This window comes from Schistocerca serialis, chromosome 6, assembly GCF_023864345.2.
Source record: "Schistocerca serialis cubense isolate TAMUIC-IGC-003099 chromosome 6, iqSchSeri2.2, whole genome shotgun sequence".
NCBI lineage: Eukaryota > Metazoa > Arthropoda > Insecta > Orthoptera > Acrididae > Schistocerca > Schistocerca serialis.
In genome coordinates, this window is record NC_064643.1 from 280,792,431 (window position 1) to 280,864,519 (window position 72,089).

Below are 72,089 nucleotides of genomic sequence, written 5' to 3' on the forward strand. Positions count from 1 at the left end.
TTTCTAAGCATGTTTGTTGGCTAGATTTTTTGTATAAACATCTCTAGTCATCTGACTGTATTCTAACTGTATCTTTTCCTCCACTTCTCTCTTGATTAATCTTACCATCGATCTGATATTCAGCTTTATAATACTCATATAAGTTAATGTAATCCCTTTACTTTCATCTGTGTTCATTTATCATTTTTCTCATGATAACAACATTTTAGGGCAGTTGAAGACCAATCTGTAATCCAGTTATTACTTAATTCATCAGTCTATTTGCCTAACATAAACCTGTTTCCACAGTATTTTAATCATTATCAGTATATGCTATTCGCTCTGTATCAAAATATATAAGAGACACTCATAGTTTGTCTAACATATTACACAATCTAAGCCATACATGTGATGAAGTGAATGCAGCTTTCAAAACATTTGTAGCCATGTTATTTTCCAATTAATAATCCTTGAAACTGAACTTCATGTCGACCATATTGTTGTTAAATCTGACATCTATATTATCTAATCGATCATCCAACAGTATCTCATAAAATCGCTGTCAGTTTGTTACATATGTTGTTTGACTCATATTTTCTCCTTGCCCAAATATCCCCCTTAATGAATTAAGACATATTTTACCAGAAGCTCGTTTTTCTACATTTTCCATTATTCAATCAGAACCTAACGGAATGTCTCATTTCTCTTTAAATGTTGTGATATACTCTTCATCAGTTTCAAAACCATGTGGACTGGTGTCTAATTTTTATTTTCACAAAGTCTTTCACATGAATTTTAAACCCATGTTGCTTTCATTTCTAAAACCCCATACTTCAAATACATCCAAAATTTTACATCCTGTTTCTACAGATTTCTTCACTTTCTCACTCACCCAAGTGCAATTAAACTTCTTTTATCGTCAGTGTGATTGCATTTATCTATATGTTCATGAGCACATTTGCCACACAAAGGAAACAACAGTTTTTCATTTATTGTTACCGTTAAAACGGGATTTTACGATCTTTTAGGTGCCACTGCTTCATATTTAATTAAACCATGCCAAATTTTAGAATAATGTCTTGATCTATATATCTATAAAACTTATTTTCCCTGATTTTATGGCTATTTATGAGCCGTTGACTCAAATCAGAAGATGTTGCCCATATATCGCAAAGAAATGTCAGGAAGGAGGAGTTTTACAGATAGACCATGGCCTCTCAGCCTGGAAGTTTTAACTAATGACTGATCTCCAGTAACACTAATTTAGTTCCTGTGTAGACAATATATGGTTTTATTGTATTTTCAACACAGTACTCTAAAATGAATTCTGAATCATATCCTTCAGCCAAGTGAGGTATGAATGTATCATATTTATTGTTTTTTTCTCTGAAATTATTCATCTACAGAATTAATCATTTGCCTTAAATTTATAAGCTGTATCTCCTTCAAAATTGTGAACTATTATGAGATTCAGTCTGTGTATAACAGTTTCTTCTTGAGTTCCATAAATGTCTCGTTTTGTATAGGTACAATTCACTCTCTTAGGGAACACATCTTAATAATACTCCAACTGTTTACCAGAAACTATTTTACCATGTTCCCAGCATTGGAGTATATAATAATCCTGCAATTCTCCACTAAGATAAGAACCATCTGAATTGCAATTTACACACCCTTGGACTATAAAATCCTCAATGAATTTTTTTTCACAAATACCACCCCTTTGCAATACAGATTGCATCTAACACTAATGATTTTCCATTTTCTTTACTTGATTACAGTTTCTGCGAAGGTAAAGGCCACATTTATCATCTTTGGATTTAAAAAACATCTTTTTACATCCTTTACATTTATAATCTGCATCACAAACGTTTTGGTGATTTTCAAGCATTCTTCATTATAACAGAATCTGTTGCAGTTTTCTTAGTATACCTTTTTTCTGCACTTTCGTGTTCTAGAGAATAGCATACACAGATTTTTTTTTTCAATTTGCAAATATATTTATATTTGCTGTTACATTATTTGTCTCATTTATCACAGAAATATTATGATCCAAAGAAAGCCTTCAAACTGTTAATAGCATAGAAATAGTTTTGATTTTTATACAGACAAGTCCTTAATTCTCTCACAAGGCCACAATACGGAACTGAATTGAAATTTTCAAACCATACAATATTTATTTGAATATCCAACAAATCCTTAATATTTTATTGTCATTTAAAGTAAAATTGTCTTTATTGTATTGTCCTAACTGATGATGTAATATGTCAGTTATCACTTTTTGTAATTTTTACTTATCACTTTCTGTAATTTTCTTAATGTCGTTGCTAGTTATTTCTCTACCCAAAATATTATTTGTATGGTATATTAATGCCACTATTACTGCACTAGGACAGCACCGATGATTATTATTACATATTAATTTTTGTGATACATCTCTCAGCCCCTTTGTCTTTAGCCTGTACCACTTCTGCCTATATTAACTGTTATCATCTGAATATTAAATGAGCACACTGCTGTATCAATAGTCTCATCAGATGTTAATATATCTCTGATTTTATAGCACAAAACTTAAACAGCTTCTCAAGTCTTACTGGGTGCCTTATAGCCTGTAGAAATTGCATAAAACACTTTTGGATTTTTGTTGGCTTTATTCAACTTATCACCTTTTGTAAGATTCCTTTTTTTTGTGGCTTCAACCATAGAGTTGAGTGCTTTCGTTATATAATCGGTTTTCTCACTAACGGTATCGAGTTTAGCAATATTAGCATCATCATTAAGGACAATTTTACTGTCAACATACAAAGCTTGTAATGTTTCATTAAATCTCGATCTTATATCAATAAACACAAATAAATGCTTTACAGATGACTCAATCTCTTCTGCTTTCTCAAATAGTTTGCTACTGAATGGATAAATTTGATCTAGTCTCACTACTTTTCCTTCTCTAGGTGTTTGAGTGTTTTCCTTAACATCATCATCAAATTAGTGAAAGTAACTTATATTAGGTACACGTTTTCCTCTTGAACTAGCCTGTAGAATAATTCTGAATCAAATTGAAACTTGTGAAACCAAATAGAATAAATTAACTCTGATTTCTTTAATGTACTGTATCCTCTAATAGCAAGACTTTTCGCTCTAGCTTTCAGTTCCCTTACTTTCAAATTAGCAAGGATATCAATTATGTGAAATAATTAACTTAAATGATCTTCTCTGTGTCTGCTATATACTCGTAAATTATTCCTTCTGCAACTATCATGAAGTTCGGCGATTGTAAACTTTCAAGGAAGCTTCTATTCATCTAGATCAAAAAACATAACGTTGGCAAAAAACGAGATGTAACAAAAATTAGAGAAATCATAATTAATTAAATTTTACCTTCAAGGAATTTTATATGTTTGACTGACTGTAAATGTCTTTTGAGATCATTTACAATTATTTCTTTTCCACACTTGCACACCACTTTTCTTTTATTCTTATCTTCTAGCTGACAAATGTTGCATTTACTTGAGAGCATGACCCTAGAGGTACAATTTAAGTAATAACAGTTAAACTCCTTCATTTCTAGACAACCAATACTTTTTTGCACTCATTTTGTTCATCACCTTTCAATAGTTTTGTATGTTCATCACTTGGAATTTCTTTTAAGTGTTTTATGTAATAAGGTATAGAAATGTATTTTCCATATACTCACATCATTTGTTCAACTTTGTACTGTTTTTTTATATATTTACTAAGAGAATTCATATATGAATTCTTATATTTATTATTTGTATATTTATGTGAGTGAAAGTCATCAACTGACTTCTCTACTTCATAACTTTTACACTTCTTGACTTCCATTTATTACGTTTTCGTAAGTGAAACAAAAATTATCTTCTATTTAATGAATCCGCTATCATGTTGCAGTGGCAACATGAATTTTATATGTCTATTGTTGAACAGACAAAAGATTTACACTCCTATTATTTTTTACTGTCACTAGCAGTTCTACTATGTATCATATATTTCATTTATGAGTTTGCAGTATTAAACACATTTCACGAAAAAACATTGTGATACCATCTGAGGGAAATTAATGAAACCTGACTAAATATTTTTGTCTACTACATTATTATTCTATAGAAATGGAATCAATTCCAGTGACAGCTGAAGCAGTCTCAAGTACATCTAATGATGTTTGAAATTCAGTGAATATATTTGAATTTGTTGAGAAGAATAATTGTCAATTCAATTTAGGTGCCTGGTTTAAAGATATTTGGATCCTTCATTTGAAGAGATAAATTCATCAGTTATAAATGATATTTTAACTTTTCTGTAGGGATTTTCAGACCAGAAAATTTCCCTCCCCCCCTGAAAATTAACACAGTCCAAATGATATTATGTTAAATATCTTAATGATAATGAAATACCATATTAAGAAATAAAATGCAACAGTACATTAGCATTACAATATGAGTATATTGAAAATGAAATTAAAAAATTAGTACCAAGTAATCTTGTTCAAATTAAACGGACTTTATTAACTGTTGAAAATTTTAAAAATTCGGTAATGATATTGAATACAAAAGAATTTAAACAAGTAAGAAAATATGACATTAATTTAGAAAAAATATTGCTTGATTATCTGAAGTATACAGTAACTGTTGGAAAAGATAAAATCACAAGAAACTATTGAACAATAAGCCATAGAAATACAAGCAAAAAACCAATAATTTTTATAACTAAGAAATACAGTTTTTGATATAATAGAGATGAAGTAAGAACTCATCATTTACGTTGTCACATCTAAGCAATATGCCAAGAAAAATTATTCTAAATTTGGTGGTGAATTGTCCAAATATCATCTTTTAGGAAGTGTATCCTCTTATAATAGTGGAAGACCTAAAGAAGATTATTTTACCTCAGAAGATTTGAATATATAGATCATAAATTGGTAGAATTAGGCCTAATACTTATTTTGGTGTACACAGAGTTGTCGAAAGAAATGTGAAAAGAAAAAAATTATGACAAAATTCTGAATGTGCCCACTATAGAATTTCAATTTACCTGATATATATTTATTGCAGAATTTGAATGAATCGTAGATCTTGTTGACAACAAGCTTGCAAACAATAGTAACCAAGTGTTTATGATTATTGATGAAAAAATAATCCATGGATTTGTGAGAATCAAATGCTGATCTTTAGGGATGTGGTAGTCTTCAGGATTCTATTAAACTCATTGTTAAAGAAAAGAATTGTAAAAATATGAAAATTTCAGTATATACAAAATTCAACTAACACTATCAGTGAACCAGGTCTGTATTCTTTAGTTACGAGATCCAAAGAGCGTTTGGCATAATATTTTCAAGATTAGGTTTATGTAGAAGTTTTGCCAACAGCTAGAAAATGTTGTGAATACAAAAATTAAGAATAAATAACTGCCTTGGAAAATTTAAATAAATTGAAAGATGGAAGCATAGAAAGTAATTTGTGATGCAGTTTGAATAATAAACTAAAGGAACAAAGAAATAAATACACTATCTCCTCATGTGTTTCTTAAATTAAGAGACAAAATTTTAAGAAAAACTGCTGTTATTGTAAGGTTACAGAACTGTCATTCTGAATATTACGTTTTTCAGACACAATTTAAAAATGCACAAAAACTGATATTATCAGAAATAGACATCTTAGTTATGAAGAACTTTTAAGAATTAATTACATACCAAATTCAGTAAGATTATATCATTGAATGAAAGGAACTTTAAGTGTTATTTATCATCGAAATTATTTCAATACTTTGGATAATTATTCACCAGTCTTAAGCCCCATCTATATATCTACCTCACAAAAATGCAACTTCTGTGTTTGTAAAGAAAGTCAACCGTCAGAAAATCGTCCACTGGGAAAAAAACCATAATCTTTACTGGATAAATAAAAAACTAGCTATAATAATTTGCAATAAATAGCAGCAATTCCAAGCACATCTAAAGCTGAATGATCTATGATAAATGTATTTGAAGTTACTCAGAATAACAACATGATTGATTATAATAATGAGTTATTGTGTTAACCGATCAAGGGAATAATCCTCGGATTACAGCTAAAGAAGTTGCAGATATTTTAGAATACAAGAATTATCAATAAGCAATTCGTGATCATACAAGAGGAAAAAATCATAATACTAGGGGTGAACGACTTTCTCACCTCTTCAGTCACAGTATTTATTTACCAAACACAGTATTTATCAATGAATCTGGTTTATCTTCGTTAATTATGAAATAAAAAAATGAGATTATCAGAAGATTTTCAAAGTTGGGTTACAGAAGAAGTTTTACCTTCAATTATAGAATATAGTGAATTTAACTACAATAAACAACTGACAATTTAGAAGAACAATTTGAAGATTTACAAAGAGATAAACAAATGGCTATTGGTGTTCTGAAGTAAAGAAGTGAAGACATTCAACACTTAAGGAAATGAATGAATGCCAAATACGAAATAAATTAGAGAAATGCAACCACATGTAGTTACACCAACTCAAGGTAGTAATTCTAGTCATATGTTTGTAGTTTTAAACTTATTTGATGATGAATGTGAATATACATATTATGTCAATAGAACACATTGAAGAAATCTGTAAAAACAATTATATGACATTATGGATAGACATTTCAACTCTGAAGATATGTTGTAACTTTAATGCAATACTAACTCATAAATTTATACCAAAGAATGAAAGAAAATTTGAGGATTTGTGTTGACACAATGATTTTAATATTTTCAATGACTGTACACAAGAATAATTGATATAGTATACAATGATGCAATGAATTTTCATCAGGCTGATTTGATATAATTTTAACTGTTGGCAGTCTATTTTTTAAATCATTCATAAGCAATACAAGTTTCATCTTGATTAAGACTATGCAAATTGTTCACACGTTGTTCAGTTAATTAATTTATGAATGTAGTGATCTCTTGATTTGGATAACATACTGCTAGAAAGAACGAAAGTGCATTTTTTTATTTGTGCTGTTTGGTCTATTTATATAGAAGAAATTTTATTGATAAAAATATTTTTTCCTGCTAGATCTAGATCTAACGTCTATAAAATACTAAAAATTATATGCAATTGAAGTGTATACAGCAGAAACACTTACATCCATACAAATATCTAATTCACGAATTGGTCTAACTTTCATCAAATCACATTACTTTTATTTACCCAAATATTCTGTGAATTATCGAATCCTTACAATTTAGCATAAACTCTATCTCCTTCATTTCTCAAACTTTTTTCAAAAACATATCCATCTGGATCCTTTGTTTTCTGTAATTATTGTCTGTAGAAATGTCCTTTGATGTCTTTCAGTTTGTATGTGATTGGATTAGAATGAATAACATCTTCAGTTTCGAAAATTTGTCTTCACCTAATGGCCATATATCCTTTTTCAAAAAGTCTTTCAAGTTTACTGATTCTGATATTATCTCCTTTTTATAATTTATTTTTATCCTTATCAACAACTAGAGTTGGTTTATAATTTTTTCATTAACAACTGTTGGATTGATTTTTATTGTTGAATATTTTCTATTGTTGTATTCATCTACTTTTTTCCAAGCTCAATTAACGCATTTATAATTACTTTCAAGATCAAATGTCTTCCAAAACTTTTTGTTAAGTGTGCTGATAAATCTTTCAACAGCAAATGATTTAATTCTTTAAAATCTTTTTTTAGAATTCCTCACTATGATCTGTTTGTAAATTTTTTGGTCAAATGTTTTTAAATGTTTTTTTTCGAAAGAATCAGCTATTTTTACCTATTTTTATCTTTTCACTTCAGAAGCCCAAGGAAATTTTGAAAAAACCTTCTATAACCGTCAATAAATTTGTATATCCTATATTTATTTTTGAAATTAGTTTTAATTTTCCGGACTCCATTCCAATTAAATCACCTTGCCATAAATCTTCTACACGAAGTGAAACAATATTTGTTCCTTTAAAATTTTTTCTCATTGGATTATGGAATTTAATAACAATTTCTTCATGAAAGTTAAGGTTGAGAGTTTCACTCTCTGCTTTGCCTAAGAAATATTTTTATGTATTTACTTTTCTTTTACATTCTGTACAAAGACTTTAAAACATTCCATTTTTAGCGATGATTCTTTGAGGATTATGTATTTCAGTAAATTTTTTACACTTCATACCATAGATGTGATCATGATTACACTTTTACATAAAGTAAAAAGTTATTACATTTTTAATTTTAATCCAAAGACTTCTGTACTTCTAGAGCAGAGCCTTAACAATTTTCGAATTTCATAAATTTACTTTCTAGTAAAATATTTTGTTAATAAATCTTGTAATTCTTATTTACTTAATATATAGTCCTTTTTATAACTATCATATTCTTTAATTGGTGGAATATTTTTATATTCTTCTAATTACTATTGTTTGTAAGGAACCATTTGTTTTTCAACTTTTCTATTCCCTTCAACTGCTTTTAACACAATATCTCACAGTCCTTCAGTTCCCTTTTTTAACTTGTTCACTAGCATTGATGGGAGGTTCATCTCCTTTTTAATTTTTTTGTATTCTCTTGTTGGCTGTTTGTTCCATTTTTAACTCATCTTCTAAATGTTCTTCTACCCTTGTATTTCATCTAGTTTTTTTAACAACTTCTGGGTTGTGTTCTGCAAACATTTATTAGACATTTACAAACATTAACTAAACATTTTTTAGCATTACAAAATTCTACATTTTATTTCTAAACTTACTTTCATTCGATTTTGTAGTCATGTATATTATAAAAAGTCCTAATTGGTCATTCCAACATTTATTACCCATTTCCCTAAAATTATCAAATTTTAAGTCACCACTAACAAACTCATGAGAAGCATAGTTTAGATTACTGTAATCTTGTATGAAAAAATTAAAAAAAATTATCTCTGGCTAATTGTTTTGGAATTTTTGAACATGTTTGAGCTAAATGGTGACCATCTGTTCCTTTATGTGTACTTATAGTAAAATATTACCCATTTTTAGAACTTCTTGATGTTTCAATTAGCCCAAGCTTTTAGAATAAATGTACTACTGATTAATTATTTCCAGTTTAACCATCCTGAAGCCATACTATAATTATCAATCATTAATCTTGTTTTTCATAACCACTTGGTACTATGACTGCATATTGAATAGAATTTGGTAAATGCTTACCATGTTTATTTTTGGATTTCTTTTCTGTAATTCTTATTTTTGGTTCCCAAGAAGGTTCCATTTATTTAATAACATTTTTAATAGTAAATGAGGAGATTATTTCAGTTATATGACAAGTCACCTGTTCTTAAGAAAATATTGAGTGTACCTACACGAGACAGCTTTAGTAATGTGGCAGTGGTAGGCTTTTTTTTCCAACTTTTTGAACTCTGAATATGACATCGAAATCTAAATCAAATAAGTAATGAAAATTAAAAGTATTACTATTGAAGTTCTTAAAATTATTCCATTCAGATTAAGTAACACACATTTTAATCTACCTGATTAACTGTAAGTAAAGCATACTGATCATTTCCATAGGGAAAGTAATATTACTTCTTCATTTAAACCTTATGCAGAATTGGTGGACCAATAATTCATGAACCACATTGTCCTACATGTATTCCAATTTCTGAACCTGTCAATGTTTATAAATTACTATTACTGATGAAATGTTAATTTGATTGAGTTTGATGTTGCTCATGCAACAGAAACTTAAGAAATGTCTTTATAATATTTAATTGTTATTTAATCATAAACAAAATCAGGAGTTATCTGCTTTAGTAATTTTCAGTAATGAGAGACTGAAGCTAATCTAAAGCTCACTAACAAAGACATAAAATTATCAGTTTTATTCATTCTCAGTGAACGAAAAGACTAAAAATAATCAAAACTCCACAACAAAAACACAGACTTTAATATTTTACATTATTGATTGGCTTCATCCTAATCATGAACTTAAGTGTTATTCAAGGTGATTGTACAGATTTCCCTTCATATGTTGGAAAATCCAATAAAAATTAACTGAATACTATGTGACAAAGGTATTCAAGGACATCACTATAAAGAATGGAAACAATATTTAGCTAAAATGGAGCATCCATTCCTTGACTCATCTTTCCTTATGAAATTGACTTTGGCCATAGCTTGTGAGTTAACCATAGAAGGTCTTATCCTTAATAATGGTTAGATAAAAAGTAAGAAAAATTAAGCACTTTTTCAACTAGATTTGTTTGTGGGTTTTTCAGAGATTACAGAGTAGTAATGTGGGATAGAGATTTAGCATAAAATTTTACTTTGAGTTCAAGTGCTGAAGATGTTATTCTTAGACAGGCTGATAAAAATGATGTGAAACTTAAATAAAAGAAGGCAAAATTGTAATTGAATGTATGAAACTTCGTGTTCCTGTTGTAAAATATGAAGCAGAATAATCTCTAGATCTATAAGAAGAAAGACTAAAAAGTTCAAGAACTCCAGTTTCTTGCTTTGAGTCACAATCAGTTGAAATAGCCACATTAGAAGGAAAATGAAATTTGAACTAGATATTACCGATTACTATTATTCTTCAGAATTTGATGTGCCTCATTTAATTTTTGTTCTCTTTTAAACTAGTCGAAAAAATAATCAGAAAATAGGTTCTTCTTTATTCAGTCATGTTAAGTTACAGAATATCGATATAAAGGATGGACAAAACGAAATTTTTCCTCAAGAATTGTGGAATTTAGATCAAACAAATAATTATCTGAAAACATATGATGCTCTCCCTGATTTTAAAGGACTCACTCATTTGAATGATAATGTCAATGTCAAGCCCTTTGTATAGAAAATTATTCAGTCTACATCAAAAACATGTCTAGAATGAATGTCTTAGTCTCACAGAAAACTACAATGGAATTAGTTGTAACTTTTAATAATAAAATTCCAATAGGTACAATTGCCTACATAGTCATGTATGGGAAGAAAAATTTAACACATGAATCTCAGTATAGACTTATGAGTGCTAATTTTTAGTATTATAATTTTTTATTCTATATAATTGCCTACTCCACTGAAAAAGCTTAATAATGCTAACAGTTCTAATTTGTTTAGTAAAATTAGTGAGCTAGAAGTAATGAAATGTGTTTCATTACAGGCTGTGAAATTTAAAAACTACATATGGGGAGAAAATTAGTATGGAGCTTGGCAATAAATTTAAAATCATTTTGCTAAACAGGTTCAATAAAAAAACCAGTACCTAAGCCTTTAAATTTTTTGTACATGGTAATATTAAGCTAAAATATTAAGCAATGAAAAGAACTAAAAGTGAGATACAGAAGTTCACGATCTGGAGCTCATAATATGAGTAAATCTTTATTATTATACTTTTTATATTTATTTTTGTACGAAGTTTGGGTTTGTTCATTACATTATCTCCTGGTGCGCTTAGTTTCGTAATCCCAACGTGACCTCAGATTAAAATCTTCTAATATAATTTTATTGATTTGATTTTGAGATTTATTTTTACGAGTGGGGGTGGGTTTGATCTCTTAGTTAGTGCGCTCAATCTGCCCAATACTACTAGAGCATATTTGGAAGAGGCAAAATTACCATCAGTTTGTAGAAAGGCTAAGTAACTTTCATATCCCCTCCACCGTCATTCCTTCCATCCTTCCTTGCTTGCTCGGTTGCTCGGTCCACCGTAGGAACACGCTCTGGTCTCAATTAGCAGAAATCATCAAAAATGGGAAGCTTTCGATTAAATATGATGAATGCTCCAGCACTTTCTGATCAATCTTTGAGATTGTACAGTACAGTAACAAGGTAGCAGTAACAACTCCAGCATTGGGACTGAGCGAGCTTTGTTGCCCTCAGCTGTGTGAACCAAGTGCATAAGGCGATACACTTCTGTTCGGCCCTGGTTGTTATTTTATGTCACTAATTGGACGGAATAATACTGGACTGTGTCACAACAGATCTTGTTTACACTCATGGGCCGAGGCAAAGGATTCATTTCGTAGACAGATGACAAGAGTATGAAAGATACCTCTCGTGGTTAGTTCTTAATCCGTCTGTACTGCTCGAGGGAACGGCCTTGCCGCAGTTGATACATCTGTTCCCGTGAGATCACCGAAGTTAAGCGCTGTCGGGCGTGGTCGGCACTTGGATGGGTGACCATCTAGGCCGCCATGCGCTGTTGCCATTTTTCGGGGTGCACTTAGCCTCGTGATGCCAATTAAGGAGCTCCTCGGCGCAATAGCAGCGGCTTCGGTCAGGAATACCATCATAAAGAGCGTGAGAGCGGTGTCCTGACCCCTCGCCCCTCCTATCCGCATCCTCCACTGAGGATGACACGGCGGTCGGATGGTCCCGCTAGGCCACTCGTGGCCTGCAGACGGAGTGCTATATTGCTTTGTCTTTTTTGTCATGCTAGCGCTCTTATCTAGGGCTTGTCTTCTAAAACTGTGGTACCTGCATGTCTACACTAAGACTATAAAAACCAGCGCGCTAAGGGGAAGTAAAAATTTACAGCAGAGCCATGTCACTGGTTACCCGATCTGTGGCGACTTGCCTGCATCGAAATGTATACGTTTTTGATGGAAAGTTCTGACGTATTACTTCGGGTTGACATATACACTCCTGGAAATGGAAAAAAGAACACATTGACACCGGTGTGTCAGACCCACCATACTTGCTCCGGACACTGCGAGAGGGCTGTACAAGCAATGATCACACGCACGACACAGCGGACACACCAGGAACCGCGGTGTTGGCCGTCGAATGGCGCTAGCTGCGCAGCATTTGTGCACCGCCGCCGTCAGTGTCAGTCAGTTTGCCGTGGCATACGGAGCTCCATCGCAGTCTTTAACACTGGTAGCATGCCACGACAGCGTGGACGTGAACCGTATGTGCAGTTGACAGACTTTGAGCGAGGGCGTATAGTGGGCATGGGGGAGGCCGGGTGGACGTACCGCCGAATTGCTCAACACGTGGGGAGTGAGGTCTCCACATACCATCGATGTTGTCGCCAGTGGTCAGCGGAGGGTGCACGTGCCCGTCGACCTGGCACCGGACCGCAGCGACACACGGATGCACGCCAAGACCGTACGATCCTACGCAGTGCCGTAGGGGACCGCACCGCCACTTCCCAGCAAATTAGGGACACTGTTGCTCCTGGGGTATCGGCGAGGACCATTCGCAACCGTCTCCATGAAGCTGGGCTACGGTCCCGCACACCGTTAGGCCGTCTTCCGCTCACGCCCCAACATCGTGCAGCCCGCCTCCAGTGGTGTCGCGACAGGCGTGAATGGAGGGACGAATGGAGACGTGTCGTCTTCAGCGATGAGAGTCGCTTCTGCCTTGGTGCCAATGATGGTCGTATGCGTGTTTGGCGCCGTGCAGGTGAGCGCCACAATCAGGACTGCATACGACCGAGGCACACAGGGCCAACACCCGGCATCATGGTGTGGGGAGCGATCTCCTACACTGGCCGTACACCACTGGTGATCGTCGAGGGGACACTGAATAGTGCACGGTACATCCAAAACGTCATCGAACCCATCGTTCTACCATTCCTAGACCGGCAAGGGAACTTGCTGTTCCAACAGGACAATGCACGTCCGCATGTATCCCGTGCCACCCAACGTGCTCTAGAAGGTGTAAGTCAACTACCCTGGCCAGCAAGATCTCCGGACCTGTCCCCCATTGAGCATGTTTGGGACTGGATGAAGCGTCGTCTCACGCGGTCTGCACGTCCAGCACGAACGCTGGTCCAACTGAGGCGCCAGGTGGAAATGGCATGGCAAGCCGTTCCACAGGACTACATCCAGCATCTCTACGATCGTCTCCATGGGAGAATAGCAGCCTGCATTGCTGCGAAAGGTGGATATACACTGTACTAGTGCCGACATTGTGCATGCTCTGTTGCCTGTGTCTATGTGCCTGTGGTTCTGTCAGTGTGATCATGTGATGTATCTGACCCCAGGAATGTGTCAATGAAGTTTCCCCTTCCTGGGACAATAAATTCACGGTGTTCTTATTTCAATTTCCAGGAGTGTATATTGCCCGACCGTGATGGGTCCGCGACGTGTCCTTTCCAACAACGGTATACGGATCACCAACAGTCCAATATGCACGGAAATCTAGTGCCTGTAATTGGCTGCTCACTACAGGGTGAAAGATACTAGTAGTTTGCGGCCACTAGTTCCTATGAAGACTGTACCGCTTCAGTGTCTCTTTGCTTTCGAAACGTAAGAGCACTGTTCGCAATGTGCACTACCTTACACGATGCAACCAAATTTAGTGGGTATCCTATGTCATTGCCGTAACACCTCCTACTTCAAAGCTTTATAAGGGGTAGCTGTAATTTAGGTGCCACTACTCACAGGTGACCAGTGTGGGCTGTAATTATCGTATGGTAGCCAAACTTGGTAGAGATACTAACGCGTTATTGTGGAATCAATTTACGCAGGAAAAAAAATTAGTTTCAGTTCTGGCCACCAGTTTCAAATCTGCAGTTGTGAATGCAAGAAACACGTACAGAAATGCTTCCATGTGTAATAGATTAGGGACGGATCGTGGGCAGAATAGGGGAAGCAAATGAGAAAAGCATAATACTGATATCATTGATAACCGTCGCTTACACAATTTGTTCAGTATGAGCACTGGAGACGTCGACGAGATGCTGCGTCCGGAAATGACGTGATCAACAGCTGTCCGCAGCAGTTTCGGCGGAATATGAGGAACGTAATCGTGTATACTAGCCTTCAGATGAGGTGGAGACCGGAAGTGTCCCTGGTAAACGCGTTCTTTTAGATATTCCAAGAGCCCAAAGTCGCATTTGTTCCGATAAGGTGATCTTACGTGTCACGCATATGAAGAATCTGAGGAGGTAACACATTTGTGGGAGGTTGCATTAAGCACATCTGTGAATGGGCGAGCGACGTGAGTGTTGCCCCATCCTGCATGAAAACAGTGGTTTTCTCACAGTAGTACGCATCCAGAGCAGGAATCACATGCTGTACAAAGAGATCTCGATACGCACAGACGTCACGGTACATCCGACAGGCTCTTTGGATATATTGTCTTCAAAGAATAACAGTCTGAGAACGAGGGTTCTCGTGAATCCACATCACAGAGACACATATGGAAAATGCAGTGGCTTTTCGTGTGCAATACGCGGTGTAACTGTGCTCCAAATTTCACATTCCCGTGCATTCGCTACACTTTATAGTGCGAAATTTGCCTCGTTACTCCATAGGATATTGCCCTGACACATGTCATCAACTCCGACATGTGCTATATATCGAATAGAAATTTTGAGAACTCTACTGCAGATCATAAAGTTCGGTTGCTGCACAGTCCGAATCTTATATGGGTACGAGTTTAAAACAGACAAAACTTTCGATGCAAAATTCTTTGTGACACTGCACGAGCAGTAGCACTACAACAGGCACGTGTTGCGTGGTCATTTACGCAACAGCTACCTAGTCAATGACTCCTAACGGTATAGGATGCCTTCATCAGCCAGACGCCACAAAAATCTCACACGTGTTTTGAATTTCATTATCATCTTCTGTAAACCATTTAACGACATCAGAGCTCTGCTTAGACCTTTCAGTAGGCGAAACTCTCTCAGCGCACCACTGTAATCGCTGCCGTTAAAATACACAAGTGGCCGAAATCAAAGCAAGAAACGAAAACTTTGGAAGATTCCGTTTATTTTGCCACAAAGCAATATCGACAGGTGATAATAAAGTAGAAACAACGAAAAGAATACAGAACATAATCAACTACAACATGCATAACGGTAGAAAAAAATGTTCTGCGTTTTTTCCAACTTAACGAAGTTGCGCACACATTCTGACAGTAGGTTAATGTGCTCACTATGGTATGTGACCACCTCTGACACCATTACCGGCCTGAAAAAGGCGGGAAATGCTGTGAGTGATGTCATGAATCTCACGTTGAGGCAATAATGCCGATTTTTCCTGCAGAGCTGCTCGCAAGTCTTAAAGTGTTGTCGGTGGTTGCTGACGTGATGCAATTCATCTTCCTAATGCATCCCAGTCATGCTCTGGTGTATTAAAATTGGGAGAACGAGCAGGCCACGCCATGCTTGCAGCATCTTCCATTTCCAAGGAAACATCAACCACCAATGCTCTATGCGGTCGATCATTATCGTCCATCAGTACGAAGTCTGGGCCCACAACACCTCGCAACAACCGCGCATGAGATCCCAAGATCTCTTCACCTGACCTGACAGCAATTAAATCTTGCTGACTGACTCGTACAGTTACATGGTGAGGTGTTCGAGTGGTCAACATGATCCAGACCACACCACTAAGGATCCTCCTCGATATAGGTCTATTTCCACAACGTTAGGGTCCCTAAATCGAGTTTCACGTTCCCTTGGCGATGCGAAACCTGCGAAAATCACTACCAGACCAAATCGGCTCTTATCTGTGAAAAGAACATTGACCCAACGTTCGCCCTTCCAGGTGGCATGTTGACGACTCCACTCTGGACATTCCCTTCTGTGAAGATATGCCAGAGGTAAGCCAACAGCAAGTCTCCAACAATAAAGGCCACTGCGCTGAAGCCTTCTGTACACCGTCTGCCTAGATACAACATGCCTAGGGATGCTGTGAGGTCAGATGCCAGTTGCAGCGCAGTAATAAGGCTGCAGAGCTGCCAGAAGAACAAGCTGGATTTAGGAAAGGAGGAGGAACTAGAGGTCAAATTGCTAACATTCGGTGGATTATGGAAAAAGCGAGAGAATTCCAGAAAGATGTGTACCTCTTCTTTATTGACTTCGCCAAAGCCTTTGACTGCGTCGATCACAACAAATTATGGAACGTACTGAAAAACATGGGTGTACCAGATCACCTCATTCATCTGATACGGAGTTTATACCTTGACCAAGAAGCCACGGTGAGAACTGTGTATGGAACAACGAAATGGATAAAGATTCAGAAAGGGGTCCGGCAAGGCTGCATACTGTCACCGTACTTATCAATCTGTATGCAGAACATGTCATGAGGAATGCGAGGCTAGATTAAGGTGAAACAGGAATTAAAATTGCTGGTATAAATGTAAACAACCTCAGGTACGCGGATGATACGATCCTGTTGCCAGAAAGTGAAGAAGAATTCAGAACACTCTTACTGAAGGTGAAAGACGAAAGTGAAAGGGCTGGTCTTATGCTGAATGTGAAGAAAACGAAAATTATGGCAACTACACCTACCAATTCATGGGATATAGCAGGAGAAACCATGGAGGTAGTGACCAAATTCAGTTATCTCGGTTCCCAGATCTCTGCTGACGGTGACTGCAGCCATGAAATCCGGAGACGCCTGTTGCTCGGTAGACAGGCGATGTCAAACCTTGACAAGGTTATAAGGTCCAGAGATATAACACTAGCAACAAAGATCCGTATTGTGAGGGCTATGGTCTTTCCAGTTGTGATGTATGGATGTGAGACCTGGACCATTAGAAAGGCTGAACGGCGAAGAATTGACTCCTTCGAATTGTGGTGTTGGAGGAAACTTCTTAGAGTTCCATGGACGGCAAAGAGAACCAACAGATCAAAATTGGAGCAAATCAAACCAGATTTCTCCCTGGAAGGTCTAATCTTAAAACAAAAGCTGACCTACTTTGGACACACAATGCGAAGGCATGCTTCGCTGGAAAAAACATTAACGCTGGGGAAGATTGAAGGAACTAGAAGAAGAGGACGTCAGAGGATGAGATGGATCGATGGCATCACAGAAGCAATGTGTTCCAACCTGGAAGGTCTACGGGAGAAGGTGCAAGACAGGAAAAAGTGGCGTGATTTGGTTCATGGGGTCACGAAGAGTCAGAACCGACTAAACAAATAGAGAGAGAGAGAGAGAGAGAGAGAGAGAGAATAAGGCGGTACGGTCGTGCTCTTACAGACAAATAATGGTCCGCTCTTTCTTATGTCACACGTTGTCGGCCCTGTCCTGGTCTCCAGGATACAGTTTCGGTCTCTAAAACCTGTCGCTTCATCAGAGAAAAAAAACATAATGTTTCACATTAATCAATTGGGCAACGTCAGTTTGCGACTCTCCTGATTCCAATCTTCCTATGGACATCTAGAGGGAGAGCCTGTAGGCGTCTTCTCTGAGCCATACTGCACCGTCTGCGACTGTGTACACAGCGATAGTGTGTGTAAGAATACCCTGCAAACACTACCCCACTTGATATGTGCCCTGACGTCATTGTTGGCACGATTTTCCGTTGACCGAAATGCCACCATCGTTGCGGTACATGATCGTAACGACATCTCTTGACTGTTTGTATGTTTATACCGTGAATTGGACACACGACGGGAAAACAGCGATTTGTTGCTTTAATTTTGGACACTAGTGCAATTTCAATAACAGCGCACGGTCTCTCTTCTCGACAGCCACACTGTTCAATCACATTATGTTTTGTCAAATGACACCATGAATGGCATACCGTCATACGTACAGGGCACAGCGCCAGATTTGCCCCTGGGGGCCACAATCTAAACTGTATTTTTTTCAATGGATATAGCTTCCTGATTAACGCTTTAGAACATCTACGTAATCGCATCTACAAGTTTCGTTGGCTGCAGTACAATAATTTCAGCCCACACTGGACCTCAGTGGGTACCTGAACTTTACGTCTGTGAGGATCTGATCTTTAATTATAACAATCTGGTATGTTATCTGATATCTAGGTGGGTAGAACGACAATTCTGTGATTTTGTGTGGAAACGTAAGAGAGTTACACTGGTTAAGGCGGATTTGATTACTACTTCATTACACAATTGTACATACCGCCTTATTTTCAAGAAATTGTAACAAACTACTGATCATTCGCGCCTAATTCTCAGCTTTAATAAAGGAGTGTATAGTATCACTGCTAACGTCTCATTTTGTGCGCATGTACCTCAATGAGCCAAAACATTATGATCACTGGATTAGGCTCATGTTGGTTCATTTTTGGAAAGCAGTATCTGAGCGTTTTTGCGTGACAAAAACATTCGAAAAGTCGCTAGTAGGTTTCCGGAAATATATGGCACCAAAGGTCTTCGCAAAGATCACCCAATCAACGCATATAGCAGGCCAGTCGTTTGCGGACGTGGAACTGTCTCCCGATAGCGTACCAGAGGTATTCCGTCAGATTCAGATCGCGTGAAGTCGTGGCCAACACACTGAAGTGACTTCACTATTATACTCCTAGAACAACTACAGCATGATTCTTGTCTTGTAACACAAACCGTTATCCTGCTAGAAGACCACCATCAGCTTCCTAAATGCATTTACAGCATCATATTAAGCGAATATAGAATCACTGACTTCAACCAATTAAAGGGTGAGTCTGTCTTTTCTTACATCGCTATACTCATATAAATTAAATCGTCAAAATGTAAACTGTGCTAGGCAGTGCAATTATCCATGTTGTTTCATCAGATGATGTTGCCGTTAGGAACGGATTTACACCACAAAGTCAAACACATACGATACAATAATAGTGCCAAATTCATGGCTTTCTTACGTTAAGTCGGTGATTTTATATTCACCTAATATGATACTGTAAATACTTTTAAGAAGCTGAGGATGGCTTGTAGACTAAAAGCGGTTGTAAATAATGAATTCTATCGGGTGCTAGAAACGGTAATGACAAAATTTTTCAAATACTTCAAATAGTGGTGACAGCACCTCCTGAGAACGTGATACTGTCCCCATCGGCTCTCGTACATGCCACGCCGTATCTTTTCAGTAGTCGTTGGCCAGAATGAGAGCATATTCAGACGCGAACATTGATTTGGTGCAACAAAAAATGTGATTCATTATATCATATGGCACATTTCCATTGATATATGGTCAAGCTCTCGATGATCGCATATTCACTGCAATCCTAATTGACAGTGCTGTTGGGTCAATCAAGAAAATATATGGGTCTTCTACAGCATATTCACAAATGTGCGCTGAACGGTTTGCACAGACAATCTTGCTGCATTAGAACCAACACAAATAAAAAGTATACTAGTGTACTCATAAATAAAGGAGCTGCCCCGGTAGAACTGAGCAACAGAAATTATTTGCTATAAGAAAGTAACAAGAAAACATGATCAACAGGAAACAGATTCTCAATGGAAAGAACGCCAGCGATCTTCCTGATCTATTAGAGTAATATAACTCACTGAACGCACTTCTACGAAGGTACGAGTGAAAGCGCACTGTCTATTACGAAGTCGGAATCGGTCGCGGTCACAATCGGTGGGTGCACTGCTGTTATCCTGGTCGTGAAGCGCTGTATTGGAGAATCGTTTATTTGGAATCTGACTCGGCGTGAAACTGCCAGATAGGTGCAGGTGTATGGATACCATTAAGTGGTAGCCGTTACGTGGATTCGCGGATGGAGAATAGTGCCGGCTGTGTCTGGTGATCATGGCGTCCTCGTTGCTACAGCCGATGTCGCAGGGAGTCTGACGGGACGGCAACCCGCAGGGCAATGCTGTGTGGCGTGTGTGCTGGGTCATCAGGCACCCGTTGTACACTCCTCTTCCATTTATGTGAGACTGCGAAGCCATCTCTGTGCCTAAACAGTGGCCGTGGCGGAGGTGACAGACCACGACAATGTAAAATCTGCTATAGATCGTTGCCTGTCCCATTTTCCAGAGTTGACAAGCATCCGACTTCTAAGATCTGTGATGGGCATCGACGTCCAACAGATCGTCGCCTATTCGTGGTTTCATTGTACTTCAAGCACTTTCCATAGATTTTGACGATAGTATTACTTGAATAGACGTGTAGCTATGCTCATTCTCGGGTGCCGGGATAGAACAATTCCCGCTTTGTCATTTCGGTTTATGTCAATGTATTTTCCCCTTTCTGCCTCGTACAGTCACCAGAATGATTCCCCATTGGCACTGCTCTGCTTACAATGATGAGCCAAAGCATTGTGAATACTATCCAACGTGATATTGGATGCACGTCACACGGTAATAACAGTACGTAAGCTGAGCACACATTGAGAGTGGATAACCCTAGCGAATATATCGGCTGCAAATGGGGAAATCCTATTAGATAAGCGACTTTGACAAGGGGCAGAATATTATTAAAAGTAGGCTGTGAAAGAGTATCTCGAAAACAGTGAAGGTGATTGAATGTTCGTGTGGTACTGTCGTAAACATCGACAGAAAGAGATAGGAGGATACTGAAACTATCACTAGGCCCTAAGTGACTGGACGTCAATGACTCTTCACAGAACGTGACGTTCAGAGGCTTGTCAGCTCTGTAAAGTAGAATAAATGGTGATCTGTGGCATCTCTGCCAAAAGAGCAGAATGCTGGAGCATGTACATTGTTGAACATAGAGCTCCTCAGCAGACCATCTCTACGTTTCAAATGTTGGCCCAACGACATTGTCAAATAGAATTGCAGTGGGCATGGGGCAAACGGCTTTCGACCGCTGATCATTTTAAACGTGTCGGCACTTCCGGTGAATCACAGTTTTAGTGCACTAGGTGGTTGTTCGTCCCGACAAACGCCGTCAACGAGATGAACGACAGCCTGAAACGTGAAGCGTGACACGAAAGCAGTCTGGTGGGAGCAGAGTTATGCTGTGGGAGACATTCTCCTGCGCTTGCATGGGACCTGTGGTACAAATAGAAGACACGCTGTGAACCACGTTGTGAACCACCTGCATCCGTTAATGCTTGATGTGGTTCCCGACGGGAATGTCACCTCTCAGAAGTATAATTGATCGTGTCTGGGGCTAGAACCGTGCTACAATGGTCTGAGGAGCATTAAACTCAAGTTGATGTCTCGGCAATCAGAATCGCCTGATGTAAATCCTGTGGAACCCATCTCGGTGGCTATCAGGTGCCATCAAAAGGTACGAAAATTAGCGGTCCTTTATTTATGAGAATTACGTGAGATGTACGTAGACATTTAATGCCACATACGTCCACTAACCTACCAACAAACTGACTGATACATAATACACAAAATCGTGATGTATTTAGTTCCAAATACTAGCTATTTAGCAGGTGGTTTCGTTGTTTTGGCTTATTAGTGTTTGTATTTTCCTTACTGCGTCTTGTGCCCGCAGATGTAGCACGTAGCATTATGTCTCGCAGTCGGCAGTGTTCGTAATATGTGGAGCGAAAATCAGTAATGGACTAAGCACCTAAACAATTTTTTTTGAGTCAGACCCAAAATACCTAACTAAGTTGCCAGCAATATGAACAGGGGTCTAAGTGATACGATAATTTCTGATAGTGCATACATGTCCCGAGGGACAGCATGAGCGGTATGTTATCTACCGGCCCACTGGTGAGGGCTAATTGCCAGAAAGCTTTGTAATTGTCGGCAGCGTTTGACACAGATTTTCCCCAGATTCAAAAACATAACAGGCTGGAAGGATGTCAGAGTGTCAAGTACCAAAGGACCTTGCAAAGCTAAAGGAGAATGCGACACCTAGCAATTCATTTGTGGTTACTATGCCCATCCTGAGGACTTTTTCATTCAAAACGAAAGCAACCGATACATACCATACAATGTGCAACAATGAAAATGTAAATCGAATGGAAACAGCCAATTCTTATCAACTGTAATGTGTTGATCGCGAATATCACAAAGACAATTCAAAATTAGCTCTAGTTTTCATTTTAAAAAAATGGTTCAATTGGCTCTGAGTCCTATGGGACGTAATTGCTGAGGTCATCAGTCACCTAGAACTTAAAACTACTTAAACCTAACTAACCTGAGGACATCACACACATCCATGCCCGAGGCAGGATTCGAACCTGCGGCCGTAGTGGTCGCGCGGTTCCAGACATTAGGGCCTAGAACCGCTCGGTCACCCCGGCCGGCTTTCATTTTACACTATTTTATTACGGTGAGATAATTATATACGGATTTTTATGTTAAGTTTAAAATCAAATATTTTAATGGTTTGTCAAAGTCATAATAACTAGCAATCAAGGATTATATTATTGTCCCTGTTCTTACTTGTGTGCAATATTTTAGATATAAACATTTTGATACCAATTTTAGTGATTTTTTTGTCTCCTTCCTCTTCAACTTCAGTGACTTTATTAACGCATGTAATAATTTTTGCACATTTGTTTCCTGATTAACCACCAGTTGTTCAAGTTGACTGCTATCGATGTGAACCAAAACGCCACGAGTTTGTGTCATCAGTGGTGACACATTTTGCTATATGTTGGAGAAGTGACATTTGCTTCACAAAAACAGCAAATAACTCCACTGATTAAAGAAGCTTACAGTTGTTATTTTGGGTGCAAAATACGTGATCAGGATGAGCCCTGGGCTTCACATGTGATCTGAAAAACTTGCCAGCAACCTCAGAAATTGGATGCATGGGAAAGGACGTATAATGCCCTTTGTAGTGCCCATGATCTGGCGTGAGCCAACTAACCATGTCGGTGACTGCTACTTTTGAATGGGAATACCTAAGAAGAAGAAGCGGACAGTGATCTATCGTAATATTCTATCTCCTATATATTCAGTTCTACATGGGAAAGGATTGCCAATACCTGAACAACCTACAGAATACGAGATTACTTCAGATGGGGATTCTGAATGTCCTGAACCATGTACATTACAAGATCCACAGTTTATTCCGAATATTTCATCAACTGATGATCCAAAAAAAAATCCGAAAATGAGTCAAGTGATCTCATTAGAGATTTGGAGCTCTCTAAAGCTAAGGCTGAGATTCAAGCATCAAGACTGCAGTAGTGCAATTGTCTGGAAAGCAATTTAAATGATTCATTCTGCCTCAGAAGGGAGCAACAATTCACACCTTTTTTTAACATGCAAGATAGTCTTGTGGCATGTGTAGACATAAATGGTGTAATGAAGACTCTCAGAATTAATTATAACCCTGATGAGTGGACACACTTTATAGATTCGTCAAAGTTGAGTTTAAGAGCAATGCTTTTGCATATTGGTAATGAACTTCCTTCTATTCCAGTTGGCCATACTGTGCATATCAAAGAGTCAGACCTAAACATTAAAATTTTGCTGGAAGCCATAATCTGTAATGACTCTCAATGACAGATTGTGGTGACTTGAAAATGATAGCACTCCTATTAGGTATGCCGTTAGGGTATACTAAATATTGCTGTTTTGTCTGTGAATGGGATGGCCGAGATCGTGCATCTCATTACAGTAAACATGAATGGCCCACCAGAAAATCCCTTCAACCAGGTATAAAGAACATTAAGAGTGAACGTCTAATACACCCTAAAAAGATTCAGCTCCCACCCTTGCACATGAAGTTGGGTCTGATTAAAAACTTTGTTAAGGGATTGAATAAAGATGGTGATGTATTTAAGTATTTAAGGAAAAAATTCCCTTACTTAAGTGATGCCAAAGCAAAGGAACGCATCTTTGTAGGCCCACAGATTTGAGAGCTTTCTGGAGACCATACTTTTGATGCAATCATACAAGGCGATGAGAAGCATGCAGGGGAATGTTTTAAGACAGTCTGTTTACATTTATTAGTGAACAAACGAGCAATAAATTACAAGAAGATTGTAGATGAAAAACTTGGTTGCAACATATCATTGAAAATGCATTTTTTACGTAGTCATTTTGACTTCTTCCCCAAAGATTGTGGTACAGTAAGTCACGAACGTGAAGACTGATTTTATCAAGATATGGAAACATTTGAGAAGAGGTATGCCGCAAAGTGGGGATCTATTATTTTAGCAGATTGCTGCTTTACTGTCATAAGGGATGTTCCCGAGTATGTGTATAAACGTCAATCCAAGCGAAAACGGTCGTCTTCTGAATTTATCTCTGAAAAAAAATATGTAATTGTATATACCGTACATATGGATATTTAACATTTGTAATCCCTTATATACATCTGTGAGCAGTTAATTTATATAATTTCTTTTGGGCTTTACGTAGTTCTGGTACAAAGTGGACATACAAACTGTTTTCATTCATGTAATATTATCTTCACTTTTCCTTAATATTTTACTTTTGTATTTCCAGAATGGCACTAAAATTCATCAATGCATAACACATAACACAATTCAAGTAATTATTCACTTAAAATGTGTTATGCTGAATCTTGAAACATGAATGCATATTTAGTTAGTGAGTTCTTCATACAAAAATTTATATTACTTTTTTAAAAATGCTAGAATTAAATATTTATGGAGATGATGATTTTGTATCATCTTATACCGAAATAAACATAGCTAACTCAAAATCATGCTATTTACACACTTCCATTTCAGATTTGTTGTTCAGTGTTATCACAACGAAAAAAAGAATATTTCCCAACGTGATCTCGTCAAGATGAGAACAGTGTTTAAAGAACTGGAAGCCTCAAGCACCTACAAGATTTTCATGACATAATAAAGAAGTTTGCTCCTCGTCAAAACATTGTAACATGAACTTCTCAGTTGAAAAGATAAGGGATCTGCAACGAATGCTACCGTACTTGAAAGTACCTAATAGAACATTATTCGAACATTTAATCAGTTAGAATTGTTTTGTGCTTTACAAAATAAAAGGAATGACTGAAAATAATTTAGTCACTGGATACTGTATCTGTACAGTGCTTATTATTAACAAAACTAATAAATTCTTTCCATTTCTTGCATTTGCACTTATCTCTTTTGCAGATACTTATATGGAATTTAGTTTGGTCTGCGTTTCTCAGAATAAAATATTCATTTTTACTGATAGAAGGAAGGGAAACTTAAAAAAATTTGCAACTTTTGTGTGAATCTTACTGCAAACAATAGACCTAAATAAAAATATTATTCCGGTTATTTCATTAAAATATCTTTGTGAAAACAAAAAAAATTAATAACGCGGAATGATTTTCTTGGTACTTTACCTCATAGTGATTTACACTGTACATATTTTGTAAATGATCTGGGCAGACTTTAAACGACAAGGCGATATATACCATATCTGCCTAATTTATTCCACTTTCAGTCTTCAGATGTGCCAAATAATGACGAAACTGAGAGTAAATTTCGTTTTTTAAAAATCACTCACACAGGAGGACCGTACAACCACACTGTCGTTTTACTGTCTTTCAGACTTCGGCATTGAGGACCAAGAAAGAGGGATCAGTGGCGTAGAGAAGCATCTAAAAGGGTTGAAAACAAATAAGTCGTCAAGTCCAGATGGAGTCCCTGTTCGGATCTACAGAGAGTCCTTCGTGGCATTGACCCGCTGCTTGTTTACATCTATCGCGATTATCCCGCCCAGTACAAGGTCCCTAGCGACTGGAAAAAAGCGCAGATTACTCCTATGTATACTATATATATAAGAGACGTAAAAGAACGGACCCGCAAAATTGCAGACTAATACTCTTAACATCGGTCTGCTGCAGAATTAATGAACATATTCCGAGTACGAACACAGTAAATTTCCTTGTGAAAGAAAAGGTCCTGTTCATAAATCAGCACGGACTTAGATAGCATCGCTCGTGAGAATCTCAGCTTGCCATTTCCTCACATTCTACAAACAATGCACGGAGGGTAACAAGTAAATTCCATTTTCCTAGACTTCCTGAAAGCGTTTGACACGTGGCCCCATTGTAGGCTTTTGACGAAGGTCCGAGCATACGGTTCAGGTTCCCAGATTATATCATTGGCTCGTAGTCATTTTGAGTAATAGGACCCAGTACGTTGTTCTCGACGGCGAGTGTTCATCAGAGACAAGAGTATCGTCAGGTGTGCCTCAGTGTAGTGTGAGAGGACCGCTTTTATTCTCTACGTTCAAAAATGATCTGACGTCAGCGTCAGCAGCAATGTATGGCTGGTAGCTGATGACGCATTGGTCTACAGGAAGGTGAATCTTTTGAGCGAGTGTGGGACTCTACAAGACGTCCTAAACTGTTTTCCAGTGGTTGTGACGCATGGAAGCTTGTTCTAACTGTAGATAAACATAAGTAATCCTCAGAAGTGGGGGAAACGATATTGGAACGACCGAAGACAACCTTAGTAGCGTGCTTCTTGACACAGACGCATCGAACAATTATCTAGGGGTAACTTTTCAGAGCGGTATGAAATGGAATGAGCTCGTCATGTTGGTGTTAGTAAAGGCGAATGCTTGACTTACTTTTAATGGCAGGATTTGGTAAAGTGTAGCTCATTTATAATGGAGCCGATTTGCTGAACAATAGTGCAAACCATTCATGAGTACTGTTCGATTATTGTGGAGCTGCTTTGTATACTCAAATGGGAATCCTTGGAGGGAAGGTGACGCTGTTTTTGCGAGGCAGTTTTTCGGAAATTTTGAGTTCAGACGTTTGAGATCGATTGCAGAAGGATGATACGGCTACCAACTTACATTTTGCGTAAGGACCACGAATATATGATGCTAGAAATTAGAGCTCGTAAGCTTATAGACAGTCGAATTGCTTCTCTCTGTTTTCGAATGTAACAGGGAAGAAAGTGACTAGTAGTGTTTCGTAGTGCCCTCGGCCATGCACTGCATGGTAACTTGCGGAGATGTATGAGGATGTAAATGCAGACTCAGTTACAGGAGAAAAAGGGGGCCAAGACATTTTGATTGCGTATAAGGATAGGTCTTGTTCCAAAGTACAAGATTTCACTGCACTGCCTAATTTGAACATAACTGTGCGTCCTATACCTGCCATTATCGGATGTGTTACACAGGCCATATCATCCTGTCCTATTTAGTGTTTTATGAAAGTCCATTTCCTCTTGATTCTGCGGAGAACCATGCCATGAAGCTTACTGACACTATTACAACACGAATCTGAATTATCAGATTCTGAATCATTACGCAACTTCCGTCATCAGAATTGTTTATGTTTTGGTATGTATCTCATTGCGTTATATAAATAAATTCATTCTTTTGTGCTACGGTTTTCATAGACATTGCAGCATCTCATATTCAGAGATATTCAAAATGATCTTGACACCTTAAAACGACTAAGAAATGTGATATATGGGGAAACAGCAATTTAAGAAGTATTTTATTCGGATGATTTCCATCAGAATTTCTCCAAACGAACGGTTAGGTATTTCACGTTATTTAGTTCTGCAAAGTTCGTGTCCGCCATCACAAGGCACGAGAGAGTCAGGACCTCATTCGAAAAGGCTCTCCCTACTAGACAATTCATTTACGAGTGGAAATAGAAGTTGAAGCAAACAGGAAGTGGCCATCGGCATCTGAGGAACAGGTTGAATGAATCAAGGAAACGTTCGTCAGAGGTCCACAAAGGTCGACGTCTTGTCAGTCGCGACCTTGGAATTCTAAATCCAGCTCTTTGGAGACTGCTGAGAAAACTCCTGCAAATCAAACCATAACAGATTCAGCTCATGCAAGACTTTACTTACGGTGAAAAACATTTGCGGAAACAGTTTTGCATTGATATGTGGTTGCTTACTGGCTCTTGCGGAACTAAATCACATTGCCGCCTTCTCTGTCGGTCCAGCAGCCTTCTTGCCGGAGATCACTGTAAGAAAAGAAAAAAAAAGTTCCTGTTTTCATAAATATGATCCTATAATACCTTACCTCATTGCAAACAGATTTAAAATCACTTCGAAGTGTCTAGCCATTTTGAATAACCCTGTGTTTTTATGATTGACTCGTTCTAATAATGATTTATGGTATCAGAATATGGTTTATTATTATATCTGCAACTGATGAACAAGGAAAAGCTGAATACAGAAGACTAAGGAATTTAGTTAATAGAGAAGCTAGGAAACAAAAAGAAATTTTTCTTGAAGAAATGTGCAGAGAAGTGGAAGAAAATACGCAAACCGGAAGAACTGATTTACCCTACAGAACAGCAAATCAATTTTTTAACAAACGTAAAACAACACTCTCAGGCACACAGAAAATTAAGAGGGTAAATGCTGGTTGGTGAAGACATTGTGAAGAGATGGAAAGAATACATATAGGAGTTGTATGCCGGAACACCTCTTTCGGAGGACGTAATAGGAAGAGAAGAGCAAGTAGATGAAGATGACAAGGGAGATGACATTTTGCAAGAAGAATTTGACAGAGCTCTAAAAGGACTACGGGACAACAAAGCAACGGGTATTGATGACATCCCTGCAGAACTAATAAACAATGCTGGTGACACCATGAAAATGAGGCTGCTTAAACTTATTAGGTTCATCTATAACACAGGAGAGATACCGACAGACTTCAAGAAATGTATCATTGTTCCTATACCAAAGAAGGCAGCTGCTACAAAATGCGAACAGTACCGAACTCTAAACCTAATATCATGTGCCTAAAAAATTCTCATAAAAATAGTTTTGAAGGGAATTGAAGAGAAGGTGGAGGATATGCTGTGTGAAGATTAGTTTGGTTTCAGAAGGGGTTTGGGAACAAGAGAGGCGATTCTGGCACTGAGACTCGTTGTCGAAAAGAATTACAGAAAAATAAACCAACTTATATTGCCTTTGTAGACATGGAAAAGACGTTTGATAACGTTATCTGGCAAGAGATTTTCAGAGCGCAGAGGAAAAGTAGAATAAAGTACAAAGACATACGTGTGATACTCAGTAACTATAAGAATGAGGTGGCAGTGATTAATAACTGTCACCAGGAACAAGAAGCAAATATTAGAAAAGGGGTAAGGCAAGGATGTGCTCTCTCTGCTCTTATATTCACTGCTTACATCCAGGAAGCTATAGACAAAGTTCGAATAACTACTGAGGTGGGGATGAAAATTAATGGGGAGAAGATAGACATGCTACGTTATGCAGATGAATTTGCTATAGTCACGGAGACAAAAGAAGATCTAGAGGAAGTCCTCAGAACAATGGAAAAATTTCTATGCAATCCATAAGGAATGAGAATAAACAAGAAAAAGACTAAAATGATTGTATGCAGTACAGGAGCGGAATATGAACCTCTGAGAATGAGAATTGGAGGAGAGGAGCAGGAAGTGATAGAGGAATTTCCATACCTGGGACGCAAAATCACAAGAGATGGTAGAAGCCGGAAAGAAATTGCAACCAAAATAAAAAAGGCCAAAATTGCATTTAATCGGAGAAGGAACTTACTCACCAGCAACAACATCAGTCTGAAAATAAGGAAACGTATCATGAAAGACATTCTGGAGGGCTGAACGGAAGGCCTCTCCAGTTTGTCTGACAAACCGGTTTCAGGCTCTGTCTCAGGCTGATACTGATCTTCGGCCGGACATGGCTGCTTGTCCTGTTCCAGAGGTTGCCCCTCAGTCTGCAAGATCCGGGCGGTCGCAGAGGGTGGGCTTACTGGTAGGTGGGAGCTCCAACGTCAGGAGCGCAATGGGGCCCCTTAGGGATATGGCAGCAAGAGAGGGGAAGAAAACCAATGTGCACTCCGTGTGCATACCGGGGGGAGTCATTCCAGATGTGGAAAGGGTCCTTCCGGATGCCATGAAGGGTACAGGATGCACCCATCTGCAGGTGGTCGCTCATGACAGCACCAATGATGTGTGTCGCTATGGATCGGAGGAAATCCCCTCTGGCTTCCGGCGGCTATCTGATTTGGTGAAGACTGCAAGTCTCGCTAGCGGGATGAAATCAGAGCTCACCATCTGCAGCATCGTTGAAAGGACTGACTGCGGACCTATGGTACAGAGCCGAGTGGAGGGTCTGAATCAGAGGCTGAGACGGTTCTGCGACCGTGTGGGCTGCAGATTCCTCGACTTGCACCATAGGGTGGTGGGGTTTCGGGTTCCGCTGGATAGGTCAGGAGTCCATTACACGCAGCAAGCGGCTACACGGGTAGCAGGGGTTGTGTGGCGTGGAATGGGCGGTTTTTTAGATTAGATGGCATCGGGCAAGTACAGAAAGGGCAACAGCCTCAAAGGGTGCGGGGCAAAGTCAGGACATGCGGGGACCAAGCAGCAATAGGTATTGTAATTGTAAACTGTCGAAGCTGCATTGGTAAAGTACCGGAACTTCCAGCGCTCATAGAAAGCACCGAAGCTGAAATCGTTATAGGTACGGAAAGCTGGCTGTAGCCAGAGATAATTCTACCGAAATTTTTACAAAGGCACAGACGTTGTTTGTTTAGAAAGGATAGATTGAATGCAACCGTTAGTGGGGTGTTTGTCGATGTTAGTAGCAGTTTACCCTGTAGAGAGATAGAAGTGAATAGTTCCTGTGAATTATTATGGGTGAAGGTTACACTCAACAACCGAGCTGGGTTAATAATTGGCTCCTTTTACCGACCTCCCGACTCAGCAGCATTAGTGTCAGAACAACTGAGAGAAAATTTGGAATACATTTCACATAAATTTTCTCAGCATGTTATACTCTTAGGTGGAGATTTCAATTTACCAGATATAGACTGGGACACTCAGATGTTTAAGACGGGTAGTAGGGACAGAGCATCGAGTGAAAATTACCTCGAGAAATTAAACAGAGAACCAACTCCTGGAGATAACATCTTGGACCTACTGATAACAAACAGACCCGAACTTTTCGACTCTGTAAGTGCAGAACAGGGAATCAATGATCATAAGGCCGTTGCTGCATCCCTGAATATGGAAGTTAATAGGAATATAAAAAAAGGGAGGAAGGTTTATCTGTTTAGCAGATCAAAACGAAAATTTCTGTTCCGACACTGAGAATGTTGAGTGTTTATGGAAAAAGTTCAAGGCAATCGTAAAATGCGTTTTAGACAGGTACGTGCCGAGTAAAACTGTGAGCGACGGGAAAAACCCACCGTGGTTCAACAACAAAGTTAGGAAACTACTGCGAGAGCAAAGAGAGCTTCACTCCAAGTTTCAACGCAGCCAAAACCTCTCAGACAAACAGAAGCTAAAAGATGTCAAAATCAGCGTAAGGAGAGCTATGCGTGAAGCGTTCAGTGAATTCGAAAGTAAAATTCTATGTACCGACTTGACAGAAAATCCTAGGAAGTTCTGATCTTACGTTAAATCAGTAAGTGGCTCGAAACAGCATATCCAGACACTCCGGGATGATGATGGCATTGAAACAAAGGATGACACGCGTAAAGATGAAATACTAAACACCTTTTTCCAAAGCTGTTTCACAGATGAAGACCGCACTGCAGTTCCTTCTCTAAATCCTCGCACAAACGAAAAAATGGCTGACATCGAAATAAGTGTCCAAGGAATAGAAAAACAACTGGAATCACTCAACAGAGGAAAGTTCACTGGACCTGACGGAATGCCAATTCGATTCTACACAGAGTACGCGAAAGATTTGCCCCCCTTCTAACAGCCGTGTACCGCAAGTCTTTAGAGGAACGGAAGGCTGCAAATGACTGGAAAAGTGCACAGGTAGTCCCAGTCTTCAAGAAGGGTCGTCGAGCAGATGCGCAAAACTCTAGACCTATATCTCTGACGTCGATCTGTTGTAGAATTTTAGAAAATGTCTTTTCCTCGAGTATCATGTCGTTTTTCGAAACCCAGAGTCTACTCTGTAGGAAACAACATGGAGTCCGGAAACAGCCATCGTGTGAGACCCAACTCGCTTTATTTGTTCATGAGACCCAGAAAATATTAGATACGGGCTCCCAGGTAGATGCTATTTTCCTTGACTTCCGGAAGGCGTTCGATACAGTTCCGCACTGTCGCCTGATAAACAAAGTAAGAGCCTACGAAATATCAGGCCAGCTGTGTGGCAGGATTGAAGAGTTTTTAGTAAACAGAACACAGCATGCTGTTATCAATGGAGAGACGTCTACAGACGTTAAGATAACCTCTGGCGTGCCACAGGGGAGTGTTATGGGACCATTGCTTTTCACAATATATATAAATGACCTAGTAGATAGTGTCGGCAGTTCCATGCGGCTTTTCGCGGATGATGCTGTAGTATACAGAGAAGTTGCAGCATTAGAAAATTGTATCGAAATGCTGAGAAATCTGCAGCGGACAGGCACTTGGTGCAGGGAGTGGCAACTGACCCTTAACATAGACAAATGTAATGTATTGCGAATACATTGAAAGAAAGATCCTTTATTATATGATTATAAAATAGCGGAACAAACACTGGTAGCAGTTACTTCTGTAAAATATCTGGGAGTATGCGTGTGGAACGATTTGAAGTGGAATGAACAAATAAAATTAATTGTTGGTAAGGCGGGTACCAGGCTGAGATTCATTGGGAGAGTCCTTAGAAAATGTAGTCCATCAACAAAGGAGGTGGCTTACAAAACACTCGTTCGACCTATACTTGAGTATTGGTCATCAGTGTGGGATCCGTACCAGATCAGGTTGACGGAGGAGATAGAGAAGATCCAAAGAAGAGCGGCGCGTTTCGTCATAGGGTTATTTGGTAAGCGTGATAGCGTTACGGAGATGTTTAGTAAACTCACGTGGCAGACTCTGCAAGACAGGCGCTCTGCATCGCGGTGTAGCTTGCTCGCCAGGTTTCGAAAGGGTGCGTTTTTGGATGAGGTATCGAATATATTGCTTCCCCCTACTTATACCTCCCGAGGAGATCACGAATGTGAAATTAGAGAGATTCGAGCGCGCACGGAGGCTTTCAGACAGTTGTTCTTCCCGCGAACCATACGCGACTGGAACGGAAAAGGGAGGTAATGACAGTGGCACGTAAAGTGCCCTCCGCCACATACCGTTCGGTGGCTTGCGGAGTATAAATGTAGATGTAGATGTAAATGTAGAAAGGTTTCGTTTGGGGTGTGGCCCTATACGGATGTGAAACTTGGACAATTGGAAGGAAAGATAGAAGACGGTAGAGGCCCTGGAGATGTGGTGCAGTGGAAGGATGATGAAGATCAAATGGTTCAAATGGCTCTGAGCACTATGGGACTTAACATCTATGGTCATCAGTCCCCTAGAACTTAGAACTACTTAAACCTAACTAGCCTAAGGACAGCACACAACACCCAGCCATCACGAGGCAGAGAAAATCCCTGACCCCACCGGGAATCGAACCCGGGAACCCGGGCGTGGGAGATGAAGATCAGCTGGAGAGACAAATGAAGAGGTGATTAGAGGAGTACAGGAAACCATTTCTCTGTGGAAGCACATCCATACAAGAAGAGAAAAACTTGTGGGGCACATCCTCCGATACAACAAGATCATTGGAACAATAGCAGAAGGAGCTATTGAGAGGAAGGAAGCGGCAGGGGCGACCAAGGATATCATACGGTAACAGATCATGAATGACGTTGGATGTAACACATACGTGGAAATGAAGAGGAAGACAGAAAGAATAGACGAATGGCGCCTTGCTGCAAACCAAACTCAGGGTTGAACACTAAAAGTAAGGAAGATTATATCTGTAACATTCGTGAAATAATCGTCTTCCACACTATGGAGGTAATCAGTCACTAAAGTTCTCCGTAACCTAACAGTTAATTCGATAAACTATCGATATCAACGTCGAAATTGTTTTCTCATACTTCAGTAATCGTTAAGACTGAGACTGGTTTCAAAAACTGCGGATCAGTTACGTCCATTTCGTTTATTGGTGTGACAGTGCTTGCAGAGGACGGCGGACAACGCAATTGGGAGACAATGGTCAGAAGTGAATCTGAAAGTGCGTTTCACCCGTGGAATGCGTATTAACCCCGTTCCGAGAATCGAAAAGCATGGGTAAATAGCAGCTCTGAGCCCTAATGGAACGTCATTTTAACTTCGAATGCCAAACATTTGCGCCAATGGCTCGTCACTTAGCGAGATAATAAAATAGTAGGCTCCGAAACGGTATTGTGGTCGAAGGAACACGCAGTAGGCGTGCGTAATGGGCGACACCGAACTTTTAACATCGATAATGTGTGGAAGCTGTCAAAAGCGAGGTCCTGTTCTCTACCAAACAGTGCAAAATTAAAACACGTAAATCAAGAACTTGCCTTTCTTTAAATAACAACGCAAATAACTCGATAATTTGCCTCATTTTGTACGTAGTACAGAGTCTTTTGTTGATAACTCTGTTAGAAACTATCACATTTAGTTGTGTTCTCATTTTGCACACTAAGGCGTTTAAAACATAATTATTTAAACTTTGAGTTTCAGCTTTGTGATAATAAGTGAGTTAGGGTGCGAAACGTGTAACACCTAACCTTTGTACTCAAAAGTCTTTAGTCATTCCTTCCAAGTGCCAGGAAAATGTAATAGAGTTTCACTGATTTCGCTATTAGGGTTCTATCAATAAAGCTGCTAAAACGTTTTATTTTAAGCGATTATTATTTGATCGATTTATTTGCCAGAATTTTAACTGACATTAATAAAACTACATCACGTTTCATAACACTTTGTATCGCCATGCCAGGAAAGGAGTGCCTATTTTGTGCTATTGAAGATTTCTCTTTCCATTGCGTATTGCTTCAGGAAACGCTTGAGCCTGAAGTCGGAATGCAGTTTAATTTTTGTTCCCAATTAGGGGCAGTGAACTTAGAGAAACCCTTCACTATTATACTTACTTGTTTGAAACTTTGAGTATATTTTAATTTGTCTGATACAGATAATTTTGCGCAATTATGTTGTTTACATACGGTTGAGTAAACATCAAGTTTTCTGAACTGGTTTCCTTTTCTATTTCTTGACGTTTGTGTGACTTAATCTTACCAAATCATTACCATGATTGTTAAGTGCCAGACATATCGCATCTTCGTCAGTTCGTGGATATCGTACGATGAATGCTGTAGCTTTCGCAACTGGGTTGACTGGTTTGACGTGAGAACTGGGGAAGTAAATGAATCTGTTCGGCGGTTTTGTACAATATGCAGTAGAAGTAGGCATATTGGGGAATGGTGGAAGAAAACTGCTGTAATTTGGGTTGAATTAGATAAGGCTAGGAATTATTTGTACAGGTTAAGTGGTGAGTAGGGAAAAGAGAGATGGCAAGTAGCAACAGCTAATAGAAGGAACAGGAAATGAACTTTAGCTGACAGTTATGTGCTGAATGTAAAAGGTAATTGCGGACTATTTTTCAGTTATAATGGATAAACATCAGCCAGACGTAGATGTAGACATGGTGCATCAAATTCTAAAGTAAAAATTTAGGTAGGCGAATAATGAGGTGTTAGATAACTTCTGCATGGTATTCTAGGATGGGTATGGCAGGTCGAAATTTATTTTCAATCTTAGTACTGCTTGGTACGTCAAAACATTTAGAATCTTTCCGTGAAACCTTCACTAAAGAAGAAACAGTGGTTATAGTGTCTACCTGGCAAGGATAGCGTCACCACCGAGGCAGTCCAATGGCGAGGTTATATCTCTTCTGAGGCGACGTGGCAGACCCTATTTGAATTATCTTGTCGGGGAAGTTAATTTGTCGGAACAGCTACTTATGACATCCGTAGGGTCGTGTGCTGGCATGGGTGTTATTGATTTGTAAGTAGATGGGATTATGTTAGGCATGGTCTTCACCTGAACAGTAAAGGGGTGATAGAGTAACCGGACTAATAGCAGAAAACCTAAGATGGGTTGGGGGAAGGCGTTAGGTACTGTAGTAAGTGTCACAATAGTAGTGACAACTGGTGTTAGACCAGCATTTTTATAGGGTAGGGAACAGACAGAAACCAACTTTTAAGAGAGGTTCGGACTGAAATTAACTCTTCATCAGAGAAAGGAACTAAACAATTGTTGATCACTGGATCAACAATTGATGGTTGAAAATTTTGAGAACCACCTAAAACTTTACTTCGACTACATAAGGCTACAGATCTCGAAGCTGTTCCTACGTACAGAATCTTGTCGTTACTCGGTTTTGCTGAACCGGGGCACACAGATGGCGCGATGATACTCCATCATCTGAGTTAGAAGACTTTGGCGCTCCTCGACTTGGTGCAAAACAGTTGACTGGAAGTAGCCTGCAGAACAGTGTTACCAATTTAGTCTTTTCAGATAAATTTTGCTTATTTAACTGGAATGTCTGCAAGAAAAAACACTTAAACCCGCCCAGTCGTTTTTCTAGCTTGTTAGTTTCTCGCCGCAAGTCATTTTTCGTAAGAGTGCATCACAAATTTCTGTCCGCATCTGACAGATGCCTTGTGATAGTATGTCTATGTGTATTGTGATCCAATTTGTGTACACCTGTGACGCCATGTGAGCAGACCAGTTCCCTTCATATGACATCAGAAGCCCTGCCCTCCTTATCAGTGACGGTATCACTCTCATTAGTTTCGTCATTAACGTTACCATGATGTCATCGTCACATAAGAAGTCACGCAATCCTACCATCACCTCTACTCCCTTTTCTTTCAGCAACAAGTTCAAAGATATGCAGCTTTCCCGAAGTAATTATGTAAGCTTAACATTAATTGGCGCCATATTCGAAGATGTCTGCCTCTGAATTGTGGACACACGCAAACATACACTTACACAGACACACACACACACACACACACACACACACACACACCCTTGGGCGCACGCGCGTGATTACAAAAAGTACATAACGTACGTAACCCTCCCACAAAAATTGCTTGTATCAAATATGGGACGGGAGAGTGTTGTATGATGATACACTTCTCAGACTACTTGCCTCCTACCTGCCATCTAATAGAAGTTACTAATTTTGTTATTCACCATTTATTTGCTGTAGTCTTTTTCTCAAATTACAAAAGTCGCTTGACAGAATTAAAGGTTATACAAATGTAAAGAAATGTTCCAGGGTGGAATATAAAAAATGAATCTAGGAACAAATACTCTGTTGAAATGCAAAAGCTTTCGAATCGATAAAACGTTGCCAATATTGTATTTAATCGTTTATTTGTCTCATCATTACCTTACTCAACACCAATAACCTATAAGTGACATTAAATTTAGCAGAAGTATTATCCAAAACTAATTACGAGTTAATTACGTTTTGAAACAAAAGTTACTGGAAAAAAGATAAATTTTCAAGAGAAGTAAAATTCTTAAGACACCAAAGAAACTCACATCATTTGCAAGTATCATATATTCCATGGTAAAAGATCTATTTATGCTTCAAGGTACAAGAACTGACGCAATGTTGCTTAATTTGTGACATGTTATACATATAGATCGAAAAATATGCAGCATTTTACACACCATAATAATTCTAAACCTGAATAATTAACAATACATTTGAAATAGCATAAGTAAAGTGTGTCGAATACGAAATATTTACAGATGCTGCACAAGCCACAACCTCATATTTAACAACAACAAAAACTGTCGAAAATGACGAACTTTGTTTATGGCGGTCCTTAGTGCCTGTTCTTTCATGAAATGATTCTAAAATCAGTAACTAAACTTAAGTGTCGACCAAAAATATCCTGTAAATTTAATTACAAACTACGTAGCAGTTTCTATGCACTATGAGAACAAACGAAAAATAATTAAAACCAATAGTCATGCAGTGCAATTAATCACATAGTTGATGAAGATTTTACTTTAACTACCAATCCACAGAACTTTGAAAATCTAAATAAGTTCAACTGTTGTCTTATGCTTCTACTGCTTGTCCTCACCAATAGATGGCAGTGTTCGATTATTGTACCATAGATGACGTTAGGCGCAACAGACACTCCAATTAATCTTTTCCACATGGACATTTTTCTGGGATGCACGTCAGATGTCAGAATATTAACTCAACATGTAAAATGTCTGCAGAATTTTGTCAGCAATACGAAAAACGTAACATGTACGTCAATTTCAAAATGTAAACGTTCACAGCCGGAATTGCTACAATTAATAAAATATTGCAGACCGGTGTGCCTTGGTCGAAGGGATCTCACTATAAAATCGGAGTTTTCGTCCCCATCTGCGGAGGACATTTTCAAAGACAACTGCAATACACCCCGAAGAAGGCACCTTGCAACAGTCACCTAAACGTCTGAATTTTACAGATGACAACGCGGCAACAAACCCAGTTGAATTTTATTGACTGTGACAACGGCCGTGGAAGCCTAAGTTTACAAGACAGTACTGTATTTAGAGAGGTGAAGCATTCCACTCTCTTTGTGTGTGTGTGTGTAAAACTGTGTTACCTTGTGCCCAAAACTACATCAACTTGCTCTGAGGCCATATCAACCTTACTTGGAATTGATCAGCTTTCCCTAAAACTTTATAACTGTACTCCAAGTGTCCACCATCTTACCTCCAAATCACCTTTCCCCAAAGCTCTGTTGGCTTGCTTCCAATTGTATCAACATTCCATAAAAATGATATAAAATGTGTCAACCAACCAAAAAACCTTTATCAACTTGCCCACATCTAGTGGATGCGAACAAATAAAAATATAGTTATTAAACTACGTTTGATAGCACAAGCACAAACCATTTAAACAACAGAGAGGGTAGCAATTTCATCTGTACACCCTGTTCACATAAGGGGGTGGATTAAAGTTTAATCCAAACTGACCACTGAAGAAAACAAAACTGGTGTGATTTTCATTTACCGAAACAATTTAAAACCCAAAAGACGTCGCAGTTTTGTTCTCAGAGACGGTTTAAACCGACAGAAAGGGTTGAAATTTCAGTCAAGTAATTTAAAAAGGGAATGGGTTTGCAGTTTCAACCACAATGACTATTTAAGAAACAGATCATGTCGAAACTTCTTTCAGACTGTCCATTTAGAAAATGGGACTGTTTGGAATACGTACAGTTGAAAAGGAAGAAACAGGTCGGAACTTTATTCACATGGAACTTTAAAAAAAAAAAAACAGAATGGTTGGTGGACATTAATATGAGGCTTGTGCCCACGTTTTCCCTATATTGTGACTTGAACTGTGCTGGGACACTTGTGTAAATCTTCCTTCAATGTGTTCAAAAAATGTGTGTGGAAACTTATGGGACTTAACTGCTAAGATCATCAGTCCCTAAGCTTACACACTATTTAACCTAAATGATCCTAAGGACAAACACACGCACCAATGCCCGAAGGAGGACTCGAACCTCCGCCGGGACCAGCCACACAGCCCATGACTGCAGCGCCATAGACCTCTCGGCCTTTAATGTGTTCATGTATTCGTTTCATTCTCTCTGTAATACATTATAATGTTTTTATCTCATTAAAGTTCACAATACAGAGATGGACGAAAATTTGCTGTGGTGTGTAAACCAGTGAGAAGATGTTCAGAAAGTGGATACAATATCGAAGCAACTAGATGATGTTTCAGGAGGCAAGGTGATACAGTTTCAGGACTAGTTAATGCACATTAGGGGAAGTACATACATTTCTGAGGGAAACAGCTGATACAGGTTTGGAGGTAGATGACACAGGTTACATGTGGATAGAACATGAAAAAATTATTTAAAATATATCAGCATCTGTCTCATCATTGTAACAATAAATTTCAACTCTCTGACTTATACAACGCAGTATATTTGCACGGTCTGTTACTTTTCCTGCCCTTTTCCCTCCTTAATGCTTGTACCCAGAAGAGTTTAAGTCTTCACAAAGGTGGAAGGTAACACATACTATGTATTAATATCCAAGGTGCCATACACTCTTTAGTTATGTCCATAAATTGTTCTGTACTTTTAAACAGTCTGTGTAAACGAAGATCTATCTCATTCTGTTTTTCAAACGGACTGTCTAAATGACACTTTAACCCCTTTTATTTTCGATCAATGTGTGTGAATGGCAACATTTAAATGTCGATAAATATATTTTTGGCTCATGTCATCTCCTACGTATGGGGCAACTTGATACATTTTTGGCGGCAGGTTTGATACAATAGTGGGGGAAGCTGGTTTAGTTTCAGCCAGGTTGTGGTAGTTCAGAGGCAAAGATAATACTGTTTTGGGGCAGGCTGGTATAGTTATGATGCAAGTTGATGGCACTGTGGGACACACAGGAATACATTGGAGGGGAAGTTGATACACTTTCAGTGCACACTTATACAATTTGGGGGCAGGCTGATACAGTTCGGTGGCAAGCTCATACTGTTTTTGGGGTCAATGTGATACAGTTCAAGGACATATTTAACGAATGTGAAAATGTTCGGTACATACAAAAAACTTTATGAACCGTTTGAAACAGAAAGACTGCATATAAAACTTTTCTGTAGTTTTGCAGTATATTTTGTTAGAATACAGAAAGGAAAACTACTTTGACATATCTAGCAATTATTATGTATTATATGTACCGTACATATGCCATTTTGCAATGTAAACCATATACAATTACAGAAATTTTAGGTGTTGTAATGAAACAAACAACAAACTTCCAGAAGAACCTTCTTCATCACTATTTCACATAACAGAAAATTAAGAAGTGAGCAAAATAGATAAGAATCTTCAGAAAACATATGAATAGAGTAATTACAGGCAGCTTTCTTTTCACTGATTACCCTCTCCTTGTGTTTATGCTGTGGATCATTAGAGAACTGATACAGCTCACTGCATCATACTAGATTATGTTGTGCAAGTTTTTGCAGATGCTACATATTTTGTGTCATGACTGGAACACTACCAGTGACGTACGCAATTTCTGGATATAGACTTGGAAGGATATTGTAGCATTTAAGGAAATATTTGTGCTACTCTAATGCATCACTATGCTCAACAGCAACAATGTTTCCGTTCGTATCATATATTTAGCGATGCAATACCTGACGTCACTCCGTTACTTTCTGGGACAGAATAAGTGTACACCCAACTGTCGGCTAGTAGCGTTATTCATGTGAATGTGACTGAAAGATTTCCAAATGTTTGCGAATTATGTAACTGAGATGGGACTACAGTACCAGCCTGGTATTAAAATAGTGGGATGTGGAAAACTGCCTAAAATGGTTCAAGTGGCTCTGAGCACTACGGGACTTATCATCAGAGATCACCAGTCCCCTAGGACTTAGAACTACTTAAACCTAACTAACCTAAGGCCATCACACACATCCATGACCGAGATAGGATTCGAACCTGTTGCCGTTGCGGTCGCGTGGTTTCAGACTGAAGCGACTAGAACCACTCAGCCACACCGCCCTGCTAAAACTGCCTAAAACCACATCCAACCTAACTAGCAGACTGACCCTTGTCGTCCATCTGCTGGACGGATTCGTTCTAGGACTGGGACACATCCCTGTCTCGATGGTGGTTCTTTAACATGCATGACTATTTGGACAGGTAGACGTCAGATTTACGTGATATAAAAACCAGAGAGCTCTTATTGATCACTTACTTTCATTCCATAATAGAGGATCATTTAATGGGTAGCCCATCAAGTCACACAGTACTTTTTTGAGTCTAAAGATGTGTAATACGAATTATTTGTAGCGTGAAGACCTTCCTGCAGAACTATCTTTAAGGAACTGAGAATACTGACTAATGCTTCCCAGTATGTTTATTCCGAACGAAATTCCTCATAAATAATGTGTCTCTTTCTCAAACTGACATCTCCGTTTAGGACATAAATGATTTAATGAGAATAATTCTCCCGAAGACTTAAAATTCCTCACTTTTCTAAAATGATTTCATAAGAATAATTTTCCTGAAGACTTAAAATCCCTCACTTTTCTGTAGAAAGGTGCTCATTTTTCAGGAACTCGTGTTTCCAGTAACTTGCCAACAGCACTAGAGAGGGTAACTGCTTATGAAGTTCAGTTTAACACGAGCCTACATGGTTTATTTGTGTCCAGCTTCTTAGTAGAACCCATTAATGCGTTATATTCTATTAGTAGTATAATCAAACGTGAATGTTATGGAATGTGAAGATGGAACATCTTCAGTGCTGTAAGGCTGTCAATAAAAATTAATACTCTAAGCTAATTTTCTCTTTGATAACGAGCAGTTACAGTAGCACAAGATGTACCATATGCGTATGTTTAGGAGTTCTGTGAGAAGTTCGTTATTACCTCACGAACAACAATATGTATAGGATTTTTTGACTTATGCCTTATTCAGGATGACCAGTTCACTTCAGATCCGTGGCAGGACATTGGAATAAAATTTGTCTTACTTTTTTAGTAAATACGTATTATGTACACTTATTTCAAAAATTTCTACATCTTTGTGAATCTCCTTGGAGCTAAGGAACAACAAGTGTACTCAGAATAATGTGATCTAAGAACGATAAGCTTTGCCTAAGAGTCAGGAGGGAGGCTGTCTGTACTATAACTTGTTAGAACTATAGCTCTTTTTAAAAATTCTCACAGTATATGCTTTAAGTAAATAACGTTGTATGCCAGCAATGTAAAACTGATATTCGACACCGCACCACACAAGCGGCTTGTAGTGAAATAGCGTGCTTATGGAATTGCGTCTCAGTTATGTGACTGGATTTGTGACTTCCTGTCAGAGAGGTCACAGTTCGCAGTAACTGACGGAAAGTCATCGAGTAAGAAAGAAGTGATTTATGGCGTTCCACAAGGTAGTGTTATAGGCCCTTTGCTGTTCCTTATCTATATAAACGGTTTGGGAGACAATCTGAGCAGCTGTCCAGGTTGTTTGCAGATGACGCTGTCGTTTATCGACTAATAAAGTCATCAGAAGATCAAAACAAAATGCAAAACAATTTAGGAAAGATATCTGAATGGTGCGAATATGGGCAGTAGATCCTAAATAAAGAAAAGTGTGAGATCATCCACATGAGGGCTAAAAGGGATTCGTTGAACTTCTGTTACACGATAAATCAGTCTAATCTAAATGCCGTAAATTCAACTAAATACCTAGGTATTACGTTTACGAACAACTTAAATTGGGAGGTGCATGTGGTGTCACCGCCAGACACCACACTTGCTAGGTGGTAGCCTTTAAATCGGCCGCGGTCCGGTAGTATACGTCGGACCCGCGTGTCACCACTATCAGTGATTGCAGACCGAGCGCCGCCACACTGCAGGTCTAGAGAGACTTCCTAGCACTCGCCCCAGTTGTACAACCGACTTTGCTAGCGATGGTTCACTGACAAAATACTTTCTCATTTACCGAGATGATAGTTAGCATAGCCTTCAGCTACGTCATTTGCTACGACGTAGCAAGGCACCATTATCAGTTGCTATTGATATTGTAAAGAATGTACAGACAAGAGCTACGTTCAACATTAATGGATTAAAGTTATTTATTCCACCATCTGCGTCCGTTATTCTAAGTTCTCATTCCCTTGTCCTGTTCCAGACCTCACGCCAGCCTGCGTGAGCTTAAACGCGTGCCTTTCGGCTTCCTCCAAACTCCGTGGGTTGGCTCCTGCCAATCCACAACAGTGCACATAGAAAGTGTTGTGGGGAAGGCTAACCAAAGACTGCGTTTTCTTGGCATGACACTTGCAAAATGTGACAGATCTACAAAGGAGACTGCCTACACTATACTTGTCCGTCCTCTTTTAGAATACTGCTGCACGGTGTGGAATTCTTACCAGATAGGACTGACCGAGTACATTGAAAAAGTTCATAGAAGGGCAGCACGTTTTGTATTATCGCGAAATATGAGAGAGAGTCACCGAAATGATAGAGGATTTGGGCTGGACATCATTAAAAGAAAGGCGTTTTTCGTTGCGACGGAATCTTCTCACGAAATTTCAATCACCAAATTTCTCTTCCGAATGCGAAAATATTTTGTTGCCACCGACCTACGTAGGGAGAAGCGATCACCACGGTAAAATAAGGGAAATCAGAGCTCGGACGGAAAGATATAGGTGTTCGTTCTTTCCGCGCGCCATACGAGAGTGGAGTAGCAGAGAATTGTGAATGTGGTTCGATGAACACTCTACCAGGCAATTAAATGTGATTTGCAGAGTATCCTTGTAGATGTAGATGTATATATACTGTGAAGGTATGATATGAGTAATGAAAATATATACATACATTGGGACCTTCAGTTTGCATTAAAATATACCGATGTCTTCGTTTTTGTGAAATTCAGGGTCGCATTAAAGTTAAATAGTGCTTCTTAGGATTCCAAAGAAGAAGGATATTCGAGACTTACTCCAAAGCTCTTTCGTTTTTGAGTCAAAGCGACAAACATGGAGACGACTAGCGCTCTTCACTGTAAACTGAATATGTTCTGTTATGTCATTTTAAGATACTATTCACTATATATATTCCATAGCGTAAATTCCACAATTTCTGACTTTGTTCTTGTTACACTGAACGAAACCTGTCAATAAAATATATCAAGTGCGACTTGTGGCTCTCCTGAAGAACTTACGTGAATTAAATTCCCGGAATGAGTGATTTTGAGTCTCTACAAGGCACAGATTTTCAACTGTCACTAGATATTCGTCAGATCGATGAATTCGTGTTGGAAATCCGTTGATGACGGTATTCCAGGATCGTAATGGAAACACAATTGGAATGTTTTGTACACCACGCTATTCCACTGATCAAGCTGGCATTTGTTTAAGATGTTGCGCAATTTAGATCAGCTTTAAAAGCTTCACTGACATTGACGGCATCTCCTTACGAAATGTTCCAGTTTGCTAAGAAAATGGCTCTGAGCATTATGGGACTTAACATCTGATGTCATCAGTCCCCTATAACTTAGACCTACTTAAACCTATCTAACCTAAGGACATCACACACATCCATGCCCGAGGCAGGATTCAAACCTGCGACTGTTGCGGTCGCGCGGTTCCAGACTGAAGCGCCTTTAACGGCTTGGCCACACCGGCCGGCGTTTGCAAAGAACTCACTCCTGTACCGCCCTTTGGCAAGCCTTGGTTACATGTGAGACTGGTGCTACGCCATTCAGTTGCAGTAATGAGAGCAGTACTAACTGCTCTCAATTTTTAAATATCCAATCACCCACAGCCACATCATACAAGTTAAACGAGAAAAAAGAGTGAAACGTGAGACATATTGCAGATATTTGAGATGTAGATGCTTATACATTTATTCGATGTCATTACACATATCTTCCCTGAAAACCAACAGATTTTTTTTTCTTTTAAAAATGGAGACTTAATTTAACATAGAGTATCAGGATGAGTTGTGGTCTCTCAAGCACTGGTACAACGTTTGCAGAAATTAGAGTCGATGCCACCTTGATTACAAAAGAAAGAATTATTCCTATTTAGTTGTTGTTACGTGTTCGTAGTTGATGTAATCGGAAATGAGAAATATGGGAAACACTGTCTTGATTACAGTGGACCCACCTACAAACACACGATCTAGGTTACCTGGAACTAAAGGAAACTGTAACTGTTACAGAAAACGAGATCAAAAGCAGTTTCTCACTTACTGGTTTGGTAGTAAAATCCTCTGCTGCAAAAGGCTGCAACTGTGCTGACCCCATCAGTTCATCAAGTCCACGGATGGCGATAGCGGAGAAATGGCGCAGGCGTTTCCCTCAGGTTATTTCTCTCTCAGGGTAGGGTTTACGTAACTTTCTTGGCCGCTTATCATGTCAAAATTCTTTTTTGTATTTTCTGTTGTCAACACATAACACCGGGTCTAAACATCTGATATTAGTAAGGGTGCTCTTTGGTAGCCCAAAATAAACGTAGTTTTCCACGACGATCATACCGTAATTTGGAGATATATACGATGGTTGTTCAATAAAGAATTATCATAATTTTTTTGACAACATACCTTTCCTCATCCTCATAATTTTGATGGTTGTTCTAAAAGTAGTCTCCCATGAATACGATGCACTTGTACCAGCGTTTCTGTCAGTCTTCAAATACATGCTGGAAACCAATTTTTGAGAGGTCCTCCAAAATCGCATCCGCGGCCTTCATCAATGCTTGTGATGATTGGTAATGCCTCTCATGAATTGGCTTCTTCATGTTAGGGAATATAAAATGGCACGTAGGGCTAATTCCGGACTATAGAGAGGGTGAGGGATGCACTTCACGTTGTTTTTTGCAAGATATTCAGCAACAGCATTGGCAATATGCGGCCGCGAATTACCATGGTGTATCATCCAGCCTGCTTCACGGAAATGTGCCCTTTTGCGCCTAATATGGAGTTGCAATGATTTCAGGACATCCCTGTGGTATTGTCCAGTTACTGATGTGTGTGCAGGTACAACATGCAGTAAACCATGCCATGGGTATCAAAGAATGAGGTGACCATAACTTTCCCAGCAGAAGCCACACCTTATGCTTTTTTGGGGATTGGTGATGAAGGAGATTTCCACAGTGAGCTTTGCTGTTTGCTCTCAGGATCAAAATGATGTAGCCAAGTTTCAACAGCAGTGATTACATTTGAAAGAAACTGCGGATCTCCCTCTAACATCAACTTTAACTGCACGCAAACCTGCACAGGAATGTCGTTTTGTTCGGGACTCAACGGTCTGGGAACTCATCGGCTTGGAACACTTGGCATGTATAATTTTTCTGTCAAATGTTCAAATGTGTTTGAATTATTGAGAGACCAAACTGCTAAGATCATCGGTCCGTGACTTACACACTAGTTACACTAAGTTAAACTAAATTGTGCTAAGAACAACACGCCCACCCACGCCTGACGGAGGACTAGAACCTCCCGCGGCAGGGGCCGCGCAGTCCGTGACAGGACGCCCCAAACCACGAGGCCACTCTGCGCGCAAAATTTTTGTGTCACCTACGTGTGGGTGGCACCCAATGAAATGTTAATTATTTCAGAAAGTGATATTATGGTAATTCGTCGATCCTCTCTCACAATGACAACAGCAGTGTTGATGTTCTCTTCCGTAAGAGCAGTAACTGGAGCAACGGGTCCACCTTCCTTTGAATTTCATTGTCTCCCCTCTTTTTAAACCAACATCCAACTGTGCTGTAGCGAAGAACAGACTCTCCATAGGCCTCCTGCAACACTGCATAGGCCTCAGCTGAAGATTTGTTCAGAGGAAAGCAGGATTTCAAAGCCGCATATTGTTTGTCGCTTGTTACCTCCAGTGCAACGGTAGGCGTTATTGAACATGTCCGACGTTGCCTGCCTCTCACAAGCAGGAACCGGGAGTCCCAACAATGAAACTACTACAGCGTGTTTGCTGCACATTAAGCTAACAGAATAATACAAAATTTTTGCGCGAGAAATTATGACCATAAAAAATAAAAAAAATATGATGATTCTTTATTGATATACACGCCATAGTAGTTTCATTGGTGGGATTATTTCGAAAGAACGGATGTCCTTATCCTACCAAGGAGATGTTTTAGCAGAGGACCACGAACTTCATTTAGAATATCTCACTGCCTGGGACCATTAGAATGTCTGTCAAGGAGAAGGACGCTAAGCCCATATTGGTCCTTCGTTTCCTCGGCCTGCCCTGCCACATTTCGTCAGAAAACAAATGCGTGAAAGTTTCTGCTTTTCCGTTGAAATGGTTCTTCTAACAAAGACAGCAGTTTAATGTTATAATAGCCCTCATGACAATTATTCTGCTGCGAAGCTGAACATCCTGCTTGGAAACCGAAAATACAATTGTGTGATAGAACTCATTGTTGGGTTATACTATTATAATACAGAAAGTATCATAATTAGTGGCGAAAACAGTAAGGAGTGGAACCAAATAATAATAGACCAAAATGGTCCACCAAACCTGTGTCCGCAAACATGTTGTTTGTAAGATAATTGCGAATGAGTGATTACGAGATTCCACAGACATCAGTGTGTAACATTGCATTATTATGTGCAGTTTCCCCAACTATATCCGACGCAACGCCCGTGAACCAATGAAGCAGTATTGCCCTAATTAGTAAAAATGTATTTGAGTGTAATCTTTTAGATTAAGACCCTATTCGGCTCATATTATACCCATGCTCCTTGCGCCACTTTGGGAAATGTACATGGATGCCAGGGCACTCCCAGATTTTGTTCCAGATGTAATATGACATATAATGTGCTGGTACGATCCAAGATGGGTAGGTAGAGCAGAGTATGTAGCTTAGCCTCCAATTTCACCTGACCTTGGGATTACTTTTTTGTTTTGTGTTTTGGGTTGAGGCCTGGTGTCATCTCATCAGTAGGAGATGCAACACTCCCATTGATGCTGCTCAAGAACTCAAAATGGTTCAAATGGCTCTGAGCACTATGGGACATAACTTCTGAAGTCATCAGTCCCCTAGAACTTAGAACTACTTAAGCCTAACGAACCTAATGACATCACACACATCCATGCCCGAGGCAGGATTCGAACCTGCGACCGCAGCGATCTCGCGGTTCCAGACTACAGCGCCTAGAACAGCTCGGCCACTCCGGCCGGCTGCTCAAGAACTGCAGCAGTGAATTTTGCAAAGTTGTCAGTCTTTACAAGGGTATCCGCCTGTGTTTAAAAGACATCCATGTAACCGGCCGGAGTGGCCGTGCGGTTCTAGGCGCTACAGTCTGGAACCGCGTGGACGCTACGGTCGCAGGTTCGAATCCTGGATGTGTGTGATGTCCTTAGGTTAGTTAGGTTTAAGTAGTTCTAAGTTCTAGGGGACTGATGACCACAGCAGTTAAGCCCCATAGTGCTCAGAGCCATTTGAACCATTTTGAACCATCCATATATGGGGATGACACAGTGTTTTAGTAGGTACTCGATTGCTATGATGCTATGAGCTAAAGATGAAACGCCCTGACACAATACTTTATTTATTGATTAAGGTGGGCCATCAACGGAATTTGAGCCCAATTAAATGATAATCTATAGGAAAAATTAACGTTTGAAATACGTTTTTACCTGCTACGACAATACTTCATAGTGAAGTCAAAGGCGGCTCGTTATATCATTTTCACATTAGTACTCGATGTTTTCAATTATTTATTGGATACATCCCAACCTCTGACATCTTTAGCAGTTTTATCCCCTACACCGGAGGTTAGTAGCTGAAGTATTAACATGTAGCCTATCATCCTGTCCTCTGTTCACGTCAGTTCTATCTACACATTCCTGTCCCCGCAGATTATGCGTTAAACCTTATTTTTCATTAATGAACCTAATTATCATATTTCTATAGCATCACATCTCAAGTACTGTAGTTGTCATTTATGTCGGTTTTACCATGACCCAGTCTAGAGACAGTGTGCCTTCGGCAGTGGTAGGTCGTTCACGCCTTGTTTGGGCCTCGCCTGTTATGCTGCCTGCAAGCGATCGTTTGTTTACTTCCGCGTAAACTCACAGTCCGACTTCATCGACCATCATGGCGTTTACTTACTGCCAAACCAGAATTACATTAGTAACGTTCCCTTTGGATCACGAACGACCGTAGGCACATGAAGTAGAACGTTTTATAGGGGATGAAATGCATCTTCTGCCACAAGATGTACTCGGAATTCATTTTCTGATCCTCGGTACAACTGTATACATTTTGTGATAAGTTCCTCAGGGACCAAACTGCTGAGATAATCGGTCCCTAGGCTTACTCACTAATTAATATGACTTTAATTTACGCTAAGGACAACACACATATCTATGACCGGCGAAGGACTCGAAATTCTGACGGGGGCAGCTGCGCAATCCGTGGAACGGCGCCCAAGACCGCGCGGCTACTTTGCGCGGTTGCTGTGTACATAAAGCTGGCGAATGACGAGCTGTGCGCCGACATTGTGCGCGCCACGCTAAGGCTCTCAAATTGATACCCTGACGGACATAGGGGGACCGTCGTGGTTGATCACGATGGTTTTAGCTTCCGAACGTTGCAGGTTTTCGAACTCTGACGGCAATGTCCTCAGTCACGTTGTTGAAACATTGAAGTTCGAAACGTACCGTGTCCTCAATGGTGTTCCTCAGTGGTATTCGTCAGACCAAAATTGAACTGCGGAAACACGTGCCTTCCTTCTTGGTTATTGCCTGCTGCAGGACTGTCGTAATGTATGATAGCCAGCCAAGAACTGGTTGCAGCCGGAAAGGCCATATGCGTTCTGAATGTCTCCGACGTGGACTGGTTCAGACGCCGATCAGAGACGTCGCTCTTCCTGTGGCGCACACTGTGTTACCTCTACCTTACGCGTCTTCGGAGGTGCTGCCTTCTGCACCCCAATGAATCAGTCGGTATCGTCATCGACTCTTCTCGAAGACGAGATGGACATTTTGCCTATGTCTAGTTCACTCCTGCCGGAGGCGATATAAATGAATTATGACCCTCAGCTGTCACAGGCTGCCTGTCCCGGAACCATGGTTCTTGATCATGGAGATCTACTGACCTCTGCTTTTATGCCATCTGGCCACATGTCGGACGATAGCCGCCCGCCATCCGACACGAACCAGCATTATAGGCAGCAACGGTCGCCGAGGAAACGGAAGAGACAACGTCATACCTCTTCTAATGACTGCCTCCATCGAAAGTGTGCGTAGGATGACGACCCTGCTACTGAAGACGCGACATCTTTCCCCGCCTCCTAGCCGGCCGCTGTGGCCGATTGGTTCTAGGTGGGAACGGGACGTGGTTGACAGTCTGCGGGTGGCTGCCTTTGGGCCTTTGCCCACTGCCCTCCCCCCCCCCCCCCCCCCCCCTCTCCCGGTGCTAGTAAGTCTGCTATACAAAAAGGTTAGCGTCTTTGATTTGAAATCAAAGGTCCTCGGTACGTGGTTCGAACACGGCCACTGCTTAAATTATCCATAACAAGAATCAGCATTGGAGGCCAAGGACAACCTGCATACGAAGTCACCCTCAATCTGCCAATGGTCTTGTCAAAGTGGGTGAAGAAGCGGACAGAGATTCAAGGCACTCTCTTTCTCAATTGAGAGGGAAACCGCTCCAAAAACAGGAAGAATCAGGAGCCATAAACGGCATGAGGATGCAGAACGCAATGGAAGCCAAAGAAGCATAATGTGAATCTGCAGGTTAGATGGCCTGTAACTGAAACAATGTCATGAAGATCTCTCCGTTAACAAAATACTCCAGAAAAGTGCTCCATTCGGATCTCTAGAAAGGGGCTTCCAAGGGGGAGGTGACAACGAGGAAAGAATTGAATAGCAAACGAAAAGGATGATGTTCTACGAGACAGAGCCTGGAATGTCAAAAATTTTAATTTGTTAAGGAAGCTAGAAAATCTTAGATGGGAAATGCTAACGCTCAATCAAGATATGGTGGGGGTCAGTGAAGTGAAATGGGAAGTTGACAAGGATTTGTGGCAAGATAAGTAAAGGATGATATCAACAGTAGCAGAAAATCGTATGACGGGAATAGAGTTCGATGTGAGTAGGAAGAAAGTGGTACTGTGAGTAGTTCAGTGGTAGGTTTGTTCTCATCGACAGCAAATCTACGTCAGCAACAGCACTTCAGTTATACATGCCGACGTCGCAAGCTGAAGATGAAGAGACAGTGAAAGTATATAAGGATACTGGACGGGCAAGCCAATACGCAAATGGTGATGAAAATCTAATAGTGGTAGAAGAAGGATTAAAAGAAAGATTTACAGGAATATATGGACTTCATATTAGGAATGAGAAAGGAGAAAGACGAATTAAGTCTTGCAATAACTCTATTCAAGACTCACATGAGGAGGAGGAATACTTGGAAAAAGCAGGGAGACATGTGCAGATTCCAGTTACATTCCATCATGGTCACACAGAGATTCCGAAGTCAGATATTGGATTGTAAGGAGTTCCTAAGAGAAGATACAGACACAGATCACAATTTAATAGTCATAACGAGTAGACTGAAGTGTAAGTGATTAATCAGAAAGGATCACTGCACAAAGATGTATTATATGGAAGTACTAATGAACAGATATTTTAAAGTTCTCCGAAGCTATAGATACTGTGATAAATAGTTGCTAAGTAGGCAGTTCGGTTGAAGAGCAATGGACATCTCTGAAAAGGGTGACCACAGAGCTGGAAAGAAAAACATAGGAACAAAGAAGGTAACTGCGAAGAAATCATGGGTTACACAAGAAATACTTCAGTTGATCGATGAAACAAGGAAGTACAAAAATGTGCAGGGAAATTTAGGAATAGAGGTACACAAGTGACTGCGGAACGAAATAGATAAGACGTGTAGGGAAAGCAAGCAAAATGGTTGCATGAAAAATATGAAGAAATCTCAAAAGAAAGACTGATTCAGTATACAGAAAACTTTCCAGTGACATTAAGTCTTAAGTGGTAACATTAAGAGTGAAACGGGTATTCATTTGTTGAATGAGGTGGAAAGAGTACACTGAAGGCCTCTATGATATGACAGAAAAAGAAACAGAAGTCGATAAAGGTAGGGGATCCAGTATTAAATCAAAATTTATAACAGCTCTGGAAGACTTAAGATCAGATAAGGCAAAAGGTTGCGGTTGACAAAGACTGAAGGAAAAACAAGACACGTCCATTGGATCACTCAACCCGTAAAAAGCGTTCGATAATGTAAAATGATGCAAGATGTTCGAAATCATGAGAAAATAGAGGTAAGCTATATGGACAGACGGGTAGTATACAATATGCAGAAGAGCCAAAAGGGAAAAATAAGAGTGGACGACCAAGAACAAAAGGCTGGCATTAACAAGGGCTTAAGACAGAGATGTAGTCCTTCGCCCATACTATTCAATTTGTACATCGAAGAAGCAATTGTGGAAATAAAAGAAAGATTAAAGAGTGAGATTAAAATTCAAGGTGAAAATACCTCAGTGATACAATTTGCTGATGATATTGCTGTCTTGAGTGAAAGTGAAGAAAAATTACATGATCTCCTGAATGGAATGTACAGTCTGATGAGTGTAGAATATGGACTGAGAGTAAATCGAAAAAAGACGAAACTAATATGAAGCAGCAGAAATGAGAACAACGAAACACTTAATGCCACCATTGATGGTCACTAAACAGATGAACTTAAGGAGCTCTGCTACCCAGGCAACAAAATAATCAATGGCGCACTTAGCAAGGAGGACTTCAAAAGTAGACTAGCACTGGCAAAAATGGCATTCCTGGCCAAGAGAAGTCTACTAGTATCAAACATGAGCCTTAATGTGAGGAAGATATTTCTGAGAATGTAAGTTTGAAGGATAGTGTTGTACGCTAGTGAAACATGGATTGTTGGAAACCCGGACTGAAGGGAATCTAAGCATTTGAGATGTGGTGTTACAGACGAATGTGGAAAATCTGGTGGACAGATACGATAGGGAATGAGGAGATTCAGCGCAGAATCGGAGAGAAAAGGAATATTTAGAAAACACCGACAAGGTGAAGGGACAGGATGATAGGACATGTGTTAAGACATCAGAGAATGACTTCCATGGTACTATAGTTAGCTGCAGAGGGCAAAACCTGTAGAGGAAGACAGATATTGGAATACATCCAGAAAATAATTGAGGAGCAGGTTGCAAGTGCTACTCTGAGATGAAGGTGTTGACGCAGGACAGGAATTCGTGGCGGGCTCCATCAAATCAGTCAGGAGACTGATGACTCAAAAAACAAAAAAAGACGGAAAAGATAGATAATATTGCATCAGAATTACTAAACTCATTGGGTGTATTGGAAAGCAAACGGCTGCTCCCATTGTTGTATAGTATGTATGAGTCTGGCGATATATCATACGACTGTCGGAAAAATATCATCCACGTATCCGAAGACTGCAAGATCTGACAAGAGCGAGAACCATCGCACAATGAGCTTAACAGCTCACTCAATAAGTTGCTTACAAGAATAATATACATAATAGTAGATAAGAAAATTGAGGACGTGCTAGAGCACGATCAGTTTGGCTTTATGAAAGGTAAAGGCCCCAGACAGGCAGTTATCACGTTGCGATTGATAACAGAAGCAATGCCAAAGAATAATGAAGAAACGTTTGTAGGATTTATCGTCCTGGAGAAAGAATTCGGCAATGTCAAATGGTGCAAGATGTTTGAAATTCTGAGGAAAGTAGGGGTAAACGGTTGGGAGAGATGGGTAATTTACAACATGTATAAGACCCAGGATGAAAATACTAAGAGCGGAAGACCAAGAAAGAAGTGCTCAGATTATGAAAGGGTGCAAGACACGAGGACATTGATGTAGTCTTTGTTCGATCTATGCATCGAAGAAGGAATCATGGAAATAAAAGTAAGTTCAAGGTTGTAGACAAAATCCAAGGTAGAAGGATATGAATGATAGAATTCACTGATGACAATTCTATTCTCAGTGAAAATGAAGAAGAATTACAGAATCTGTGGAATGGAATAAACAACTTAATGAGTACGGAATATGGACTGAGTGTATATTGAAGAAAGAAGGAAGTAATGAGAAGCAGCAGAAATGAGAACAGTGAGAAACTCAGCATCAGTATTGATGACCACGAAGTTGATGAAGTTAATGAATTCTGCTACCTATGCAGCAAAATAACCAATAACAGACAGAGCAAGGAGGACATCAACAATAGACAACCACCAGAAAAAAAAGCAAAAGTAAGAAGAGTGATGACTTAGTGGGAAAGAGGGAAAAAGGCAGTTGTTGACTTACTTCCTTATGCTACTTGTCTATCCTAAGCAGGTTATTTTGCTTCGAAGGTTTTGCTTCACTTTGTGTGCTTCATGGACGCCAGTTGTGCTAGTCCTAAGCCGGCTGTTGTGGCCGAGTGGTTCTAGGCACTTCAGTCCGGAACCGCGCTGCTGCTACGGTCGCAGGTTTGAATCCTGCCACGGGCATGGATGTGTGTGATGTCCTTAGGTTAGTTAGGTTTAAGTAGTTCTAAGTTTAGGGGACCGATGACATCAGATGTTAAGTCACATAGTGCTCAGAACCATTTGAACCATTTTGCTATCCCTGTTTCTTCTACACCGTATTAATTTAATCTTTCTTGGAAGTGTAAAAGATAAGCTTTCACGGCCGGAAATTTCACACTTACACTTATTAAAATACTCTGGATACTAAGTCGTTGTCGTATGAATTTCATGTTGAAAAGTAACGTCTGATCCGTATATGCAGAGATCATCTTCTAGTGGGGTTTCGACTTTGTCGAAGGTCCGATGCAGACTCTGGCAGCAGCCAGTGCTGAAGAAGATATATATCAGTCCACCCCCACACAATATCGGGTGACAGCAACCGACTACCATCAGTTGAACTCAAGTTTTCAAAACATCACAATTTTGCGCTGTCACTTGGAAACTGTTTCGTGTTTCACTCGGTAGCGAGCCAGGTTGAGCACCACAGGATCATTCAGAAAACTGTCCTCCCCCTCGAAGATGTCCTTCACAGATGGGGACGAGACTCTCAATCTACATTAGATTGTTCTTACCTTTCAGCAGGTGCTGGTTCTCAATTTCACTGAGCATTGCACTGTCATCAACGAATCTTATGATTGATGTCTATTCACCTTAAACCTCTTCTTACATGCAAGTATCTCTTAATCTCCCTCATGGCTCCTTGGCTCTACATACTATATAGTAGGGACGAAAGGATGAATTGGTGCCCTGTACCCTAATCAATATGATTACTGTGTTGCCTCTTGGCTCTTGTACGTGTTTTCTTGTCAGTAGAGCCGTTATACTTCTCCCATAGATGTTGTACACAAATATTGAGAACACTGCTGTGCGCTCGTCAATTCCCCATATTAGTTTCTACAAAGCACTGATAGTACCCAGAGAGTGTTGTAAATATGTACGAACAGTTTAGTTTTAGTAAGACCTACGTTTTACATTCACATTTGTCAGCATTCAAGTGATTTTCTGTTCGTCTTAACTTAAGCCTTATTCCTTCAATTAAGTTTTTTCTGCAATTTAAATTTCTTATGGATTATATTTGCCACTTCTTGCGCTTTCGAACCACTGCCGCAAGCCTTATCGTCTATTTTCAAATCGAATTATGTGGAAATTACATTGCGTTCCCATTCTTACATAACGTGTAGATAACGCGTACCACAAGGGTGTACATTTAAAAAATTTGCTTGAATTTTTACATTCTTTTTTTCTAATGTGGATTTATGACTTAATAAATCACACTTTATTAGTAAGAACGAACACTGCATGATCTACGAAAATTGTGATAATGTTGCTCAATAATAAATTCGTACGTGTAGGAAACAGAATGATGGTTCATCTTCTTATCGTCATTGTCGTGTCACTTACTAATGTTAAGCTTTGCCAGGTATGCTCATTAAGTCAAACATAATTACCAGTTAGAGAGTGCCCGCGATCCATAGTGGTAAATGTCTCAAATCTCAGTCTGCCAATTCCTCTTCTTTGTTTTCAAATAACCGATGACAATGAACAACTGTATCAGCAAGTTACTCTGTAGCTATAACAAATGATCCGAACATGGGCAGCTGACCCGAAACTTGTCATATGCAAATAAAGAAAAGCAATCCGTAGACTCAAAACGGATATTATTTTAAAGAATATTGATATTTTGTATCGATTTTGTATCAAATGTAATTTGTTCGTTTGTGAAATATCGATATTTGTACGTCGTTTTATTACTGTTCTTTTTTGAAACGAAAGCAAAATATCAAAGCACACGCATGAGTTCTTACAGAAAATATGCAAAGAATTTCAAACTAGAAGCACGTGTTGTGCTATAACAAATGGTCCCTCACTCTCGTCTTGGTGGGGCCATACACCGCAATAGCTCTAAGGTGGTTATACTAAAATTTCGTTCATCTTTAAAGTATGTGATATCTTGAGGGACAACATAACGACTTTAAATTAATTACACTTATTGTACTTTCAGTTCCAACCTGTGATAAAGTTTTTCATTACTGTAATTCATTCTGTAACTCACTTTGTATGTGTTTTACGTCATGTTACCGATCTTTGAGCTTAGTTCAGTGATAATTATACAGGTGTTTACTGCTGTAAAAATCCGGACCCTGCAGTTACTGGTCCTGTTTCCTGTCCGTAAACGAAATAAATTCTCACTACGGGCAGGTGCTCGTACTGGCCCCTCTATGGGCGGCCTTGTATTACTTGTATTTCCCTATAGCTTAGACTTCTCGAACATCTTGTACGCCTACGATGTTACGTTGTCGGGTACATAGGCAAACACATCCTGACTTGAATTATCTTAAGTCTAGCGCTCATTATCAAGCTTAACGTTACAACTGCCCCTCTGGTGCCTTTACCACCCCCATATTTACCGAAAATATTACGTTTCTATCATCGTGTACCTCCACGTTAAGTTTTTGTTATTAATTATGACAGATACCGTGTATGCCATCTGGGCACACGTGCCGTAGTACTAGCAGTGCGTTTAGACTCAGGTTGTCTCGAGCTGTGTCCACTCGCTGGGTGACTTTTAGTGTGTGACGTGGGACTCGCCGATGCCCCAGAGACGCCGCCCTCTGCAACCGGCGTGTTTGCCTCTCGCCAATATGCACGCTGCGGTCGAGCCAACTAATGAAGCGAGCATCGGAGCCCCGCCGCCGTAGCCGCCGCCGCCCCCACCGCCACCACCCGGCCGGGGGTTGCCGCCCCCGTGTTTGCTCAGCAAACTTCGTTGTTCACCAACTAAATATAGTCGCCGGCGGTGGGCGGCCCGCGCTCTGGCCATTCCATCCCAGGGGTGGCGTCAGCGACGATGGCGTCATCAGCGCTATCTTCGGGTGTACCACGCCTACACTGTTCCAGGAACAGACAGAAGTCACCTGCGACAAGACATACTTCCGAAGGTCAGTCCAAACAATACCGAAAAGGTAAGTAATATCTGTATAATGTCACGAGTATCGTGGACAGCTACTGTAAATGACCCACCGAATTACCTACAGTCTGTAATTGTTAAGTGTTAGGGTATGGGTGTGTGTGTTGGTCCTTAGGATAATTTAGGTTAAGTAGTGTGAAAGCTTAGGGACTGATGACCGTAGCAGTTAAGTCCCATAAGACTTCACACACATTTTTTGTTAAGTGTTATATCCATCTCCAGGAACTATAGTTGTATTTTTGAAATAATCAGCAACCAGTTGCACAGATGATATTTTATATCCTTAACCGGTTTCGGGCACTTAGTGCCCTTCTTCATAAGGTTGTACAGAATAATGTAAGACAACTAAATTTACGTTAGATAAGAATATTAAAATTTACGAACTTGATGTTTAAATAATTTTTTTAATTCAAAGATTCCAAAATACGACATATTATAATCATTGCATTATTTGCGACTGTCGAACATAAAATGCATGCAGCATATTTCTGTGGTCCTAAAAAAATGTAATAAAATAATGAATCCATTAATAGGAAAGAACTTCTTAAATGCTTACATGTTGTTCATAGTGGCTGTAAAAAAAGAATGGTATAAGGAAAGCAAACAACAAGTGATACCGGATACTATCCAAGCGGTGCACGGAAACGGGCGCTGGATGCATAGAAGCAGCAGAGACATTCCTTGCAGGGTTTACGGTCTCACGGAAGTGGTGGCGCCATCAGAGCAGACATTTACACCTTCTGCAACGGCAGTACGTAATCGGCGACGAATCACAAGCCGACCAACTAGAAGCCGTCCACAGGCTACATAAGGCCGCCACCGCAGTAATGAAGACAGCCAGCTGCTCCTGACGATGGCGATAGAGGCTAGCGTCGAAAGTTTTAGTTTTGTCCTGAATTGACGCGGCAAGAAAACAGAATGTTTTACATAACATGTACAGAAATCATGCCAGAACTGGAGTGAATCAGATGATGACATGCACATCTTGAGGTGGCTCTCAGTGTGGGAGTAAAAGTACGATAAAATGATAAATCTAAATCTTTACAACGAAAATATAAGTGCGCATAAGCAGCATAATAAGTAATATATAAAAACTTAACGACAAATAAATTAATACCGACGACAAGTGGCGCAATGGATGGGAAATTTGGGAACAAATCTCCAAACAGGTGTAGTGTGATCAGTAGAAACGTAGCAGGCAATCTGTCAACATGTACAAAGTTCAAAGTTTATTCTGGGGCCGGAGCCTCTAGCTGGAACGAGGAGAGAGGGGATTCTCAGTCATTAGTTAATATTAAGTGAAGGACAGTAACTATAGGGGAAAGGAGGCGTGAGGACAGATGTGTTATAAGAAACAGCTGTTAGTGGACTACAAGCAAGTCGCAAATACGATTCGTGAGAGAACTGTAACTAGCGGCATTCATACCAGCTATATGGTACAGCAAGTTTTAGAACTTATCGCTGAACTCGCTTATATATGTCAACAGAGTGGTAGCAGCCAATACAGTCACGCAAACAGCGCAAAAATTGTACTAATGGGTAAGAAGCACTAATTGGAGTAAATGGAGAAGCAGTAGCGAAAAAGAAGAGCCAAAATTAACTGTAGGAGAAAGGAAATGGAATCATCGTTGTATACTTCTGTTGCAGTGGAATACCTAGTTCAGAAGTATATACAATTTCTAAATACCTTTCGTGAAGTAAATATAACTAGCGACATTCACGTAATCTGTATGAAGCAAGTAATACATTTGACTGATAGTGAATGACTAAAAGTGCTTATTAACCACAAACACTACATGTTACTATAAAGTAGAGCATCTGTAACTTTAAGCGCAGATTATTTACGGGTTGTCGTTCACACATAGCTAATCAACTACAGCAAATGTTTGTAACTGGGATAGAGGCACAGGAAAGTTAACGTTTTTGCTACTCTGTGCAAATATAGGGGAAAACAGTACTATTTACCACTTGCATTTCATGAGCTTGGTACTGAAGTATACAACATAATGCCAAAAGGACGACATGTTGCCCTGTTTCTCATGAAATGGTATTTAGACGCTGAATTCCCAAAAAACTGTCTATAGAATTACCAGAGTAGTTAAATAGGTAACACATCCGGTAGTGTGCGTCCTGCAAAGCGCATGGCAGAGATAAACGCGACTCTTCGTCGTCCACTTAAAGATCATGGTAGATTTCTAATAGAGGTCTTCTTTCTTTTCTTTAGGTCATCTAAGTTATTAATTTTCTGACTCATTAGGTAAATGCGTAACAACTACTTCTTCCACACCAGTCTCTTTATCTCAGAGTTCCAGCTACACACAACGTCTTTCATTGTTAGTTATATATATGAAATTTCTGTAATTTGGTGCCCTCTACAGATCATTGTAGCTGATTCACATGGTTCAAATGGCTCTGAGCACTATGGTACTTAACATCTGAGGTCATCAGTCTCCTAGTACCTAGAACCACTTAACCTGACTAACCTAAGGACATCACACACATCCATGCCGAGGCAGGATTCGAACCTGCGACCGTAGCGGTCGCGAGGTTCCAGACTGAAGCGCCTACAGCCGCTCGGCCACACCGGCCGGCACATCATTGTAGCACACGGTATTTTAACGTACGTCCTATCATCCCATTCCCTTTCAGTTTCGTGATATCCAATTAATCCTTTCCTCGTCTGTTCTTATTGAAAATCCACATTTACTATGTTATGTCCACTTCATTTTTAACAATCTTACGTAATTAATCATCTCAAATTATTTCACGTATTGCACTTGTTTTATAGATCGTGTTTCACTTCCATCCAATGACGTAGACCTGTCTTTCTTTCTAATCTAAAGTTTTTGTTTCATGTAAGTAAAAGGTTTTCGCTTTAAATGTTCTCTTCATGTATGCTGCTCTGCTTCTTATGCCCTGCTTTATCCATTGGTCATGTATTATTTTCCTCCCAAAATATCAGAAATCCTCAAAATAGTCATTTACGTGGTCCCGTTTTTGTTTTAGCAAATATTAAGACTGGAGATTATTTGAGCATTCCACATCGAACATTCAACGCAGAGGACGAAAACGTGCTGCACAAATAAAAATTTCCAAATTCATTTCCGTTTTTCATATCTGGACTTGCCTTACGCATATCATTTGGTAATCCTTCTGGATGTCAATAGGTTCTTTATTAACTGTGTTTTTCCTTAATCTCTTGCTCTAAACAAACTTCTAGAGATATTGTCGAACGCTTGTATAGCTCTCTACCTCTTTCGAGTTTTCGAGTAGTATTAAGCGAAGAAAGATGATGGTGATAATGATGATGACAACGTTGTTTTGAGCGTTTGAATCTTGGTTTCTGACAGGCAGAAGAAAATATTTGCTGACAAGTCGCATTAATAACGATGGGGTCAGTAAAGTGAAATGTACAGAGGATAATTATTTATGGTCAGAATAGTATGGGGTAATATCAACTGCAGCAAAAAATGATATAAGACAGAGAGTGAGCAACTGTGAAGAGCTGAGTGATAGGGTTATTCTCATCAGATTCGATAGGAGACCAAGACCGACATCGATACTTCAAGTATACATATCGATGTCGCAAGCTGAAGATGAACAGATATAGAATGTACATAAGGATATTGAACGGGTAATTCAATAAGCAAAGCAAGATGAAAATCTAATAACCACGGGGAATTTTATTGCGTCTGAATGGGAAGGAGTACAAGAAAAGTTTGTGGGAGGATATAGGCTCAACACTAGGAATAAGAAAAATGAAAGACTAATTGAATTCTGCAATAAATATCAGCTAGTAATGGGGAACACGATGTTCAAGAACCAAAAGAGGAAGAGGTGTAGCTGAAAAAGTCCTATGGAGAAACTGAAAGGTTCCAGCTGGATTGTATTATGGTGAGACAGAGATTCTGAAATCAGATGCTGGTTTGTAAAGCGTACCCTAGAGCAGATAGAGTCGTATCACAATCTGGTAACAATGAAGAGTAGACTGGTGTTTATGAAAATCGTATGAAAAATTCATACCGGAGTATGTGAGGTATTAAGTGGTGAGGAATGGTGAAACGCGTTTGAAGCTAGTTACGGACGTGGATACTGTGATAAGGAATTATAAAGTAGGAAGTGCAGTTGAAGAGGAGTGGGCACCCCTAAAATGGGCAGTCACAGATGTGGGACTGACAAACAGAGGTACGTAGAGTGGGGTGAAGTAACATTGAATAAGAAAAGAAATACTTGAATTAAGAAGTTCAAAACCGTTCAAAAGAGACAGGAAAACAGCAGCATAATTTCGTTAGGAGTGAAGCAAGCAGGAAGTACAGGGAAGCCACGGCGACATGGCTGGAGGCAATATGTGAAGAAATCGAAAAAGAAAATAACGTCAGTAGGACTGACTCAGCGGCATAGCGGCAACATTAAGAATGCAACGGGAATTCTCCAGTTAAACGTAGTGGTGAGAGTGTTCAAATGGCTCTAAGCACTATGGGACTTAACATCTGAAATCATTCGTCCCCTAGGCTTAGAACTACGTAAACCTAATTAACCTAAGGACATCACACGGCGGCTGGCGGTGAGAGGGGATAGATGAAAAGAGATAATCTAAGACCTCTGTGAGGGAAGGAACTGTTTGATGGCGTGATGGAAGAAAAAGAGTAGAAATGGAAGAGGTAGGTAGTCGATTATAAGAGCCAGAATTTAAAAGAGCATTAGACTACTTTTGGTGGAAGAAGCCTAAATCATTAGATTACATTCCATCGGTATCTCTTAAATTATTGTCATAAATGGCTACCAAACCAATATACAAGTTCGCTGTGTAGAATCTGTGAGACTGGCGACGTACCATCAGACTTCCGGAAAAAAGTCATCCACACAATTCCGAAGATAGCAAGGGCAGATAAGTGAAATAACTATCGTACAGTCATTCTGACTGCTCAGGATACGAGCTGGGTATCAAACAACTTATTCAGCGCCCATAAACTAGGGGGTAGCAAAAAACGTCCTCAGTCCCAGGTTGGAACCCGAACGCTACTTAAATTCTGAATACAACTCGCCAGCAGCAGTGGCCGAAAAGTTCCGGAATAAGAAGCTCTCTTTCTGCAAACGGCTTTGTCGAAAATAGGTGAATGAGCGGACAGTGGTTCAGGGCAATTTCTGCCCATAAAAGGAGGAGGTATGAGCAATTATCATAGGTGCGAGGATGCAGAAGGCAGTGTAAACCACTGTGTTAAAGATACGAAAGGTGTATCCTAAGGTTATTTGATCTGCAACGTAAAAATTATGTGTGATACCCAAGGACGGCAAAATAGTCTCTGCAACGTGATCCCATGCTGGCCGCAAGGTTAGTAAGGAATTATTGTGGTAGGGCGTCCCATTCCTACACCAGTGCAGGTAACAACTGCTGGATCGTTGTTGGTGTATGAGCACGTGCATGCAGTACGTCTCCGCAACACATCCCGCACGAGCTAGATGTGATTTCAGTCGGAAGAACGGGCAGGGCAGCCCTTTTCCTCTCGTTCCAAGACCTCATCCGCCTGCACTGTTCGACGCGGTCGCCCATTGTCGTCTATATAAATGAAGTCAGGGCTGAAGATATCCCTAGAAAGACGTACATGGGTATGGAGTGAAGTGTCACAATAAAGTTGACTGGTGAGTGTTCAAAGATTTGGAGGTCAGTACGCCCATGCAACATTATCCCTTCTCGCATCAAAATACCTGTACACCAGGTTATATTCGACATCGTTCCTCGGTCCATTACGTGCTACCACATCTCTCCCTACGAGGTTACGTCCATAATCCTACTCAGACTGTATCTGGTCTAGTCCGAGAAGAACAGGCGACCCACTCCTCGTTGGTCGTATCTGTACGCTCTTGGTACCATTGCAAACACTGCCACCGATATCTGGATGTCGACGGAACCAACGTAACGGTCTTCGGGTAAAGTGACCGCTCCAATGCAGTCACCGTACTACTGAGGCGCGTGAGATGCGTGTCTTGCTGTCCCCTTAAATGTGGTTGCAATTGCTCCCTCTAGTCGACGCAGGTTCCTTCTTGGCTTTTGCACAATGTAGTGGTCATTTCCTCACTTTGGTAGACCGTGGTTGACCATCTTCTTCACTTCGGGCAGGTGTGCCTATTGTTCGGAACGCTCGCCTTGCAAGTGAAAAAATGCCGTGACCAGTGCCGAACTCCTGCGTTACTCTCGTCACTCCTCGTCCTCAATCCAGGTTCCCTTTAAGACCACCAGCGTTTACCGTAACTGCTCGATAATTGACACACGCTGTCTCTTCCTGTTCCTTTAACAGCCTCGTGTTGCTGGACCAGCCCCATATGGCGCTCTAGTCAAGCTGACCTCACACCATGTGACGACCAACTTACTGTGCACAACTGGAAGATCTCTGGCAATATGCACCACCTAGTAGCTAATATGTTGTGTTGCTTTACCTAGCTCATCCTTAAGTTTTTCACAGTAACGTATATCTTTACGCAAGATATAAGTCGCTGACGAATTGCAAAGGCACCCTATGGTCGAGTCGATTTACATCTGCTAGGAATGTCACAGTCTTTAGCTGCATGGTAAAAGGATATAGAGAAGGTGCGTGAATATGAGATGTAGGCTCCACACCGTACATTCTCACACCTACTTACGAAAAGCATTGATCACGCTGTACTCTAGAGGCGTTACTTGGCTGGCCATTCCTGTATCAGTTGGTTCTAGATTAGAGTCAGCATACCCACGTCGACTGAAAGTCGAACACACGTGTGTATCCACCGACTGCTCGGCTACTCGTATCGTCTGGACGCTGCCTGCAATTTTCATCGTACTGTTAACTCAGATTCGACGAGTTAGTCCAATGTTGCGTTTCGATGGCAGTTTCTACGCTGCAACGTACAAGAATTTAGGGCGAGAACATTGGTCACTAGCACGTTTTTTGCGTAAAATTCTATTCTCATAACCTTCGGCTTTACAGACGTTCTTTCTTTGTGAAGATGGTTAAACCGATATTACAGTGCAGAAGACATTGTTCCGTTTTCCAGAATTTCTTTAGTGCATCCGTGAATATAGGTCACAGCTAAAGTTACTGTCCCACTTATTTAGTTTTTCTACACGAATTATAAAATATATGTGGCTCATTCTAATTTTGATGATATTTGATCATTGTATTCCACGTGGCCCCCATGGAGGACAGCTGTAATGCCATTGCTGAGGAATCATGTTATTTTCTTGACCAATAATCGGTAAGCATTCCAGTTTCGCGTCAACTATTTCTTATGCCGAAGCCAATTACGATTTGTCACGCTTTCACGGTCATGTCCTATTTGCTTTTTGATCAAAGACGTAGCTGACGGAAAGTGAACACGTTATGCCTTTGTTGGTATCATTATTTGAACAAAATTCAGTTGGCTAATCATATAGTTATTTCTCTGTGTGTATAACACAGTAACTATAAGGTAGGTCTGAGGTGCTGAGAACAAGGAGATTTATGTTAATCCTGAATATGTTGAGACTGGCTGCGATCAGGGCTTTTTATAAGTTGGTGTGACACTATACGAGTCTACATCTCCTATTCTCGCACCTTCCATGTAAGAAAGGATGCAGCACATTATTAGGCTGTGTTAAAAGGATAGTATTGCTCAAATCATGTATTACTTAAAAATATGTTCAACATCTCTCACACTCATCGTCGCACTAGCAAAGTATGTCCGATCTACTAACACCCCATAGGAACAATGATTTTATCTTGGAACTCATAGGAAGAAGTCAGGCAGCGTTAATATTCATTCAAGGGTGAAAATATTGTATAAAAGGGAATTATTTTCAGGGCATTGGTACTGAAGTCTGAGTTACGTACTCAGTGTATTTTCAAAGGAGTTGTAGGCTTACAAACTGCAATATCACTTGTTCCTATACTCCAGTGTACGGTTACCTTCAGTTGCTATACTGTTTTACAGTTATTTTCACGAAATTTTCTTTTTAAATATCATAACAGATAACAATCAGTAGCAGACAAGTCGGGCGAATGAGGGGCTACAAACCATTCTTGTTGTGCATCTCCTGTGAAAGCGTCATGAATACGAGAGAGCGACCGATGATATGTGCAGCATGTAGCTCCATCTTGCTGAAAAAAAAGTTAATCTTTCACATTCCTTTAACTAAAGACACAAGTTCGTTAGAGAAAGGCTCTATTGAGAGCTGTTTCGAAAGTCATCGCGCAGATTACACTACTCTCGTTCCACTCCATTTCTCTTATAACTCTGAACAATAATATGATTAAGATGTGAGGATTTTCAGTGGATCAGGAACAGCTTGAAAGTCTGTAGTGTTGGGCCAAGTTCACCATTCTCGATATTTCAAGCAAACACTCTTAATGATTGTTATGGTCCTCATTGTGATCTAGAAGTAATAACTGAACAAGTAAAACATGATGAGGTTTCAGTGTAAGGAGTTATGTACAGAATGACGAGTTTTCCGTTTAGCACATGAATGTTGGGAAAGCTGTCTGGTATCATTTATTACAGTCTGCAGGAATTTTCTGAAAATGATTTCAGTTGCTTCCAGAGTTCAACCTGAAGCCTTACGAATACTGTTGAAATTGGACACATCGCCATTGGACCATTGTTTTGCTACTTTTTTCATGAATACCGGAGTTATCTAATTTTTCCTGAAACGTTGTAAGAATATTCTCAAATGAACGCCCGGATGTGACCTTCGACCATATAATCCTTCATGCGTTCACAGAAATACGACGAATTTTGCATGCAAAACTCAGACGACAATATAAATACACTCACACCAGTTTGAAGCAACAAGAAACAGCAGTTGCTGCGACAACTGCCAAAGGCTGTGCATGCAGGAAACAGTAAAACGGCAATGTGTTGCCCACAGAGCATGGTCGCTTTAATTTACATCCACATTTACATATGTACTCCACAAGCCAGTGGACGCTGAATGGCGGTGGCTGTTTTGTACCAATACTAGTCATTTTCCTCCTGTTCCACTTGCCAGTACAGCAAGGGAAAAACGAGTGTTTGATGGATCCGTATCTTAGTGGCCCGCACGCGAGATTTATAATGGAGACAGTGTAGTCGTTCTAGAGTCAGCTTCAAATGCCGCTTCTCTAAATTTTCTCAGTAGTGTTCCTCGAAAAGAAATTCCCCTTCCCTCAATGGTTACCATTTAAGTACCCGAAGCATCTCCGTAAGACCTACGTGTTGTTCGAAGTTACCAGCAACAAATCTAGCACCCTGACTTTGAATTCTTCTATGTCTTCTTTTAACCAGACCTGTTGCGTATCTCACAGAATCGAGAGGTACCCAAGAAGATGTCGTACTAGCGTCCTACATGCGGTCTCCCTTACAGATGCAACACACTTTCCCGAAATTCCCTCAATAAACCGATAATTCGCCTTTCCTACTACAACCCTCATATGATCGTTACTTTTCACATCGCTTTGTAATGTTACGATCTGATTTCTAAGAGACGTTACTGTGTCAAGGAGGGCGCTACTAATCCTCTATCCGAAACTAACGGGTTCGTTATTCCTACTCATCCCCATTAACTACCGTTTTTCGACACTTAGAGCTAACTGTCGTTAACCACGCCAATTAGAGTCTAAGTAATCATGTGTCGCTCTACAGCCACTCAACTTCGATAATTTCCCATACACCTCAGGATCAACAGAAAACAGCGGCGAAGTGCTGCCCACCCTGTCCACGAGGTTATTTATGTATACAGAAAATAATAATTTCTCTTCTCTCCAATTATATTCAATACCTCCTCATTAGTTATGTGATCTACCCATTTAATCTTCAGCATTCTTCTGTAGCACCACATTCGAAAGCTTCTACTCTCTTCTTGTCTAAACTATTTATCATCCACGTTTCACTTAGATACATGGCTACACTCCATACAAATACTTTCAGAAACGACTTCCTGCAGTTAAATCTATACTCGATGTTAACAAATTTCTCTTCTTCAGAAACGCTTTCCTTGCCATTGCCAGACTACATTTTATATTCTCTCTACTTCGACCATCATCAGTTATTTTGCTCCCCAAATAGCAAAACTCATTTACTAATTTAAGCGTTTCATTTCCTAATCTGATTCCTGCAGCATCACCCGATTTAATTCGACTACATTCCATTATACTCGTTTAGCTTTTGTTGATATTCATCTTATATTCTCCTTTCAAGACACTGTCCATTCCGTTCGACTGCTCTTCGAGGTCCTTTGCTGTCTCTGACAGAATTACAATGTCATCGGCGAACCTCAAAGTTTTTATTTCTTCTCCATGGATTTTAATTCCTACTCCAAATTTTTTTTTTGTTTCCTTTACTGCTTGCTCAATATACAGTTTAGATAACATCGGGGACAGGCTACAACCCTGTTTCAATGGTTCAAATGGCTCTGAGCACTATGGGACTTAACATCTATGGTCATCAGTCCCCTAGAACTTAGAACTACTTAAACCTAACTAACCTAAGGACAGCACACAACACCCAGTCATCACGAGGCAGGGAAAATCCCTGACCCCGCCGGGAATCGAACCCGGGATCCCGGGCGTGGGAAGCGAGAACGCTACCGCACGACCACGAGCTGTGGACTACAACCCTATCTCAATCCCTTCCCAACCACTGCTTCCCTTTCATGCCCCTGGACTCTTATAACTGCCTTCTGGTTTCTGTACAAATTGTAAATAGCCTTTCGCTCCCTGTATTTTACCCCTGCCACCTTCAGAATTTGAAAGAGAGTATTTCAGTCAACATTTTCAAATGCTTTCTCTAAGTCTACAAATGCTAGAAACGTAGGTTTGCCTTTTCGTAATCTATTTTGTAAGATAAGTCGTAGGGTCAGTATTGCCTCACGTGTTCCAACATTTCTACGGAATCCAAACTGATCTTCCCCAAGGTAGGCTTCCACCAGTTTTTCCATTCGTCTGTAAAGAATTCGTGTTAGTATTTTGCAGCCGTGGCTTATTAAACTGATAGTTCGGTAATTTTCACATCAGTTTGCAATATGTCATGTGAGAAAACAGCACGGTAAGTTTCGATCGATCCTTTCTAAAACCGTCCTGATTCGTGAGCATAAGCATTTTAGTCTCTAGGAAATTTACAATATTCGAACTCAGAATAGGTATGTTCCAAAGTTATGCAGCAGACAGATGTTGAGGATATTGGTCTGTAACTTTGCCTGTCAACCCTCTTACTATTCTTGCATACCGGAGTCACCTGCGCTTTTCTCCAGTCACCAGTGACCTTATGCTGGGCGATAGATTTGCGATAAATGCAAGCTAATTAAATCGTTATCTCTGACGTACTCGTACTGTACAGGTATCATGTACGAGTTACCTCATATGTAACTGTTAAGCACCATAGTGACTGTTACACCTTAATTGCATGTCTCTTCCCTATCCGTGTTACATCACTATCCTCTTTATCTGAGACTGGTAATATTCTATTAGAACCAGAGTTCTCGGTTATCGAAATCTGGCGTCACTGACAAGTCCCAAATACGTGATATTCGGGTCGTCGAATCAAAAGTCAAACTCCAGCTATTTTGCTCTCTCACTTTCGCTCCAGATAACACCAGTATAAAGTCAAGTGTATGTTACGCTATGCTGTACTTTGACGCGCAATATTGCCCTCAGCCTCTCTGCCCTCCACCCCTCCAATCAACACGTCCGGCCTTCCGCCACCTATGTCGAGCGGGATGATGCAGTCGTTAGCACACGGGACTCGCATTCGGGAGAACGATGGTTCGAATTCCCATCTGAACATTCAGAATAGGTTTTCCGTGATTTCTTTAAATCGCTCTAGGCAAAAATGCTAGGCTGCATAGTTTGAGGAGGACGCGACCAATTTCTTTCTCCTATCTTTCGTAATCCGTACTTTTGCTCGATCTTAATGAACATGCTGTCAGTGGGATGGCAGTCTCTTACCTTCCTTCCTCCCCCCCCCCCCCCCCTCATGCCCTTCTACCATCTCGCTCGGCCGTACTTACCACATCCGCTAGCCTTCTGTACACTACATGAACAGCAAGCGCTGACACTGCTAAATGACACTAATTGACTAGGGGTTACTTCTGGCTTTAGCTCACGCATTTGTATTCGTCAACCTCGGACATTATTCTGCAAATTTATCACGTGCATGGATACGTGGGTCGCTTTTGGACATACCATATTAAAGCGTAGCTAGTACTGCTCTTACGATTTTTTTATTTCTATTTGCTTACTACGAGCCTTGAGCATAACATTAGTTTTATTTTAGGGAGTTAGCTAACATCGATGTAAATTAAGTTCATCCCAGATATTATCACTGTCAAACATAATAATTGCGTCAGGACTAAGAATAATATTCAACTGGTTAATTAAATGCATAGTAAACCGTGAATCCCTTAACTTTAAAACTGAAATCAAAGTGCTTCGTTAAACACATTTATAAATTTATTTTACAACAGGAAGCGGAAACTAGGACTCATACATCATTAGTTTAACGCTATTTACGATCCATTAGCATCACAATGCATGCGCCTAATTGAGCTCGCTGTTTGTAATCACTCGGTGCATTGTGCATTATTCATGGGCACGTATTAGGGCAGCATCAGATGGCCGCGTAAGATCTGTTTAGCGTCATTACGCGTGACCTATCTTAATGCTCTGCTGCAACACGGCACCGGTGCGCCTGTACTGCAGATATTGTTATTGTAACCTCAGTCTCCATCTCCTGCTGTGTACTATACTTACCGAGAAGCTATAACTATCTCGTTGTGGAGAGTTCACGTGTTTCATCGTATCCTAGACCAGCTTCATGTTATCAGCTTTCATCAGCAAATTCCATATCTACTGCTTAGGAAATTACAAAAAAAAAAGAACCTTCACAGAGGTGTCAAGTGTACTCAGGAGAGGACAGGTGAAATTGTCAAAACATTTCAGCAGCACTCTGAGAGAAAAAATGTTAATGAGACTATAAGAACTGTTGAAATGCTTCTCATACAAAATACTGTTTATCCCGCTGTATACACTTTACCGTATCCATTGCTTTCTTCGTCTTCTAATACGCCTCAGATCTATTTGTTTAAGTGTTTAATTTTCTTAAATAACTGGTCTATTCTTAAGGCAGAAATACATTCCCCCATTTTTTCTGTACCGCGTAGGAAAAGTGAACTGCAATTGCTACTTACTTGTAAGGTCCTGGATTTGTTCTGTATGAAAAAGAATTTTTTTCCGCTCTAAATAATTACCGATAAAATTATTAACTGCTTGATCAACTCATACGCCGGAGTAGGAACTGCAGGTATTCCTTCCGTACTGCAAGCTCTGACATACAGAATTAAGACTGGACGTCTGTATAGTTCAATACGTTAAGAGAATGCTAAATATTTCTTGGGAGACGAAAGTTATAGCTAATTATTAGCAGTTGAACGGGAACTAAATCAAGCAGAATCAATAAAATATAACACAAATGTAGAAAATGAATTGGAAGTGTTGTTATTATGCAAAGAAATTACGTACCATAATTCATTAGAAAACGTTTTCGGTATGAGAATAAATAGTAGAGAAAATGAGAACAATTCGCTAGGAGGTTAGTTGACGACAAAGCTTAAATTTTAATACAAATAAGAAGTAATTAATGTGAATACCGTTACTTAGGATTTGATTTCTTTTGCTAGAATACCTAAATATAACTTTTCTTGTTCGCTATTATTCGTTAATAATTACCTATCCCGACAAACAGCCCCGAAGTACACGTAGACTTTCGCTACGAGAAAGTTGCTGCAATGCAGATGGACACAGTATGGCAGAGAAGT